Raw genomic sequence first — 72,089 nt, 5'->3', positions numbered from 1 at the left:
ATAGTTGCAAGTAGGCTCATTAAGGGGGTTGTTTTTCCACTGGGCAGAAGAGTGATGGCAGTGTGCTCTAACTATAAAAATTAGTTTTATTGTTCTTCACATACCTTATCTGTCATATCAACCAGCCAAAAAACAAAAAACAAAAAACAAAACAAAAACCCAACAAAAACAAAAAAAAACCAACAAAAAACCCCCAAAAAAACAAAAACAAAAAACAAAAAACAAAAAAAAAAAAACCCAAAAAAACAACAAAAAAAAAAAAACAAAAAAAAAAAAAACCCAAAAAAAAAAAACCCAAAAAAAAAAAAAACAAAAAAAAAAATCCCAACCAAAAAAAAAAAAAAAAAAAACAAAAAGGCCAGAACTCCTCCGGCTAAACCTGCGTTCCTCCAGCTGGACAGATGGCGTCCCTTCCACAGCCAATGTTTCCACCTTCCTCTCCGCTGCTCTCCATCTTTCTGCCATGTTTGCATAATCTGATCCCCACCATAACTGACAGGGCAGTAGGGAAGGTCTCAGTCACTGAAGGGACTGGCTGGAAAATGTAACCCATGGATTGGCAGTAAGGCAGGAATGCTCAACTGGGAACCCAGTAGACATAAAGATATAAATAGACTCATGCTTTGGTCCAGGTCAGATCTGCTTCAGGAACCTTATCCTTGAACAGTGAGCAAATACATGACTTCAGTTTCCACAGCTATCTGTGCCTGGCAACTCTCAGGAGCAGGGCCTGTAGAACAAACTCAAATGTATTTTGCCAAAGATTTATCTAACCTGTCTATGGAAATGTTATAATGCATTAGTGTTTAAAAAACTGCTAAGTATTTTAGCAAATAATCTCTTTCCTGTAACTTTAATTAATTCTAGCAACTTCTTTCCTTCAGGTAAAGATTTTTTGAAATTCTATTCTTTATGTTAATTTCCTTAGATAAATAATGCTAAAGAACTGAGGACACTTTCTAATAAACCAGTGTCATAATAAAAAAGTAGTGATCAGACAGATTTCTTAAAAAGAAACCTTCCTATGTGAAGTTTATCTCATTTATTTCCAAATAAAATATTTTACAAGTTAGACATTGGATAGTAAAACATTTCTATTACAATTTAGGGAGATATGCCCTCAAGATAGCTGAAAGCTCCACCAGATGAAAAAAATAGAATTTTTTTTATATTTTCTTTTTTTTTAATCCACAAACTTAGCATATATTGTAGATTTTGTGTTTTGATATTTCTAACACTGGATGGAAGTGAAAAATGTTTAATACCTATTTGTTTAGCTCAAGCCTCAGCTTATTCCAGCTGCTTCATATGGGTCTCTTTCTGTCTTCACCAAACAGTCTGTTTTGGTTTGACTACATGCAGTATTTGTTGTACACTGTGTTACTACAGGAAATATCTCAGATTTTGTTTCTTTTCCCTGTTCTCCATGTGGTGTTTCTTTTATTTTGGTCATTTCATATTGTTCCCAGTTTTGTCAACCAAGCTAAATCTTCTGGGACCTGTTGATGTCATGGTGATCTGTGACCCTGTAGAACAACAAATTATGGATTCACGTGGAGTGGCCAAGTGCTCACAATATAATCTGATTAAGTTTTTCACTTCAATAATCACCTTCCATTTTCAAATTTCCATTTTCATCCAACAAGCCTCTCAAGCAGGGAATGCAGTTCCTTCAATATTCTGAAGTGTCTAGAGATTGTGCTTAAGACATTTGATACAGAAATCTCCCCTCTATATCTACTAAGAAGTGGGCTTTTTCTCTCTCTCATAGCCTTCTACTTCAATTACTCAGGTTTTCCTCACTGGCAAACTGCATTGCTGATACTATTCTGACACATGTGCTTGAAAGGCACTCCTTGCATAAGCAGTAGCTCCATTTCAGATGCACACAACTGGCTAAGCAAACATATGTACAAATATATGTACAACCTCTCCTTGGGGCTCCTGCATAGTTTAGCAGCAGAGATCATGGGCCAGCCATTGGATCCCTTCAAGTGATCTCTTGCAGCTTTTAGGTCTGATTGTAAAATTACGGTCTGCTTAAAACTTAAAACTCTGCTTAAAATCATTATATGCTTACAGAAGAATATTTGGCAGTGATGGACTCAGTTCTTATATGTACCATAGGTTTCCTGGGTGATTTGCAAGCAATGTATCTTGCCTTGCATTTTTTCCACAAATTTAAAATGAAAACAAACAACAAAATCAGACAAAGAAAACAACCAAAAAACCCACAACCATATCCCACATAAATTAGGAATGTCATTTCTATCTTTTGTGACAGGGATTTGAACTCTGTGGGAAATGCATAGCTTCTGTGCATACTGGGTATGTATTTACCTACAAAAGGTCAAAACTCTTTCAGAGTCTCCAGATGCTGTTGTAGCACAGACAGTAATTTCTACTGCATACAAAGGATTTTGAACTTCTAAATGGTTAGAATTCTCAGCTTTCACAGGCTGAGAGAGAAGGGGTGAAAAAGAAATATTCTAATAAATTTTCCAGATATTTTCTGATAATTGTTATTTTTAATTTCTAAGACTTTATCACTATGATAAATACCATCTTTCTTGCTCTTCCACCAAGTCTTTTTTGCTCTTCCAACTGCTGACAAGAATGGCCAAAATTATGTTTCTGCACACTTAAATTTCTTTCACTCTACCCCAAAACAGCAGCTAGAATTTGTCCTTTTGCTATTTTTTAATCTCTGTGAGCTATCTCAGGCTACATGCTAGGCTAAAGAGTTAATTCTTGGATTCTCAGATGATGGAATGTCTTACACTCTCCTGCTCTTCATTATGTTTTCCATACAGTTTTATTCAACAGCCACCTATAAACCCACCCTTGCTGGTTTCTTTTTCCTTTTCCACACACCCTGCAAATCAGCTGAAAAGTGACCATCTGGTCAACAGGGTTAATCTCCAGCCTGATTCAGAAGCAGAAATTATATTATATGCTCTTTTTCAGGAAACATGATCTAATCATGGGACAGAAAGTGGTGCTAGGGGCTATCTGATTTATCACTCTGCCCAAAAGTAAGATTAATTTGTTTTATGATGCTTGAAATAGATGTTTGTCTAGCAAATTCTAAGAGATCTCCCATGATGAAACTGCTAGAGTCTTGCCAAGAAATCTCTCCTGCTCTTTGAAGGGATACTAATGAAATATGTAAAGTAAAGCCTAACCTGATGATTTATAAGAGAATGATTAGGTTATCAGATGGTTCTATATAATTTCCAGTCCTCTCTGAAACAATGAAAATGTGCTTGTGTTCCACAAGGAGCAGGTGTAAAAATCCATAACACAACAAAACTGAAGATGCAGAGGCCATACTTTTACATTCAAGAGATATCTAGGAGAAATACTAACCATGTAAAATTTTCCTAAAATAATTATCTAGTTCTATTCCACTAATTAAAATACTAAAATGCTCATCAAAATGAGGAGATGTAGATCATCCTTTGGACTTACCATAGCTAAGCAAAGGAAAAAGGTAGAAAATAATCTTTTTCTGTCTTTTCACTGTTCCAAAATATCTATTTATCTATGTGACCTGAAGATCATCTAGAACAAGCAAATTATGCTTTTACATTAAATATATGTATGAAAATTCTTGGCTCTCCTTCATGCTGTTCATGGAGGACAGATCAGGCTATAAAAATGAAACAGCAGTGAAAAAATAATGCCTATCACTCTATAAATGTTGAATAAATCCCAGTAAATCAACAATATTGTAAAAAGAATATATATCTTACATGTACAGAACTAAACAACTTCTGTGATTTTCTTTTGCTTGAAACAGCTTTAAACCTGAAGGAAGAAGAAATCAAACAAAGCAAGAAATGACAGAGAGGAGTTGCCATATGGTATCCTTACTATTCTGGTAGGTGTTCAACAACAATGAAGCATCTGCTGGTCAGTTCCGTGAACATCGTTCCAGAATGGAAGGACAGATTGAGAAAATTCTCATAATCTCACACATTAAAACAGACCAGGAAACATAAATTTCTCTTTGAGGCTCAATCAACTCTTCATCGACTTCTCCTACACGCAGTATAGCCATGTGTTATGGTGTGTGTTTGTATGAGCATCTCTACATGTCCTCACAGTCACAGTACTATGCAACAGAGGCTTACCATGCTTTGGAGAGCAACAAAATTTGGAATTTCAAGTATTGTGTAGCCCACATACAAAAACAAATATATGTCATTAAAATTACTTAACAAATATATGGGCTAACAAATATAAGTCATTAAAATTCACCATAAAAATAATTGTGAATTACTTAAAAATATAAACAATTCAGGAAAAATTGTTTATGCAGAAAATCTTTTTCTACTCACATAAAATTCAACACGTACAGTTCCTTCGTTTCTCCTACTTTTCATTTTTTCGGATGATTTCAGATTTTTTCCTTCTCTAATGAAAGACATTTAATTTGAAATGTAATAAGGCCTCTTCAAATCTAAAGTCATAAAACTGAAAATAGCATTTTCACAACTAGACACATTTTTATAGTAAGAGCTGTTTGCCTTCTCACATCTTGAGGTGAGATTGACTTTACACAGTACTCTGAAGACTATACATTTGTCCTGAAAATATTGATTGATTTCAGTGTCCTGAAAATAGTGACTAATCTAGAAGACTGTCTTTGAATTTGAAAAAGTTCTTAGAATGCTTTTGTGTGTAGAAGTTCAGTAGAGAGTAATAAAAATGACATATTTATTTAACTTAAAAAGCTGTGAAGACTTATATAGTGTAGAGTACATGGGAAAGAAAAGTACAGTGCTCTATTATGATAGAAATGTAAATTAATTAAGACTTTTGACAGCAATACCTGCTAATAGTGAGGCAGTTAGAAATAGCAACTCTTTGTAATAATGGTATTTTTTATGTGGTATCCCAAGTACAGGAAAGAATAAACTCACTGAAGAAAAAACTGGTAATTTTTTTCTGGTGTATTTTTAACAGTTTAGATCCTTTCTTCTTGCATTATGTTATGGTTCAGTGGCTGTCATTTAGTTTTCATCAACTCTAAACTTCCCCAACAAAATACCTTGTTATTTAAAATTCTAAAACTCAGATTATAAATCTTGAACATTTTCAAATTATTCTGGGGGTATGACAAAAATTTAAATGTTTTGGACATTGCAGAAAGAAAAAAAAATTGAAATCTGGTGCTTTTGGAAAATATTTAGTAAATTGAGGCCTTTTTTTTCCTATATGCTAAAAGTATCTGATTAATGTTCTTAAACCACATTGTACCTCCTCTTGTGGTCATGCAGAGGTAGGACTTGGTTACTTTGACAGGTATATATTTTTAGAAAACATTTCCCAAGCCAAAACTTTTGCCTATTTCTCTCCTTTCTCATGAGAACTGTTAGAATTCATTTCACTTTTCATTGACTGAACTCATGAACCTTAACAAAGGCTGGGGAAAATCAGATCTTTTATATTAACTTAGAAAGATCTTGTCCATGGCTTCTCTATTAATGCAGACCATCACCAGATCACATTTAACTCTTTCTAATCTTATCTAGTGCCTACAGTGTCTTATGGGGCCACTAAACTACTACAGGTATCCTCATCTTTGTAAACTAGTCTCTTTCTTATACCCAGGAATATGACTCCAGGGCTCATCACTGCTTGGATAGCTGGTAAATACATAGTTCTGTATTTACCAGAGTGCAGCAGTGAGAGGCAGAGCCTCCTTCAGGGGTTGAACTCTGCAGCTAGTTAGGTACAGTTCAGAAGACCTTGTTGTTAAAATCAGTTCCAGTTCACAGCCAAGCCATTCACATCCAGTTGGTGTGAGGATGGTTCTTTCTCTCACTATCCTTTTCATCTTTCAAGCTTTCAGATTCAAGAGGTCTTGCTCTGTCTCCATGCTCCAAAGCTCAAACCTAATCTGAGCATTCAGAGTCAGCACGCTGGAGAGCTTTGAATGGGCTGGAGATACCTCTAAAAAAGACTTGCTGCCATTGTATTTAAAGGTCGAAGCCTCTTGGAGGTAAAAAACATGCAGTTAAAGAAAACTAGTAGAAATATTTCCCCTGCAAAAAGCTGCAAATTCAGTTTTCTGCGGGATGTGCAGTTCTGTCAGAGTTTTGACCAAAATAAGGTATTCTCGGAGAAGATCTGACATATTCACACACCTCTCTGCTTCTCCCTGCCTGCTCCACCATGTGGCCCAGCTGTAGGCCACAGACTTCTATGGATGCCCTGGCATATTTTCCCCAAATTGCCCATCTGATATCTTCCTGTAAGAGCGAGACTTCCAAAGTTTCCTGCTCCTCACTCCCCCTCTAAAATGTCTCTGAGAGTTGGCTAAGGCCACAGTTCCTCTAGCTAGTTGCTCCTTTCTCAACCAGTCGTGCCCCTACCCCACCCCAGTATAGGCTGGAGAAACACCCAGATCCAATAAATTACCTATCTGTGCTGGATAAAAGTCTGCATTTAGGAAAGCCTGAATTCAAATTTTGGAGGCTTAGTTCCCTTGAAAATATTGTCTTAAACAAAATGCATTTCCTAAATCAAAATGAGTAGAGAAGTTAAATTATATTCCTTTTCCTGACCACTTGCAGTTTGCTAACCTACAGCGAGGACTAGCTTGGTGATTCATACCAGGAAAATAACTCTTTAAAGTACATTTTGTACTGAAAAGAATTAGGATAACCTTTAATTTATAGTATGAATCACCAAAAAAACCATATTTCACAGCTAGCGCATCATACTTCCCCTGTGTGGTCCCCTGGATGTGAGGGGTGTCTGTGCCTGCCTCTGTCTGTAGGGCCATTATCTATGATGTCACATTGTCACTGCTGTGCTTGCCCTGGGATTGACCTCTCCTCTCATCTGACACCACCAAGCTCTGCCACATGGCAGAAAAAGGCTGTCAAACTTGCTCCAGGCCACAGGAGAGGAGAAAATGCCCTGGTCATCTCCACCTTGGGGGTGTTTCCATCTGTGTAGTGAGGTGAAATGTCTGCATGGGCAAGGACAGGCAGGAGCCACGCCTGGCTGCTGGCAGCCTTCACCAGGGAGAAGGAAATCCTTGTTCAGGCCTTGTTGGCAGCTTCCTCTGCCTTCATAATTCGGATGGGCTTTACACACATCCAAAGATAGGTGACAGCTGAAAAATAGAAGGATGCGAAGATCATGGATGCACAAGCTGGCACCTAAAAACTGGAGTTCATGGTGCTTTTACTCCCTTGGGATCTAACCCTGAGGGATCACTGATCACCACACCTGTTACAACAGCTGCTCTCAGCTATATCCAGTTTCCACAAGTCCTTGGAGGCCTCTGGAGTGTTTTGAGAAGCAAACGGTGGCATGGGTTCCTTTGTGGAAGTCCCCTGCAGCTGGCAGGTTATGTCATCGCTGTGCATGCCTGCCTGCAGTGCGACTGCACCAGCCCTGGACTCAAAGGACCCCTGCAGGGGACACTCATTTTGCCAGTCTGGGAAGGGAGGAGAATTCTCCCTAGATCTGGTCAGCACACTTGTCAATCCACAAATGTGTATAAATTATTTTTTTTTCCCCAGTTATACCTTTCCCTGGGATTTTTTTTCTCTAACAAGCAGAAAGTATCCCTGCTGTGCCTTGCTATTCTTTCCACATAGGGTTACCATGCATATAACTACCAGCAACTCTCTTTATTCTTGCCTAGATTTAGCTGCATCAGCACTGCTGAATTTTTATACTAATGACATCACTGAAGAGCTCATTTTTGTTGATTTTAAAATCTTGTAAATTGAGATAAAATATTATTGATAAAAAGCCTTAATTAAAAAAAATTGTAGCTTCATTAGGTAATCTGTTGCAATGCATGCTAACCTCCCCTATAACACAAAGCAAGAGCTGAGCCAGCATTCTGATTCATAAGGGCATAAAACACTTGCCCAGTTCTACTTGCTGGATGAATTCAGTCTTGTTCTCACTAGTCCTGTAGTGTTATCCTACTTGCCTGGCAGCTGCACCATGTTATTCAAAGGGTTTCATGACACTTGTGGGGAAAAAACATATTAGCATCATGATGTTCATCCTTTCAGGCTTCAAGGATTTCATTCATTACATGATGCAGACAAGACCTGAGGATTCTACAGTGTCACTGATGTATTTATTGACTCACCTATTACTTATTTGTTGCTACAATTTTGAGGCAGTTTTTAATACATTTTGGGTTTCTTTTATTTGCTTTTAGAGAGACTAAAGAATCAAACTTTAACATTTCCAAAGTCCTCCAATCCCCACACAACACAGTGGCAGGATGGCCACTGTGTCTCCTGACACAAAGTAAGACAAATGCTGCAGTTATCAAAACCACAGCAAATCAATTGGCTGTTTATGTGTTCCTGTTCCCTCTTCGCAGTAGCCAGACTAGCATCCTGCAGAGATAACTGCTTTCTACACACCGTTGGGAAGTCATTCTTCAGTTATAGTAAGTTAGAAAAGGCCAAAAATGTAAATTAAATTGTCCTTTTATTGCCAGCATTCCAAACTAAGTGAAGTTTAACAGCACTGAGACACACCCGCTGTTATCTGCAATTTCAGCCGTAAAACTAGCAATTCTGGAACAGAGAAATAATTTACCTCAATCTTCCATGAGTCCTGGATTCTCTCCCAGAAGAAGTGTTTTAGCTAAACCATTAGAGTTCCAGATAAAACCTTGAGGTTGTTTCCCCCATGGACAGTATATCATGCTCCTTGCAAAACATCTGCATACTTCCCTCAAAATATTTTGGTGATGTTTGTTTGCAACAGTTGAGTTGCAGTAGGAGTGAGCATACTCAAGATCGTGCAGGAGTCCAAAAGAGCTGAAAAGGTAGAAGCATAGTGCATGAATAAGCAGCTGGAATATAATCAACATCTAAGTCTGACACAATTTAGGAACTGCTGATTGATGGTATTTATAGGGGTTCTACCTGCAAGAATATACACAGAAAAATTTTTAATTACTAAATTTGCTCTTCATAAAAATTCATTAAGTCTGTCACACTGTGGTAGAATTTTGTTCTGTTCAGTTCCTCAATGGGATATCAAAGGCTTTTTTGTGAACAAGATAGGAAACTTAAGCAGCCAGGGTCTAAGCCAATAATTCTACCATGGATTCAAATAACCTTAAGGTAACATTCATCTGTGTCTACTTCACAGCGCTTCCTTTGAATCCACTGCAGCAGCAAGAATTAACCATAATGGGTGCCTGCCATGCCAGGGGGCTGATAAAGGCTGAGCTGAAGAGCAGAGCCAGACATGAAGTTGATTCCAAGTAATCCAAGTGGCACTTAGTGTCCTGTGAATAGGTGCTTCCACAAAAAAAAATTCACTGACACCAATTCACCTTACACCCTTACAAAGGTGTCTAGTATTGTCACTGCAACTGTGGCAAAAGCAGAAACCCTCCAACACTAACAATTTTTTAGTGTTAGAGAATCAAGGCATTACTTTATTTTGGCCAGGAGGTTATTCTGGCCAGGACGTGCAAGAGAAATAATTTCCTCCATGTATGCTTAGGCTGTGAAGTGAAAATCATTCCATCACACATAATTCTTTACCAGACTTTTCACGTGTTTATACCAACAAAACCCAAATAAATTCCTGTTGATTGATCTTAAATTACCCAATTTTTAGTATTTGATCTCCTATTGGTTATTGAACCCTTTGCCTTCAATGCTAATTTGGTCCTCATTCTTCGGTTCTCTTATCAGTCTTTTCCCAAACCAGGTCTCTCCAACCACTCCAGAGGGTGGTGTTCAGGGATAATGCCCGTTCATGGCTCATGGTTGTTATCTCCCGTGTATCTCCTGGCTACTCCCAATCTCTGTAGATGTTAAACTCATCAGGCCTGGCGGAGTGAAGATTCTCAGGAAGAAGAACTTCAATTCTCTTTCCCCCTGGGCACAGGCGAACAAAAACCCCGACAAAAATTACAAAGAAAATTTGAAGTTTTATCATTTCCAGCAGTACCATGAGTAACCCATCAGGATATCCTGCCTGTCTCTAGCAATGCACAGCTCTGCCAGCCCTGTGTTTATGTCTGTCAGCCTGCTGCACATAGGACATTGCAAATAATAATTAGTGATGAGGAGTGGGCAGCAGAACTAAGCCTAAAAGGTCATAAAGCTTCTATGGGACACCAGGGTGTCCCTTTGACAGAGACACCAAATTGAGAAATTGCATGACTAAGGCTGCCTGATCAATTTTAATTCAGTTTTTTTTTATATGTATATCCATGTGTGTATGGAGATCTACTCCTAAATTATGTTACTTTTTCTAGTCCTCTTCCTTCTCCATGCTCCCAATTCATCTCTAACTGCTGAGTCCTGCTGTTTCCTCTCTCCCCACACTCTTCCTTCTTCCTTATGCCCAGCATCTCACTGAGCTATGGTAGGCATCTGCAGTACCTGCATTTACACAGGGAGCATAATTTTCTGGCAGTTTAGTGGATTTTCAGCATGTAGCTGCAGATGGCATGGGGGAGGAATAAGAGCTTGTTCATTAAACTCTCCACAGTCTCTACTGAGCAGACAAAATTTATTCCAAAACCTTCCAGCTTGGCAAGATAGCTGAAAGTAGATTCTTGATACAAAGGCTTCCTGCTACCCCTTAGCTAGTACTTGCCTCACATACAGGGAGCCTGATGCTGCTGAGAATCCTTCCAGCATGGGCTGAAGAACCTGCCTTCCTCCAGACATACCCCTTTTTGGAAGCATCTGAATAGAAATAAAAATATAACTGCCCATGGCACTTTTGAACATAAATATGGCAAGCTATTACTATTCTTAAGTGAGTACCAGAAATTGGACCTTTCTGGAAGTATCGCACAAAATTCAATTGTAATTGTGCTACCAGACAATTTTCTAAGAATGCAAGTTAATATTTTACATTGAGAGCCACAAAACTACATTGTCTGATATACTAATATGTCCCATTTAAATAAATTTCATATTATGCAATCCAAATATTAAAATTTCTTTTTGTTAAGGTCTAAAATGGGCACACAGTAGTATTTGGGGAACTAAGCATTCAGGTACTGAATTACCTGCATTATAGCAATGCATATGCAGCTAGAGGAGCTGATCATGAAGGAAATGGTAGTCCAGCTGACTGACATCTTCCACTTAGTTCTCTGAGAGCAGGAGAGACAGTAATATAAAAATTGATACAAGATAAAAGTAAACGTTCTAGACCTATATGCATCAAGGACCTGGTTTGGAACTGGGCTGATGCAATAGGAACACATCTATGTGTACTTAAAACTAAAGTTTGGTCCTTTGTATGTAACATGAATAATAATTTTTCTTGCCAGGTAGTGAACTGCTTTAAATAATGAAGAGTGTTTTATATAACATTTGCTGGGAAACAGTCAGTATTTTGTTCTCTTCCCAAACCCTCAGTCCCATGTCCCTGCCCCAGAACAAATGTTTGTGCCTCAAGTCAACAATCCAAGCATATTTTTCTGCTAATATTTGTCTTTATCTGAGAAAAAGGTTGCACCTTTGCCACTGGATCCCCTGTCACACATGGCCTTTTTTGACTAACTAAAGACCTACATGTCCCATCCATATGTTCATCCTCTCAGGTCTTTGTTCCTGCTACCAACTTCTTTCTTGCTACCCATTTCCCACAAATATAGTTTGAGTCTACTGTTTTAAACCATGTCAGCTCTCTTTTCTGCCTCACCTCCTTTTGCTCAGTCCCAGCAGCCATCACTTACCAGTGTTCACTGCTAATGTCCCAGGTAGCTTATCCTACCTTATCTATAGCTGTTCACTCATCAGCTTTTATCTTCAGCCAGCCCAACTTTCAGCTTCATAGATGACAGCAATGGTGCAGTTAGTTAGAACCCATATAACTGCAGGGCAAAATTTTTCCAAAGGAAAAATAAAAGACATAAGAAAGACAAAGAAAAGTAGAAGATTGGTTCCTTATGCCCTTGCAACAGAATCCCTGTTCTCAACTATACATTTTTAATTAATACAGTTGTTCTTTAACTACCTCTTAATTGTCCAACAACCTGTTAAACTACCTGCACTTTCCAGTGTCAGTAAGAGCTTTGATGAGCATTTCACTGAAAGATTCTCTTGATGGCTTTCCAGAAATTATACTATTATAATAGACCGGAGCAATATACAGGATCCCTTGTTCCAGTCTGAGCAAAATACACACCTTAGAAATACAACAACATTCGCTGTCTAGCCACAATTAATAAACTCAATGTACAAGCATTTAGGTGTATTATAAAACAAGTGCTTCTTTCAACACATTTAAAATTGAATTTAGGTCAAGATTTCTGTCAGTCTTTAAGAGGCACTGTCCTGTTTCACATAGCCCCGACACCTGATTTTAAGGAATCATTCCATGCTCTTTCTGAAACTTGAATGTCTTTCTCTTTGTAGACTGGTATGATTCATGCTTCTCTATTGTTATGGTCTTCGTTCTCTGGGATGTGCTTACTCAAATGCTGAGTTAGATTCTCAGCAGCAGTAAATGTACATTGCTTAGTAACTTTCAAGGTATCAGCCTAAAATATGCAAGATGAGTGTACAGGGCCCAGGTTTCAATTTTATCCCATCATAGGAAAAATATATATCAACCTTTCTCTCCTTGGTACTTCTAGGCCACAGTAATGACAACTTCTGATATTTAACATCGTTTGATTTCTACAAGGTATTCTTATCACATAAATATTAATTGTCTGTGCAAACAGGAAGATACCTGTTTATGCTGAGTACATACTATTACCGAAATACTTCCTAGGCCTGGATTTTTCCCTCTGAACCAGATGCAATTCCTTTTCAGTGATTTAATTGCTTCCTTTCTATTTAATTACTTTGAAGATTAACTGCAGGCAAGTGTATTCCAATAATAGGCTCATCTACAAAGAACAGGAAGCTTTCCTTGTGGTCGAGGGAATTCACCACTTCCGACTGCAGCTCAGCTATTTAGCTATCAGGTTTCCCTTTGCCCCTGGGCTTTATGTGTCACCTTGTCTGTTTGAGCAAAAGGAAATGTCATGAGATGAACTGCTTATTCTTGAATTCCCATGCAGAGCTCCTGGCAGGAAATAGAAAAATCCTTCTTCTCCTGGGAGCAACAGATACAAATATCCCAGGCCCAAGTATTAAATTATTAATTATATATCATTAATGTTAATGATATCTAGAAGACTTTCCATCAATAAATTTCTGGGGGAAGACAAAGAGTTAAAACCAGACAGCTTTTTATTTATGAATAATATTATCTGGGCAAAGATACTTTCTTGGACCTAACATGCATATTGCAAAGTGATTGATTCAATCTACCTTCCATTGGTACCACTTCATTTCAAAGCTGAGACTGAGATTGTTGCTTTCTGTATGTAAAAATGGCGCATCATGGGAATTTGCTTTCCTCTTTTTATGTGAAGCCTGAGTATTATTTTGAGGCAATTTGTGGTTTTGGGATTAAGGGATTTACAATATTTTTTTTAACTTCAGATTACACTTTAATCCATCAAAAATTTTATGCTGAGCTAGAGCCCTGTGACTGCGAGCTCCCTATTCCTGACTGACCCCTTGCAAGAACCGAATACAACACACACAGCACCACAACCTCCTGCACATCTATTAATTAGAAGGGGTAAAGGACCAGGGAACATTCACAAATAGAATGGAAGAAATTTGCATGTAAAAGAGGCACTCTAACCCCTTCCCTATTCTCTAGCACAATGATACCTAGTATATGTGCCAAAAGAGGTAAACTGAAAGTGTTCTCTAGCTAATGCTAAAGCAAGTTATGCTACATTGGATTAGGTAATTTTTTTCTGACAATGTTCGGCATATACTCTTAGTCAAGAGGGCTTTTCATCCAAAAGTAGTTGTACACAAAATATTTTTCTGCCTTTCAAATTCTAAGAACATTTCTGTTTATAAATGAAAGGTTTATGACTCACTAAATAACCTACATCAAGGGAACATTTTTATTTTCTTTTTTTTTTAATTGAAACTCAACCAAAGCAATTTAGCCTCCAATTTATTTTCATTGGTAGAAAACTACCCATCTTAAATTCAGTAAAACTGCAAATGAGTTTTCAGATGCTTCCATTTAATCAAATTTTGGAGGTGATTTTTGTCGTCTCCTTTAATCATAGATTTTGTTTCTATATTTCCTTTTCCACTGCTTGTGGTAGGTGAAAGGAGACTTCTCTTTGTCCTACCCAGAAGACATGCTGCCTGTTTATTACAATGTACAGCAGTACAGTCATGGAAAATACAGATATGTATGGGAAATAGGAGGGGTGGCATCTAGGTTCAGCTAGCAGATTAAACAGTTTTATATAAGAATGTGGAGAGGTGGCAGGGGAAAAACTTGGCCTGCTTTCCCCAACAAAAGATTTCTTTTGCAATTAATCTGAAGGAGTGGGATGCTCATCTGGCAGTCTCGCCCAAAAGCTTCTCAAGCTCTGACTTGGGAAAGGAAGGTATACCCACAAATGTGACTGAACAGCCGGTGCACACAGCTCCTGTGGGTGCTCTCAGGGCTAAATCCATGCCATAGATCCAAAATGAAAATGTGTAGCCACAGCTCTCTCCACAGAGAGCAGAAGGCATGACTTTCCCAGGCATTTTCCTGGGGAAGGCTGTGAGAAGGTCAGAGAACAGAATGAGAAACAATTCTTATCTCCTCCACTTGCTGTACCTGTTGTTGCGCACATGTGGAATGTGTTATGGAAATTTGTTTACCAAGGGATGATTTCTTATTTCGACAGTGGTGATGGTGTTTCGATTGATTGATTGATTGATTGATTGACCAACTGGATCCGTCTGTATTGGATTGTCTGTGAGGGTGATGAGTTTCTTAATAGAATAAGAATAACACAGTATAGCATAACATAGCATAGCATAGCATAGCATAGCATAGCATATAATATCTTGTATAGCATAGCATAGCATAGTGATGGATCAGCCTTCTGGAATCATGGAGACAATGATAATTATTACCCGTCTGGGGGCCTGCAACAACAAAAATGTACCAGGTATTTACCCAAGCAGAGGAAGCTAGATGAATGCTAGACCATTCCACAAGCACATGGATTTGGGCTAGCCAGAGCAGACATCACCTCCTGGAGACCCTGCAGGCTAAACCAATGCCAGGTAGGAAATACAGAAAGAAACAGAGTATTATTATGTGAAATAGAGGAAAAGAGTGAGAACTGAGGTGGATTCGTTTAGGAACAGAAGTGAGGTGTTAAGTGTATTTTGACAAGGTGGTATATACAGTTTGAGGGTAATTAAGTTTATTGTAGTGCTGGGAAGTTTGCAGTCTGATAATAATCCTGGGAAGTCCTTAATGCATTTTGATATATACCTGACTTGCATACCTTCTCCTGTGAGTTTTGAGACAGTAAAAATGCAAAAGGCCTGACTGAGGAAGAGTTTAGATAAGAACCCACTGAGGGAAATGTTGCAGCATGAGTTTGCCCTGTGTTAGACACATGGGACCTAAATGAGGAAAAATTTTCTGGACATCTCAGTTTTGGAGAAGACTCAATCAGGTAGCGTGCCCTGTGGGGCTCTTGAGAACCTGCCTCCTCGCCCAAGTGAAAGATGTGGAAAAAGGTTCCACTGCAACCTTAGTATAAATTTGGGTTGAAAGATGACCAAGTACAAGACAGAAGCTCATGATTTTGTTAGTCCTTGACCCCATAGGACTAGGATATTTAGGGAGAGCTACACTGCAGACAGAGAGCAGAGTGGGATTATTATGCCCCTAAATGTCTCTAAAGCCATCAGAGTCACTTGTGCTCTTTCCAATCTAATGGAGGTAAAACCTCTGCCAATTCTTAGCCAACAGATTTACAGTTCACATAGCTATAAAAACTGATCTTCATACCTACTTTTTTTTACTTCTGTTTTACTCCAAGTGTATTCTGGTTCTTTACCCACCATATTTGGATACTACACAAATAATTAGAATAAATGTAAAAAAACAATAGTTCACACACAGTGCTAATGGCTATGCTTATGGAAAAACACTTAGAAGAATCAAGAATTAGCAGTGATCAGCAGTGGCTGCTACCAGGTCTATCTCATTTATACCAAAGGAGAGTTTATGAATGCAATCGTAATAACATGTAAGTGTCCAGTCTTACTGAAGTGATGCACTAATGCCCAATACTGACTCATTAGATAAGTAAAATTCAGATTTACGGTAATGTACAAATGACAAAATAGTCATTGTTTTATCTGCTATGCTGTGTCCTTCCAGCAGAACAAAAAACACAAACCAATTTGATTCATCACAATGCTGTAGAGATTCACAATAACAATGTTATTTCTGAAAAAAATTATAACTTTTCATTAAAGACTTCCAGTGACAGCAGATCCAGTCTTCCCAATCTAGCAAGTGTTCGCAGTGTGTTCAGTTAATTTTATAATTAGAAAACATTTCTAATAACTTTCATCTTGTGTGTGTCAATTTAACTCTTTCTTCTTTTCCCATTCTTTGTGGATACAGACAAAAGTATTGTTTCCTTTTGTACCAAGAGGAGTGGCTTAATATTGTTAAAATTTCTTGCCTAAATGTCCTTCTCTTTCTTAGGCTTGATATTACCCGCTCTTCCAATCTTACTTCTTTGTGGCTTCTACTACTGATAGAAACCAACTTCTGCTCTTACATGCATCTTGTGGGATATATTTCTGCTTTTTACACTATGAGCTGAATATTTGTCTTCCCAAAAGAATCTGACATTGTTGATTCAGACCCAATATGTAATCCACTAAAGTCTTGAGATCTTTTGAAGACCTTACTTTCTGATATTTACCATCATAATGAATTTGTATAACAGATGTTTTCTTTACTACCTTGCCCTTTCTCCTAATCTTGGCCCCATTCCTGTTTTACCTTGAGTTACATACCATGTTTCCAGTCCATGTCTGCAGACTTTTATTTTTACTGCTGTCCTCCAATACATTTGGGGTCCTTCCTAGCAAGGTGTCAGATACAAAACTAATGAGCATTTTGACTATTCCACCATCTGTTTTGCTAATGAAAACCTTGAACAGAAGCAGATCTAAGGCAGATCCCCCACAGAGCCCTGAGCATAATTAGATTTTTATTAATTTCTCTATGGTGTGGTTGTGTGCCCACAGAATAAAGACTTTGTTTTTATTACTTCTGACAATTAGAATATTGACAGCGACTGAGTCAAAAACTTTGCTCAAGTAAAGGTACATGTGTTCCTCTGCTCCGCATCTGTCCACAGAACCTATAACCCAGTCAGTGAAGCAGTGAATTATTTTGCTCTGATTTATTCTTGGCAAATCTATGTTGGCTTCTGATTCTTTCTGATTGTTTTCTGGGTTCTGAAAACTGCTCCAAACTTATTCTGTGAATTGAAGTTAAACTGATTGATCTAATTCAGTCATCTTTTCCTTTTATTTGTACTCTTCAGATGAATAGACACTAATCTTCTTCTACATAATAAAAGTCACAATAGATGGACTTTAATGTCTTCACAGGCAGAGATATATACATTTAACATCAAAACTAGGTACCTATCACACTAGAATTTAAATTGTGGTAATGTAAAAGCATTTGATTTTCTTTGGTTAAGGAGGGTGTACAATATCATTATTTCATCTCCTTTACACCTTGAAAATGCTAATAGGAATAAAATCTTTAATGATATTTTGGAAGCTTTTGAGATCACTCATTTATGGCCATTATAGAGTAGAAATTTTGATTCTGACTAGGGTAAGTGTCTCAATGTGTCTCAATGTCTTCATCAGGGATATTGTACAGAAATGTTTTACAGGTGAAAAGAGTCCAAGATTTTGGGGATGCACAATGAAAATTTTAAATTAAAGATTTCAGCTTTCTCTTTACAATAGGAACAGAAGATGAGATCCACACAGTCTAAGTTTGGCAATAGAAGAGTTAGTTGCCTGGACTACAGTAACTATGCAGGCTCTCCTTCTGGGCAATGGAAACAAGCTGACAACTCCTTCCTAAAAGTGGTACAAAGCAGATGAGATCTCTTCTCCACTTTCTCTCATTGGCACTAACATGCAGATTGCAAATAGATTTTTCCAGCTGCTTTAGGGAGATCTTGAGGAAAGCAGGTGATGGGTCCACAGCAAAAACTGGGGCTTCTTAGTGGAATTGCTGCTGTTATCTCAAGTATGTGAGCCTTCAAGTTACACTGACATCCCTGATGGACCAGCCTAGGATTCAGTAAACAGGCCAGTAAAATAAGCAGTTTTCTTGCTCTTCACGGTAGCCTGACATGTCAGAGTTCAGGCACACTAATCAGTGCATTTCTGTTGCTCTATTATATGTTAGTTTCAGTATATAATAAAGAAATTGCATTATGAAGGTTGTTTATTGGGATGGGTGAAATATTTGTCTTATTTTTTCTGTATTGAAGAAGATGGTGTACTCCACAAAAAAAGAACTTTAGAAAGGTATTTGCCAATATTGGTCAAACAGACAGAATTTGTTCAGATCAGAAGGGATCCCAGTATGTTTGTAGACCAATCTCCTGCTCAAAGCAGGTGGGGTTTGCAATCAGTTGAAACCCTGAAGATTTAACAAAGGAATGGGAAAAAGTCTTAATATTTCTGGAGATAAGTCAATATATAGAAAATGGGAGCCAAAAAAAGTTTTCTCTCCAGCCAGAGAGTTCTGTACCTGTTATTTTAAGAATAATAATAAAAATTAGTAAAAAAAATTAAAATCCACAATATATTTTGTCATTTTCCACTGCAATTTTGTAATTTTCAATATATGAATACAAAAATTACTTTAGAATGATTTTCAGATTTGATAAACAGTTGGATGCATGCTTATTCTAAAAGAATTTTGCTTAAATGGTCTGAATTTTAATGCAACTAATTGTTTTAGATTTTTCTTTCCTTCAGGTAAAAATAAGCTGAAAACAATGCACAAATTTAATTTGGAGTTCCCTGAAATATTTCAGGCAAATGCAAAATAAAAATTAGTTATATTTGTTTCAGCTTTGTTCCTTTGTTTGTTTTTTTTTTTTTTCCTTCCCGCTAAGAATATTGATTTGCTTGTTCTGGCCTGAATTTTTAATCTCTTTATCTTTTGTGGTTCAAACATGAACCAAAACTGCAGATTAGTCAATTCTAACTACTGTCATGAGCCAGTCAGAAAAAGGATCTTGGCCTACATCAGCAGTGAGAGGTGTATAAATTAGGATCCTAATCAAATTGGCGTCAGGTCCTCATGATATTTCAGACTTCCATGAGCTCACTGACTGTTTTCATTCCATTATTGGTTCCATGACTTTTTAGAAGATTAGTCAATCAACCAAAATTAATGATAAAACAACTTTCTTCAGCAGAACCACCTTTTTCCTTGACACACAGTGTTGCCTTTTCACACAGAATTGCAACACTAAGTGAAATGAAAATCAAGCTTTTTTTTTTTCCAGAAATCAATGCTTTTTTTGCCAGACTTTTACATTCTGACACTGAGAGTCATCCATGCATTAAATGAGTCCATTGAGACTGTGTTGGTGACATCTGCATCACCAGTTCACTTTTCAGGTCTGTGTTGTGCAAGGTACAGTAAGCTGTTTCTAAACAATTCTCTTTCTAAATTGCAGATGTAAATACATATGTGGATATTGTGGATATGTGTGTATATATATATATATATATATATATATATATATACTTGACATTTGACATTTAAGCTACATTGCTTTGAACTAAATCAGCTGACAGCTAACAGCTTTAGCACAGCACTGCTTAACTGATTCGTATCCAGTAAAACAGCATCTGTTAGTGGCACAAAGCATCTTCTGCCTTATAAGGTCAAGCAGCTACTAAGAGAAAAGAATTTCAGTAGGGCAAATTCTGTTTTCACCGATGTGAATGTAAATTTTACACCACTGAGTGAGAATTACTGGAGCTCTGCATTAAGTTGTTACTACTAATGCTGCAGGAGATCACGTCGTGATAGCACTGTGTGTAGCCTCAGGAGAAAAACAAAACTGCTAATGCAATTGTCATCGTAGGAAATTGAAAAATGCAAAATCTTTCTCTCTTTCATATTATCTACAGAAAATTAGGTAGGAGAAAGTCATAAATTTTTGCTTGCAAAACAATATAGAGATAGAAGTCATGATTACTCTGGGTAAACAGAAATCATCTACTAGATTAATCCCACCATTTTCTGTGGATCTATTTTTCTAGATTTGTATAACCTGATTGTGCTAGACAGATTTTGGAGCACAAAAGAAAACATATAATTGCCTTTTGTCAAGTCCTTTGCGTCTGAAAAATTTTGGTATTAATCTTTCAAATTTCTAACTGCAATTTTGTCATTTTCAATATCTGAAAAGAATGGAAAGATATAAAATTTTGTTAGGGAAACAAAATATCTTCTTTTTAAAAAGGATTTTGTTGTCTTTTGATATTTGGTTCATAATGAATGGAAAAGGACTCCCCATGCTCAAGTAAGAGATGTCCCACTTCCAAGCACCTAAGGGAGACACCATGTTCTCTATATTTCATGCACTCATAGCACTGTTCCAACATTGTTTCATCCACTAGGCTTCATCCAGGATGATGCTGCAGGTGACTAATTTTATAAATAGCAATAAATTTAGTGACTCTGTGATTTACATCAATTGGACCATCTTGACTTGAAATGAAACAGATTGTGCTGTGCTCCACATAGTTTGAAGGGGGCCTATTGTGTCATCCAAGTATTTGATTTCCAGAGCAGCAGAAAAAAAATATTGTATATAAATCAGATCAGTAGGAAAATGTTTCAGCTGAAGTGTATTCTGGCTGCAATCAGAAAAAGAGGGCAGAAGTCTTCTAAGGTAAGTGTGAATTATTTAAAAATCTGCAAGTTCTACAGCATTTTCTCATTTGTTATTCAATCATTAATAAAATTCACAGGTCTCTGCCAGCATCCAGTCTGGGACTCTAACTGTATTGAGCAGTCAGAAGCTTGATAATAAAGCAGTTCTATCAAAAGCTAGAAGCAGAAGTCCACCTTGAGGTAGGAAATCCATTAATTTGAAGTCCTAATTACTTCCCATTTTTGTAAAATGTTACAGCTCATTGTAGATGGTGTAGAGAAAATTACTTGGAAATTAATTTTTCCCACAGCTCCAGGGATGACCCAACATGATTTTAGATGGCTACATGTTTGATTCATGGAAAGGAGGGAATCAGCCACAGAGGCAGATTTTCCAAGCTGGGGCAGGGCATCAGGATGCCATGGCAGGAGGGAGGGTCTGTGCTTCACTATCTGCCCTTCCAAATCTGTTGTCTCCATGTGAATGACAAGCTTAAGAAACTTTTAAGGAGGCCTTTTTAAAAGTAAGATTTGTGGTGGATGAAGCTTCCATAAAAGCAAAAACATTAAGGAAAACTTTATAGAGAAGAAATCAAACCTAATAATAACAAAAAGACAGGCTCAGAATTCTAATTGTTTTTTCTTTTTTTTTTTTTTCAATTCTTATTCCTCACCTTTTTACCACAAATCAGCACAGAAGTTAGGTTTGTTGTGATAACACAAACAGGCAGACTATCAATACAAATGTGAAAATAAGGGAAAAATTAGGTATCTTGAAGTTGCCTGTCCATCTCGACTATATCTCTTACTTGTGTAAATCCCCTAAATCCTTTATTTTATTAAGGTATTTTAGCATTACTATGTATATAGAAAATTTATTTTAGCCTTAAAAGCCTATCTAACAAATATTTTTCTCTTTTTTAAGGACTCTACTATCTAATGTTCAATCTTCCATATTTTGCAGGGGACCGAAACATTAATCTTGAAATCATATGAACTTCAGGTGGTCTTTGGAAGAGAGTGAGAAATAAAAGGAGAGGAAAACCACAGACTTTGTGAGGCGAACCTGTTCATATTCTGGAATAATTCTTGTTGCTCTCTCTGTGACATTCAAGTTCATCTGCAGAAAGAACACAGTAGTTCATGACTTTAGACCTTCACTGGAGAAATATTCATAGATATCATTTTACCTTGAGTGAATGGGGTAGCAGATGACTCTTAAATTACCCAGGAAATTTCCTTGCATGAACTTGAAGGAGAAGAGGGAAGAAGTGAATAACCGGGTATATGCTCTACAGGTAAAAGCATATTTGCTTTGCCAGCACAGCATGTGGATGGATTACCATGTCCTAGCATAAAACACAAGCTGCACTTTAGGAACATTTAAAAAGTGTTTAGTGAGGGGAGGAGTTGGGGAAATTTTCATGTGCCAGAGAGAAAAAAGTTCACAGACTTGCATTAGCTCTGCTTTAGTCTACCTATCCCTATTGCAATGTTGCAAACATAGATTTAAATGCTGCTGCAATTTAATATTTTTTAGTATTATTCTTAGGAACTTTTCCTTCAATACAATGTGGGTTTTCTTCTAAATGGGTGCTATGAAATCTAGGATATATAATGACAGAACTATGCTGACAGGCACAATTAGTCACAGTGCATTTGTCAGATCTAAATATATCTATGTTATTTTATTTCATTGCTGATTTTTCCTAAAAGTTACAGATTATCAAGTCAATTGTGCAGACATGCTAGAGTATGAGACTAGGTGACACAAATTTCTGAAACATTGATAAATACAGATGAAGCAGAGAGCAATTAATGCCAAATCCAAGCAGATGTGTTAGGAATCAATGTTGATTGCTGAGGAATGGCACACGAGATGGAGTTTCATTGAGTCTGCAAGGGCACTGTGATATTTGTGATACACATAAAGCAGAATAAACAGCCCCGACACTAGATGGTCTTGTTACTTTTTGTTTAGTTCCTGAAAACCTGTCAGTGGGCAAACAAACTGAAATTGTGTCACAGTGCCTTCTTCCCTAATGCAGATGTGTTAACGCTCCCTAAGGACCAAAAATGAGTGTAACTTCTGCAACAGCTTGCAGGTCTGAGAAAACAGCAAATGACATAACGATGTGTTGTTCTCATGACGTCTCCAGCTGATGGTATACAAAAGTGTCATAAAGGGTTTGTTTTACTAAAATTTCAGAATGTGATAAAGGAGAACAGTATTTAATACTCAGTGAGTTTTGATGTACTGCCTTCATTCTGATCATTATATTCTTTTTAGTAGGAACAAACCCAAAAAAATGCACTGCAGTCCAGGGCTGGTGGATACATGACCTGAAGAAAGACCAGGGCTGTAACAGCATTGTAAACCAGGAGTATAGTGCACTTTCAAACAGATGGAGATGGTGGCATGGGTCTCCATTCTTGTTTTGTCGCAGACATCTTTTCATTAAAATCCTTTCTTAGGACTTTTCCTGCTGGAGCTGAGAAGTTTCAGCAACAAATGTAAACAATTGTTATCTGCTGCTGTGAAATGCAACAGGTGCACCTGTGATTGGCCCCTCTTGGATGTTTACAATTAATGACCAATCAAGGACTGAGCTCTCTCGGACAGAGTCGGAGAGAGCTCCTTTGTTATCATTCTTTCTTGCTATTCTTAGCTGAGCTAGCCTTCTGAGAACTTTTCCTTCTATTTCTTTTTAGTATAGTTATAATGTAATATATATATCATAAAATAATAAATCAAGCCTTCTGATCATGGAGTCAACATTTTCATCTCTCTCTTCACCTGAAAACCCTTGTGACTACGGTCACCTTGTTTCTCCTGTTACAGTATCTAAACAGTTCACTCCAACACAGGCTTGTCCAGCCTCAACACAGAGCAGCAATGTTTATCTTGGGAAGGTACAGCACTCAGAGTGGTACCATGGAGAAGAAGAGGACAATCTTTATGGTCATTTAACAGATCATCACTGAATAAAATTTCATTGAATAAAATTCCTACACTGCCTTGCATGCCCCAGCTGGACTGGCTAGCCTTTTTTTTGCAGTGCACTCTCCAGAGCCAATAGGAGACTTTGGCACCTGCAGGTTCCTGAGGGTCTAAAATCCCTGTGAAATTTTGTCTCATAAGCAAGACAAACAGTGGATACCAGTAAATGATGATCAGAATGGGATTTCAGAAGCTGCTCATTGCAAATCAACATGTCCAGATATAGCAAAGAGAAAATCACGATCTTCTGCAGTTACAACCCACAGAGGTATAAATACATATTGGTATGTATGCGCAATATGCATTGCATATAAGTGGAATTCATATACATGCAAAAAGAAGCTCATTCTATCTAGATATTCATACATGAGTCTCCCTTTCAATGGAAACTGGAGGCCCAAATTGCATCTAAATTGCGTGGACCTTCAATGCAGGAAACAGGCACCTTACCAACCCAGGAGAACCTACAATTTCCATTTAAGAGAGGAGAAGCCCAAGTCCCATATAGAACAGTTGTAGCACAATTCCCTTCCTGCAGGCAGCCAAGAAAATCTGGTGCCAAGCTCTCATCCTGATGCTGTCATTTCTTCTCTGCCCCTTTTGAGGCATTAGCTGGAGGACAATTCATGTTCCACATTGTGGAGAGACTGCAATTCTGCCCATTCTTCACACAGACTTCACAAAATTATAAAGGCATACAGGACTCTATGTTCTTGTCTAGGTGCTAGAAAGACTCAATCCACAAAGCAATTTCATTTTGCCTATCTACTGTGCTTACATTTAAAAAAAAAAGAGTTTCTAAAGTGCATATCAGAATACAGTTTTACAGTGAATTTATGTTAGAACAGGAAAGATCAAGAGAAGGTACTTGCAGTTGCAGAGGCAAATACTTTGGATGCCTCTTAATTTTCAAGAAAAAAGATCTTTCTAGGATCACTGAAGCTTTTGGGGTCATGGCAGAGCAAGAAACTGAATGCAGACTGTCAGCACTAGATGAGGAATATAATCAGTGGCCCTTCTCCCTCCACTGTCTGTTTTCAGAAGAGCACAACTAGCTTTCCAAGCCTGCCCTTGGCATGGCTAAAAGTCAGTACCTGAGCACAGAAGGCAATGTGAGCCTCCATCTAATTTCCCCACTTATTACAATGATTTTATTTATTTTGATAAATGGGCAGTCCATGAAGATATGTTAGTTCTCTAGGTTTATATATTTAGAGCACGTGGCTTTGGTTACCCTCAAGGTGTCAGCACAAATATGGAACAAAGACCTTCAGCAGTCCATTAATTTGTTGTAGAAGTTTGGTTTTTTTTATCTTCTTAATGTAAAGTTTTGACAGCAAAGCACCAACAGTGTCATTCCCCAAAGCAGAACTACCAAAAGGAGGAAAATTTATTGAGCTTTTCTCAGGATGTCTCTAAAAATACAAAACTTCCAGCCAAGAAACAGGGAAATTTGCCTTCTACACAATGACACAAAAGTGATGTCTGGGATCCAACACTGATATGGTTGAACTTCCAAATGTTATTTAAAATAGAAAAAAATGAGGCTCTAGAAAGCGTGAACTTCAATTATTTTAATTAATTTTTAAAAACTCAACACAAATTAATGGCCTTTTCCCATAGAATGAAGGCGTGCACGTTTACACCGAGAATACAATTTACATGAAACTTGGAGTCACAATGGCACTTTTGGGGGTCTTATATAATTTTTATGAGGACTTATATAATTTTTATGTACTGCCTTATATAGACAGATTGTAGTGCTGTAAGAGGGCTTCAGTTGTAAAAATCCCTCATGCCTAAAGCAAACAGGCCACAAAAGGTGTTAAGGAGAAGCTCTACTCAAAAAGATTGGTGCTGTCACGCCATTTATTTCTTTGTTGGTCTGAACAGATCGTGACAATCTACATGGAATAAATCCACTATTCTTTCTGAGATCCTTTTTGCAATACACGTCACCCCTTTTCTTGGAATCGCTGATGCTCACTGCCTGCATAGAATCAAGCTTCTAAACAAACAAAGACTCGTACATTCTCCACTGTTCATAAGAAAAATTCCATCTCTATTTCATTAGTCATGTTGTTAGCTACGTCTTTATTTTAGCCTAGACCTTGAAATTTGCAATGTTCAAGTCCCAGAAGTGGAGGTCAAGGAAGCATACTGAGGAAAATGAATGGGCTCAGAGAAGAAAGTGCTATTCCTGGAGAAGAGATAATTTTGCAGTAGCAGAGGTAATATTTCTTTCTTTCTTTCTTTTTTTTTTTTTGGAAAGTTTATTGCTGTTGTGTCTTAGGTAGCTTAAATTCTGGAAAGCCTCTTTTTGCCATTAGCAGTTCCCAAAGTGCAGGAATGTTTTTTTCATTCATGTGAAATGCAGTAGGAGAGAGTGCAAGTTGTCCACCTTGTTAAGGACTTAGCAATAGTTTTGCATGGTTTAAAAGGAATTGTTTTTCAGATGGAGAAGAAGGGGAGTTGTTTACTTCAGCTTGAAATACTGGAGAGAGGTCTGGAAAGTTTGTTCATGGAGTGAAAAACATAAAACCTGTTCCCCCAAGAAACCCTCTCTGGGATACTTCAACATCTGGAATCCCTAGAGTGTGTGTGCATATAGGTCACATTGCCTGCTGACTTAGAAAATTAGGCCAGCCACCTTTTGGTATATACTTTCCAAGAAATCAGTCTCTCCTGGTCCATCAGACCAGCAGGTGAAATAAGCTAAGACAGATCCAACAAGTCATCACAAGTATTCCTTTCTTGAACTTGCTTTCTGCTTTTACCTGGCAGAATTCCAGTATCTTGAACTCCAGGATCAAGGTGCATACCTCATCCAGTTCTTCTCACTGTCGAGAATACCTACCTGACCATGCTTTTTTCCAGAGAGATAGGTTACAAACTATTTTTAAATATGGCTTTTTTCAAACTGTTATTTTATAGCTTTAAATCACCCACACCCAAAAATCATAAGAAACGGGCATTAAAAAAAGAAAACAAAAGTTAGTTTTGTGTAAATCAGGGGAGTGAGTGTAATAACCTTCGAGCACTTCATGTTGGAAAAATGAACCAAATAATAAAGTGTTAAATAGAAAGCATTCTGGACTATACTTGTGTGTGCTATCTTCAATGGTAATATCTGCCTCAATAATTCACAGAAAATACCCAAACTGTTTTGTTTTGCTTGAAGAACACTATCTGGTATGTAGAGCAGTCTCTCCAGTGTCTCTTTTTCTATGACTTTTCAGGAGATGGCTAAGAGGTTTTATCCTTTCACTTTATACCTAAGAGCATCATGTTCTACAGACTCATATTCTGAAAGATGCAGTGATTCACAAAGTGGAAAAAATGAGAATAAAAAAATTGCTCTGGGATTCAAATACAAAAGCAAGAGCAAAAGCTGGCTTGTCTTTGTTTTCGCAACAAACTGACTACCATAATAAAAAAGAAAAGAAATAATGTCTTAGCAGCAAACTGACTACCACAATAAAAAAGAATAGAAATAATATTGGAATGTCAGGAGGATAAAGAGACTTTTATAGGACTTCAGGAAAATTAATTGTATCAATTTAGCAGTGCTGAATACCTAATAATGGTGAGCAGCTGAGAGTGACTCAGCATTGCATGAAGTATGCCTATTCTCTCAGGAAGTGTTTCAATTCAGCATGAGAAGCAGACTGTAACTTTTTTGTGATTGACAATGACTAAGACGCATGTAAGGTGTTGGAGGATTGAGTCATTCTCCTTGCATTTCTCAAAGTGATAGCAGAAGAAATAATTCAAGGAAATAGACTAGCCAGATTCTCAAACTGAAGCAAATAATTTTTAAGACTTGAAGTGGTTTTCTAGGATCCTACTCCCCTTTTGCTGCCCCTTATTATTTCCAGAAGGCAATTAATTGTTGCTGGCATCCATCTCCAGAGCTTGTTCCACAGACCTGCAAGCTGTTGCTGGCTCTGGTGCCATCAGAAAAGCTTTGCCTGGTTCTGTGTTTCTGTGCAATTCCAGGAATGCTGCTGATTCCCCAGAGTTTGTGTTTTTCCGATAGGTAATGTCACTTTCACAAAAATGGGCTTTGATTTTCTGACAAGTTTTAAGCCTCTGCTGTAGCCAGATGCTGCAGAGTCCCGGTTACCAAGAATTGCTCTTTGTCTGTATCATTGAAAGACACAACAGAAGGAATAAAAAGCAACAGTGTCCTGGCAAGAGGAAAAAAAAAAAAGGGCAGAAACAATCCTAGGAGACAGGAACAACTTCTGTTTACTCTGTGAGCTTAGACAGCACACAGAGAAGATCCTCCTGAGATGTCTTGGGGAACAATTCCACTCTGAGAAACACAGCAATAGATTTTTTAATTTACAATTAACTAAGGAAACATTCAAAGGTGCATGGCTGTGGTTCTGTGACAATTTTCAAATGCCATTTCATTCATATTTCTGAAAAGATCACAATGATATGCAGGACACACCACTCACCACTATTTAATCTGAATCAATGGAGCTCTTGTTTGTAAAGAATGCAAAGTCTATCTTAATAACAAACATGCTCATAGGAGTTCTAAAAACTGAATCCTCATGTAAAAACTTGGAAACAACATTTGAAAACACTGCATTATTTATTTTATTTTCCAAGAAAAGCATCAAGCAGTCACCAAAGTAAGTTTACGTGAAGATATACATAACCATTTGTTATGTATTACATAACAAATGCACTGTTACTCCATCCAGTCTTGTAGCCACATGAACTATGGCACTATACCATAGAGGAAAGACAAAAGTCAGTAAAGATACTTTAAGACTCCTAAAGTCTTGAATTTCAAGGCAGAATTTGATTTAAAGTGACAACACAAGTACTAGCACCAGAACAGCCAGTCAGAGTTTAACTCAGATGACAGTAAGTGAACATAAAACCACACAGAACTTTAAAATATTAGTACTTGTTCCTGCTGCCTACATTGAACATTACAACTCCTACCACTCCAGACAGTTTTAATAAGCCTTTATCATTCCTTTAAGCCCTAGGAATCCACATGTTCATGTGTTTATGTGATATTCTCAAGTATTGTGCGTGTTCATGTCCCAAGTTCAGCCTCAAAGTCACTGCTAAAAGCACATCTGTGTTATCAGTGGTCACAGGTCTCTTGTTTACAGCTGCACCCAACCACTGGGCACAGACACTGCACTAAGCTGAGGCTCTGGTGGTAAAGCAGTTATTCCTAATTTGCTGCAAATTGCTCCATTACAAGGAATGCAACAAAACTTACTAAGACATGTAGAACTTACCTGAATATTTGTAAATCTCTTTCATGTCCCTCCAAACACTGTTTTCTTTTTACTGATGTTTCTCACTGCTAGTTAATCTGTATGCTGGTTCCCAGTGTGCAGTGGGCTCTGTTTTTCTGAATCTAAGCTTTAGATTCGTAACAACTACTCTAGATAGAATACATAGAATAAAATTAATATTAGAGGATTTTTTTTTTCCTCTGCCATTCTCTGGCCGCTATTCTGTGTCCTAGATGTTCACATGATTATTGTCTTTTCAGCATCAATATGTAGTCTGTCTGTCAGAGGCTCCCCAACTGTTTCCTCCACTCTTCCATCTTTTGATGTCCAAGGACTTCCAGGGCACCTGGCTACAGAGATCTGATTAGAGGGAAACATAGGTTCCTGTAGTCCTAAAATAACCCAGTGAAGAAAAAAAGAGGCATGGCTGAAGGCCAACCAGAACTAGGTAATGTATGATTAACTGTCAGGGAGTTTTATGTTGTGTGACTACTCTATCTCAACTTGGGGAAGTTGTCACATGCAGTCAGCACCAGCTGGTCTCCTGTTGCTGTTTCTGAGAGCAGCCTTTTGAAGATATTTTCAGTGAGTGCTGAGGCAGAGACATTTTCCCTTATGTGGTTGTATTCTCCTTTGTCACATTTTAACTTCTGCATAGGTAAAACCAGGAAAAGTTGGTATTCCGTGATGTAGCCACACTGAACTGAAAGTCTCTCTTGAAACACAAGGAGGTGTAACAATAAAGATTCTCCAATACTGCTGCCCATAAGCTTATTGGCAAACAATTCTGACCCTCTCCTAAGACCAATTGTTACTCAGGTCACTGACAGTCATTCCTGAGCTGCACTGAACTGTGTGAGTCACATATCTGCTGGCACAGCTGCTCTCATAGCTGGTAGTGGTGCCTGATCCTGGTTCTATGACAAGGCACACACCACAGCTGATTTTCTATCTCTATAGAGATTTTTCTTGGTTTTTCTATATCTCTAAGCCACCTTGTTTTTCATGCAAAACAAGCCCATTTCTGTATTCCGCAGGAATAGCTTCAAGCTAATGGGCATAGCAGGGCACTGTTGTGTACATATACCTTTGTTTATAGCATGTAAGTGCAGGCAACAGGCTCTGCAGTCAGGTCTCCAGTTCTTTTATCACATACTTGCTTTCACCCAAATTTACCTTCAAAAACATTGAAGGTAAATTCCAAAATTATCTTCAAAAACATTGATCTTTTCCAGCCAATGTCTTTGGTTTTTCAGAGCACTGATGGGACCAGATGAATTCATCCCATTAATCACTCCAGAGAATGAGTGTGCACAGACCAAAAGTTCAGTGTAAGTTGAATTTTCCATCTGACTTATGATGATTGGAGGTAATTGAGAGACAAAATATTTGCACTGTTTGCTATACATTAAATTTGTTCCAGGTCCTGAAGTGTGCATTGTTCCAGGTCCTGCATTGTGACTCTCTAGACCTCCATGTCTTCATATGTTGAGGAGGGGTCTCTCTGGAACTCTTCATATCACTTCAATTGATGTGAAAGGTGTCTTCATCACATCTACAACTTCTCATTTCCTTGCCAGCGGGTCTGCAAATGGTATGGTGTTTGTAAGGACCATTTTGTTGTGTTTGATCATGAACTGTGTAATAGTAGCATGAAGCTGTCAGTCACTTCATTAATAAGTCATTAATAAGTCTTTTTTGTTATCTTATATGTCACATGTACTGTACAATAGTACCTGATATCTTTGAAAGGACACCAAATTTCTATTTATTTCTCCTTTTAAATATACAGAAAAGGGAATTTTACCTAGTCTGATTTCTGCAGGTTTTGAATCTCATACGTTAAACTACTTACAAATTCGTTCTTGTTTTCCTGAGGAAGTTAACTCTCCCAAACTTCTTGTTTCCAGATTCAGCACAGCAGGGTTTGAGCCATATTTTGGCCCTGTCAATAAAGTCTTATTGAATGTCATAATGATGAATATACAGTGAGATCGATACATAGAAAATATTCACCATTCACAGCAATTCTGCTTCTTACTAATGTTTTGTACCAAAATGTACAGGTCTGTTATGCTACTAATATTAAAGGCATTCAGACTCCAGAAGGTATTATTTAAAATGTTACTTATTAGAGCTAACATTTCCAGGAGAGAATAGCATAGACAATAATAGAATCATTTAGCTTTAAAAATACCCCCAAGATCATCAAGGAGTCTAAATATTACCCAAACACTGCCAAGTCCATCACTAAACCATAAACCATAGCACCAGATCTACATGTCTTTCAAATGCCTCCAGGGATAGTGACTCAACCACTTCCCTGGACAGCCTGTTCCAGTGCTTTATAACCCTTTTGGTGAAAGAATTTTCCCTACTACCCAAACTAAACTTCTCCTGAACAATTTGAAGTGATTTCCTCTCACCTTGTCACTTGTTACGTAGAAGAAGAGACCAACCCCAGCCTCCTATCAGGTCATTGTAGAGAATGGTAAGGTCTCCCCTGAGCCTCCTTTACCCCAAGCTAAACCTCAGCTCCCTCAGCCACTCTACATCAGACTTGTGTTCCAGTCCCTTCACTAGTTCTGTTGCCTGTCTCTGGACACATTTCAGCACCTCAATGTTTTCCTTTAATGAGGGGCCCAGAGCCAGACACAGCGCTCAAGCTGCAGCCTCACCAGTGCCAGGTGGGTTACAGCCCCTTCCCTAATCCTGCTGGTCACACCATTCTTCATACAAGCCAGGATGCCATCTGCCTTCTTGGCCACCTGGGCACACTGCTAGCTCACGTTCGGCTGGCTGTCCGCCAGCACACCCAGCTTCTTTTTCCTCTGGGCAGCTTCCCAGCCACTCTGTCCCCAGCCCGTGGGGCTGCATGGGGTTGTCGTGACCCAAGCGCAGGACCTAGCACTTTGCCTTCTTGAAGCTCACACAATCATCCTCAGGCCATTGATCCAGCCTGTCCAGATCCCTCTGCAGAGCATTCTGCCTTTCATGTCCTTCCATCTTGCCAGCTTGGTGTCATCTGCAAACTTACTGAGCGTGCCCTTGATCCCTGCATCCATATTATCAATAAATGATATCATACAGGACTGGCTCCAATACTTTGTGAGCCTTTGGGAACACCCTTAGTGACTGGTCACCAACTGTATTTAACTCCATTTACCACCACTCGCGGGGCTGATACACCCAGCCACTTTTTCACCCAGGGAAGACCACACCTATCCATGTCATATTTCTGCTCATCAATTATGTGGGAGACAGTGTTAAAGACTTCTAAAATCTAGGTAGCCAAGATCCACAGTCTTCCCCTCATCCACTAAACGGGTCACCTTGGGTAGAAGGAGGTCAGATAGGTCAAGAGGCACCTGCTGGCTAGGTTGGTTCAGAGTTTCACTTCCCATTAATAGGAATACCCTAATAATGATCAATCTTTTGTGGGGTGATGCTCCTTCTTTCTTCTCATGTATTCGTTTACAAATGCTTGGAGTATCCATAGGTCCCAGCTTCCACTGTTTGGTCTCTTCTGGAGGGGAGTGGGGGGAAGGAAGGGGGGAAGTAATTTCATATCCTCATATTTCACAGTATGGCTAACAAAAAAAAAAAATCAAATAACTTATTAAGACTTTGGGAGTGACTTCCTAAGTTAAAAAGAACTTTCTTTTTCCTTTATTAAAGACAATAATGTAATGTAGGACTTAAAATTAGACAAGTATATAATCTGTAATATCACGTTTCACAATGATGTCACTTCTTCATAGGCTCCAAATCAATTACAATGCATAACTAAGTTGCCAGAGAAATGGAAAAGTTATCTGCAGGTGGTGGTTAGAAGCCCAAGCAAAGATGTTCTCATAGTCCTGATTCCAAATATGAGGCTGAAACTGTCAGCTCTAGGGTTTGTATAATCTCTGAACTAGAGCAAATTGATAGAGATGTTGAGATTAGTCAGGTAATAAGGACAGAATGTACATGGTTTGTGTGGCCTCACCAAGCTGATGATAGGGAATAAAAACACATTTTAGGAAAAGATTGTGTCATGTCAGCAATGATGCAATACTCATAAAGAGTGAAAACCCCATTCATACAAGTGTGAAAATATCCAGAAAGTGTGTAATGTGAGCCATTAAAACTATAAGCAAAGTTGAGCCAGCAGCAGAAGGAATGCCCTGGGCAGTGTGGGAGTTAAAACATTCACATTGCAAAACAGGGAGTGCAACATTTGGTTAAGAGCAAGGACACTAACAGGAAATGGCAGACAGGGAGTTCTTGCAGAAAAGCACTGAAATGTCTCTGTTCTTACAGAAAATTTTGTAGCATCATGGATCATTATCTGCCCCCTTTTCAGTTGGAAAACCAAATTAAAGAGAAAATACAAATTTGCAATTATGTTTCAAGCAGCACTGTGCAAGAGAGACAACAGTTAAACAAAAGCTCTGTTCCCTGAATCAGTGAGGGCAATGCTGGCAGCCTAGAGAAAATAAACGACTACGTGACACTATGCAGCCCTTGGAGATACACTGCAAGGAGCTCAGTCAATGACTGCAAGAAACATTCACCATCAGCTGACAGAAAACATTCACAGAAACAAAATACGGCCATGGGCCTTCCCAGAAGGCAGAGCAACTGCCAAAGGATGGTGAGAAAATGAGGAGCAACTAAAACATAGTAATGCCTTTTTGATCAGAGATATGCCTAGCACCCTTTTGTCCTCCCTCACTATCTCTCTCAGAATTCCCAGGTACAGCACACCACACTTCATCCACATTCCTTGTTTTTTCTCACACTGAGCTCACTTCTTTCACTTTCTCTGGCAGAGATAATTTTTATCCTACACTCTGTTACTGTACAGAAATGAAGTCCTGATATATATAGACTGGATCCAGTTTTAACCGAAGAGTTGCTGATGCCTCTCCTTGGGCATGCCCTGACAGAAAGCAGGTGGATTTAGTCTGATTCAAATCCTGTTTTCAGCAGCCCATGATCATAGTATGGACCTGAATAATTTTTGGGGATGGGAAAAAAAAACCCCAAGAGCCATTATTTTTCAAAGTTTACAAATAAAGTTATGTTTAGACAGAAGGCCTTTCTGGATCAGAGAAAAGTGTCTGTTATTAGGCATTAAAACTGGGATATTAGACTACAAACTGGGATATGATGATATAACCTCAGCCCTGTGACCATAATAAGCTATTCTGGCAACCAGAACAACTAGGCATCAGCCTTTTCATCTACAACTGTATGTTCAAATATATATGAATTTTTGTCTCTGATCCTTCTCTGTCCAGAGTCTTGATTGCTCATGAGAAATCTATCAGTCACTGTGTGCACATTATGGGGATAAGCAATTACCATGGCAGTTTGTCCATCAAACACACAAAGTGACATATCCCGTGCAATTACCAATATTAGTCTGTGACCAGCAGTCATTGTGGGGAAGTTGCCTGGCAGAACTTCTCTGCCCCTGAATCCAGACAGCAGCCTCCTTTTCCATCCCTCATTCCCCTCCTTCCAGCAAGCCTAGGAATAAGGAGTATCTTCCTGTGGTATGAGCACAGGTGGCGTGGCAAAGCCAGCTGCAGGGAAGAGGGAGACTGACAGTGTGCATTCGCGCCTGTGCATCTGCACCCTGCGTGGGGTAACTGCTGGCAGACAGCAGACCATGGAGATCAGAGGTACCACAAGATTTATCTTGCCTTTTTGCCATTTTCTGCTGTCCTTTTGTCTCTTATCCCTGCAACCCATGAATTCCTCAGCCACAACAGAACTGTGGAGTCCCCTGTGGTGAAGCATGGATGCTGGATACCGGAGTACAGCAACTACCAAAATAAATTGGAAAGGGATCTGGAGAAGGACACAATGATGATCTCTGCAACAGGCCTGGTTCTGGTATGCTGAGAGTATTTTCTTGTGCCTGTATTTTTTCATTCTTCAAACAATACCACTAGATTTGTATTCATTTTTTGGAGACTGGTGAGGGGAGAGGTCTCAAAAGAATTTCCCCAATTCATTTTCTGTCATCTGTCTTGTCTGATAACAGGATACTTTGACAAGCTTGCCACCTTCTTTTTCTTCCATTACAAAATGAATTGGTGGTAGCATTCAATTCAATAAAAGCACATTTAAGAGGCCTGCTGAAAAACATGATCCGCATTTCTGTGTTTTGGCTCACAGGAAAGTTTTGCCCCAATTCACTCATGTTCTGAGAACAAACCAGGGAGTTAAATTTATTATGCAATTCCTTGCTTCTCCTACAAGCAATTCTTAAAGACTTCAATCACAAGCAATTATGGATCATTTCCCTGTAAATAATTTGTTTTCTTTACCTCTGATAAACCTGTATTTTTTTCACTGCACCAGCTGATTGTGCTTTTTATTGGAATGAGACACAACAAAGCCTTGTCAGCCCAGCCACAGCGTGGCACACTGTGTGGTGTCAGGCAGGAGAGCTGAAGAAACACAGCTAATGGGCAGAAGTTCAATACTTCTTCATGAAAAATGTGCTAATCTGTTGTTTCCAGTGCCTTGAAAGACATAGCTTGTATAGAGCTAGGAGGGGAGAGTAGGCAGAAGAAGCCAAAAAATCCTTCTCAAAAATAAGAGCTAGACTTATTTCCAATCTATTTAAAAGTAATTTTAAATGTCCCTATCACCAAAATATAACTGAAATACAACAGAAATTTCAGACTTTCACTGTCAGTGATAGGCACAACAGCCAGTCTTTTAAGCAGGCCTTGCCATTCAATTTTCTGAATATGCAGCTTCCTTTTACATAATATGTGAAGCAGAAATTTAAATAAAGGAAATTCTGTTAAAGAAAGATTCTATTTGTTCAAATGATCTAGTTATCCTAACATCTATTCAGTATATGTCATGTAAAAATTACAAAGTGCTGTCCAAAGATTGTCTTCTGAAAATCATAATTATACAAGAGAATAGTCTATTTGCAAAATAATTACAGTTTTGAAAAAAGAAGACATAAGAGAGACATATCTCCCCCACATCATCACTGATCAGGTTTAGGATGCCCATCCTCTCATATATTTTTTCAGTGATTTTTTTCCATTTTGCTGTTGATGTGACTGATGTATTATAAGAAGGAATGTTGTTACAAACCATATTGAAAAGCATTTTCTGCTACTTTTGTGAAGAAGGTGGCTGGTATTTCACAAGCAGTTCTAAGTATAGCAGAAAACAGTGTCAGGAATTCCTAGCTTCACTTTATTTCACTGTTCTCCACATATAAAGAGACTTAATTCTTAGTAGGCCTGGATGAAGCAGCTGATGGATCTTACAGTGCTGCAGATAAAGAGGAGGTTGTTAGTGGAAATAAGGAGTCAGGTGAAACTGAATCCCTTTCTCTTTGCCATCTGAGGCATTTGTGATCTTGTTGGCTGCAGCTCTTGATATGAAACGCTAGAAAGAACCTTGTCTGCATTTTTTCCTCTCCTCTCTGTCTCTTTAATAAAAGTCTTGCTGAAAGCTGTAAGAGACAAAGAGATGTTCCATTTCAGTGATGGGGGTGGAATCTCCAGGGGGTTTTTTTGCATGTGTACATGACAGATGGAAAATGCTTCCAAAGGAAGTCTGCACAAGTGGCAGCCAAGCACTCCATGTGCAAATGCACTTGGTAAATACAGAACGAAAAATACCTTGGCCTCCTGCTTGAGAGCTGCCTTATTTTGTACCTCTCCAAGCACATGACTTATCTCTTTATTATGATAATGTCTCATGGCAAGCCCAGGCCTCACAATTTGAGCAGCACAGGGCGCACCTGAGTCCCACAGGTAGCTGACTGCAAACCACCACTGACTGCCAGAGTTGATTCCCCAATTCCACACCCAGCCCAGGAGACACATGGAAATATATTGAAGTTTTTATTATATATAATAGATTTGGTTTTTTATTATTCATTTCCTGAAACATGGTTTAAACATGTTCAAGACGTGGCTATACATGCTCTGTTATTTTCCACAAAGTCTGAAACATTAGTTCCAGTGCCTCTGCTTTCCTTCTTAGTTGTAACATAACCAGACACAGTGATCTCAATGACTTCTTGTTAAGCTCAAAATTGTATTCACCACTGATCAGTCAAATTTCAGCCAGGATAAAAAACTGTTGTTTTGTTTAAAGCCACCACACTATGTACAGTCACAAAGAAAATGCAGCACTATAGTTTCACCTGAGATTCTGATGTTTGCATCGCTCAAGAATGAAGATTTTCTTTCTCCAAATACCAGTTATGGAGTAATTAGTGTTTTTCTTCTCATCTCCTGGTTGCCATTAAAATGGCCAAGTCATCTTCTTCACACTTCATCATTGCTCTCTTCCTCCTACTGTTTTTTTTTTGAAAGGAACCCTCTCCTCTTCTATCACATCCAAGTTACAAAGATAGAAAGACATTAGATAGATTTCATCTCCAGCTTCTTAGTTTTCACTCTGATTTCAGAGTTAGATGCTTCATGTTTTCTATCTGTTTTTCCTTCACTTTTACCAGAGAAAAAGAAATATTCATCTTAAAGTCGCACTTTGACAGGCAGCACACCTGTAATCTGTGGGCAAAGCTAAAGCCAAAAGTAGCTCTCACTGGTTACAATCACTAAATAATGACAGGAAAAATTTTAGAAAAATCTGAATTTGTCACTGTGCACTAAGGTAATTCTTTAATCCGATTCTGAGCAGCTGGTCAGTAATCCAGTTTTAATCAGACAGACTTACTGCTCTTCACAGAAGTATCCTTTAACTGTTATCTCTGGGATAGATGCATGGAAATTTTTTAGCTATGTCTCATCTAAAATTTTTGTGATTCTTCCACTCAAAATAATTGCATTGGCACCTAGCAAATGCAAAAGAAGATATGCTGAAGAACTTGGGTGGAACATGAGAAACCATTATTCTGCATCCAATTTCCCATAATAGTTCCAAGAGCAGGCCAAGGAATAATGTCCAAAAAAACACCATAACCTACAGAAAGTGTAAAACATTTTGATAAGATGCCTGTTTTTGTAATAAAATAGAACAGGAATATTTCTAAAAAAAAAAACATATCTCTTGTAACATTGCTTCAAGAGAAAAAAATCTACTTAAATTTTAAACTTTTTTTGAAAAACAGGTTTTCATCCTTGCCTTGGTGAGAAATCTTAATGATGGGAAATTTCTTTTTAGTAGTTACAGTATATTACACAGAAAACTGAGCATGACCATGCTAGACAAAAATAAAAAAAATATGTAAGCCCCAGGTATTGTTCTGACAGTGGTCAAGAGCAGATACTGAGGGAAAAATTTAAGAATAGTGGGAGCATTCAGGACTTTATCTTAAGAATATTCTCTCATTTTTTACCAGTTTACTATTCAAGGATTTCCTGAAAGATAAGCCGTGTCTTTGCGTTTAACACTTTTCAGTTATTTTTATCCCACGAATGCATCCAGGAGCTTTTGAAATCCAGCAGTTGAGTTTTGAACTCAAAATTATTTCAAATATCAAATATTGATCCAGGAGCAATACCAAAACCCTGTTCATTTATACAAAACTTAAAAAACTGTATCAAAGAAAGTACAACATATGGCCTTCTTCTACAAAATACATCTATAAATTGAAATGAAAATTCAAAAATTAGCATCATAGATGCTGGAAGAGAAAATGATATAGGACAGACAGTCCTAATGATCAGTATAATAGTTCCTTATCCTGCCTCGGGTACTATTAGCAGACCATATTCTCCAAAAGAGAGATTTTTTTGTAAGGTGCAATCACCTAAGAGATGTGGTTTTAATTACCAAGAAACAAAAGGACTTCGATTTTACATCTTGCCTGAAAAACAGCACATAGAATAATTATACTGAGATAATTATTCATTATGGACTCAGCAATCTGACACCTACTGATTCACCCACATCATTTTATTGTAGTGCCCACATTTTCCTTTGAGATGCCAATCTACAGGCTTGATTTCAACTTCATTAAGGCAATGGAAATGTTTAAGATAACTTTAAAGTAGTATACAGCAGAATTTGCACTTCAATCAAGCTCGGGGTTTAGTCAGAAAGTTTCCAAAATAAGCAAGGGTGAGAATTAAGCTCTACCTCACTGTGTCCTTATTCCCCTGTACATAGCAATACCAAGGTTCCAGGAAGCAGGGCCCACGGGGACGTGGTGGTGCTTCCAAAATTTTACTTGGTTCTGTGTAACTGATGTGCATGTCCACATCCTCTGTCCTGTTTATTTGGAAAGATGTGTCAAGACCAAAGCCCTAGGGGACATGGCTGCAGATCTGGCAATGATCCCTGGAATAGCCACTAGTGCACAAGAGAAGGAAAACAGGGACTGGCCCGGAAATTGGAGTTGTTTTTATTAGCACTTTATTCACCCCAATACACCAAGCAGTTCTTCTCGTATGGATTTAATTACAAACTCAGAAGTAATTGAGGGAAAGTGTGAGACTTTGTTTCTTTAACACATATCTAGGAAACAGCCAGATACCTCAGGAAAGTTATTTCTCATTAGTACATAGAGTTAACAGGGTTTTGCTCATGTTCCAAACCAGAGGCATGCAACTTTTTAAGTCAATGTCTACAAGCATATTTACTATGCAGGATTACAATACCCCTCCTGTAAGCAGATTTGAAATTTACATTCAGCAAATGAAAAGTCTATGGAAAACTTATCCTGAAATTTAGTGAGCAAACAGACTGCCACTCCCACTGTAAATTGGAATTAGTACTACCAAGTTTTATGTGTTTGTACAGTTAAGTCAGAAATTCCCTGGGCTCCCTCTCAGCAGAATGAACAGCAAAACATGGTGTGGTTTAATTCATGACATGATGGAGACCTACACAAAAGACATTAGGCTCGGACAGCTACACATGTGTTATCTCCGCCAGTGATCAATGTGTAAATTGAATTAATCTTCCTGTAAGTGCCTGTATTGAATAGCTCTTTCTATTCACATGAACTTCTGTGTATCTAAAAAAAATGTTATTATTATTAACTTGGATTGTGTTCTAAATAGCTTTGATCCAAAACAGCTATTCTAGTCCACACAGATTTCACTAGGCTTCTTTTGCAAATCCTTTAAGTAGACAATACATATTTTCAAGGGCCAGGAATGTTTTCCTTCCAAGATCATGGAAAGAAAACAATGTTTTGCTGACCTTGGAGAACATAACATTCAAGGAAATCTTTATGTCTATATTGAAGAGGAAGAAAGATTAAGATAACCTTGGAATTTAACCATATTACTACACAATGGAAGCAACAATGCATGCACAGACCAATATTTGGGAAGGACAAACATCCTTGTATAGATACATGTGAGGGTTAAAGGTAACTCATTGTATCTTGGCTACTTCATTCCCAAAATCCATTTCCTTTTCTCTGAGATAAGAACAACTTCTCTTCCTTCTGTTATTCTCTAATGGTAATATTTGTCCACACTCAGTGCCCTTATGATTACTCATTACAAGAAGAAAAAAATTTATAGAACCAGAAAATATAGTGTAGAACAACATTCTGGAGATTAGTTCATTAAGGAGTACAGAGACTCTACAAAGCAAATTATCATTTGCTTCTGTCATTATTATTGCAAATAAATATTTAGTAGAACTTAATGAGCAATTATTTACACTCAGCATATCTGGGTTTAGGCCAGGGTCCAGGCTGCAGTAGCTCCCAAGTGTCACTCTCAGATTTGACAAGCTTTCCATCCCATGTGCTACAGAATGGCTGTGGTCATGCTGCTACTCAGCACTCTTCAAGCTCAGGTTCATCCACATGCTTTGAATTACACTAAAGTGAAAAGGTGCATATAAAATAGATTTTATGTGTGGCAAATTAATTTTGATGATTGAAACTAGTAACTCTGGTAGATTGTTGGGAAAGGATGGAGCTGGAGATAAGCTTAACAAATGTTCCTAACTAGTTTGTTGTAGTTAGTCTCTGAGATACTGTAAGGATATTGTATGCCTGCACAGAACAAATGAAGAGGTAAATTTAAAACTTGCTAGTACTAATTATCAAGAAAGATTGTTAACATCTAACGTGCTAAAGTCACATCTTTAGCAATTCTATACTTGAAAACACTTGTTATCTCAATAAAAACATGAAAAGGACACTTAAAAGGAATTTCTTCTTTGCTTTAGTCTGTCTACATATTTTTTCTGTATTCCCAAGTCAGTTAATTTCAGAATGTTTATGAAGCCTATATCCATTGTTTAAAACATTAGGAACTTGTTTTGAGTTCAAACTGTTCTACTGGCACATTATGATCAAAGTCACGATTTTTTAAATGTTAACTTTTCCTTTAGCAATATCTTGTTAGAAAGTTTGAGACTAAAACTTCTCTATCCACTTGTTAAAATATCTAGTTAAACAATTTAAGTAGCAAATCAATAATTTTTAAGGTAGTTGCCTTTTATAACAGGACACAGATATAGGATTTATTTAATTGTCTTTACATGTCTATCATGTAGGTGTGTATGTATGAACAGCTGTTCCTGGGCTCCCCTCAAGAGACAAAGACGCTTTAGGAGTGATTCAGGTCATATTGTCTAAAATATATCTTAAGACAACCCATCTGACCTGCAGACATTGCATTATAGACCTCTAACTGTAATGACCCAACACAAATCCCTTCATCCAGCCAGCCCCGACACAGAGCAAGCTGTGCACTTGTGTCCCTTATTTTAATTGTGTCTCTGGAACAATGGTTCCTCATGTTTCCACCCTCTTGTGAGGGAACTGCATCACTTAGGCTCCCACTCAGAAACTGAGATAAGGGTCATGACAGGCTCCTTTGTAATATCCACTCATGACAAAGAAACTCAGAACAGCAAATAATCCAGTCCATATATCATCCATATATGGATGGTATATGTCATCCATATATCATCCATACAGTCAAAGCATATGTTTGTATTTAATGCTGGTGAAAACAGGAATGTGTTTTTAACATTGTAATTATGCAACAGATACATTAAAAGGCTCTGAGTTTCTTCCAAAGATTTTTTTTTTTGCCTACAGTACTAGTTAAATATTCATAATGATCTTTAACCAAGTATTTTGCTCTTTCAATGACTTGCTAATGTAAATTAAAAATCTGAGCTTCTCTCTTAACCTCATTCCATTTTTTAGGGCTTACTACATTGCAGCCTTCCAGCTTTTATTCAGGGTTTGTTAAAGTGATGTTTACCTAACATACAAGTGAAGCACCAAAAAAAAAATCAAACCACTTTGGAAACTATTTACCCTGACATTAGATTCAGCCTTTGCAAAAGATTCAGTCCTCAAATAATTGGGGAGAAGGATATAAAAATTAATTACATGGAAAAGTCATCCAAAGCTATTAATTCATCCCTTTTCTGGAAATATCCCAGGCACACAAAGAAAACCACATCTCTGTAGCAATTCAAGAAAAAAGACCAACAAGCCACCAAAGCAATAAGCATAGAAATCAATGCATACAGCCCATTTTCCTTGCACACTGTGCTGCACTTTATAGCAACTGAGAGCTACATTTAGTACCCAGTAGAAATGTCAAATACTTATCATAGCCAGTTCATAAGACCTTTGAGATTCACAGTGGCTGGCTGTGACCAGCTTGTTTCAAATTAGATTTGTCCAAGTTAATTTTCTATTCATGTTATGTACAGCTATTTGAGGTGGAAGGCTATCAGCTCAGGGCAGGCAAACAAGACTCTGAGCTTCAGCCCTTGCTCTTCAAAAGAGCATGTGCGACTTCTGTCCTTTCCCCCATGTGTCATTGCTACACCCAGCTTCTAAACATCACGCTAAGTGACGTTAGTCAATGTGTAAACATGCAGTAACTTTGGGAATATTAAAGCAGCCCCAGCCCACCATCCCAGGGAAATCTGTGCATCTGTGACTAAGTGGGTATTTATCATTTCCTGAGCTCCATGCTGGCAGCCAGCCAGCAGAGTGTGTACATTGAAATTAGAATAGATTGGGAGACAGGACTTTGTTCCAAATTGATCTGGATGACGATAGCAATTTTGAAGGCAGCTCCACATTTTTAAAGGTTCATTGTGTGCACCTATAAAGGAGAGGGGAGAAGCATGTAGGAAAATGACAGGAAGGAAATCTAATGCCAGGATATATACCTTATTGTTATTTTTGTTTTATTCCTTTACAGCATTATTTTACTATCATCAACAGAGGAGCTAGAGTTTGCTAGTGTCACATAGAGAAATGCATGGAGCGGGAATGGAGAAAATGCTATTTCTAGTCATCTGTTTATTATTTAGTTGTTGTTTTTTTTTTTTTTCCTACTGCAAATGCTCTCACTGCAAAGGCCAAAAGGTTTTATCAATTGAATCAATTCTGGCATGAAAAAAATAATTACCATTAATAGAAGTAATCCAGTTTTGTCATGTGGTGAAGAGGTCTTCACTCATCAGTTTAGTCTTGAGTTTTACTCTTCTTGAAAATAGTAGGTGGACTTACAACCTCAACTTAGCTTATTTTTTTCCTGCAACATTCCATATGTGCTGTATAAAGCAGGATATTTTAACAAATGTATGAGATATTTTTTGTTGTTCACACTCTTCTGTAAAATGATTTGTGAAGTGGTAAGTCAAAATCATAAAAGATGTCAAGGTTCAGCATTAATTTCATTAGCCCACCAGAAGCATTGATAATTTTTTAATACTTTGAATATTCGCCAGAAGAAAGGCTTAAGTGTTCACTGGGCATAAGAGTATTCAGTGTGCAACTGCTTAAAAAAATATCTAATACAATGGAAAGAATACAACTCATGAGATACACATTCTTTAAATAATTATATCAGAAATTGACCTTGTGGCACTATTTTTTCATTCCTTATGCTTCAGTATGGAAGATGAGATAAAACTAAAGAGGGTTATTTTATTTTCACCAAGCACCCGAATACTGTGCATAAAATCCTCAATGTTGCTCCCAAACTGCTGTCTTTACATCATCTGGAGAGCCATCTGACCCAGCCCCATGTTGTAAGAGTTGCGATGGCTAGAGAACAGCTGCTATTCTAAAAGTTGAATATCCAGATTTTCACATCAGCTTGAACCACCAATAAGAATACAGTACATGGTACATCTCAACCACACTCCAAGGACATCTTGAAAACTAGATTGACACCTATGACTTGCTGACTTAAACATATACTGGCCAAAAGCAACATACTCCATTCACCTAGTGATAGCTTTGGCCATCCTTTGATAGGACTCATGGTGAGTTATATCTTGCTTCAAATGTAAGTAAATTCTGTAGGCCTGGGTGTGTTCTTAAAAACATTAAGTTCTTTTAGCATATAGCTGTTGGCCATATAATTTTTATGCATTCAGGAAAGAAGAAAATTTGGAGAAAGCTCTGTTCCCTTTACATCAATTACATTTCTGTTTGGTGCCAAAGCAAACAGCCATTTCCATGGCCCTTTGCTATTATCAGTGAGCACTTAAATTTTTTTTAGGCAAAAGGATTGTGTGCTTCACCTCCTTCTCCTTCAGAGTACAACAGAGCTGGCCTCTCATATTTAAAACCATCCAAGACATCCTCTAAACCTTTGGAACAATAATGTCAGCATTCAAAGGAAATAACTTCCTCAAAACTAGAATCCTCTTTAGCATGGACAGCTGTGTCTCAATGGAGCACAGCTTGCCTTCCTCCTTGTAGCACACAAATGTTCATTGCCTTTGATCTGGCTCCCCTTGCAGCTGCTTAGCAGATAGAACTAGGGGCTCCAAAGGATGTGATAGAGCTCTGAGCTGTATTAATGCCTGGCCTGACTTGTCCCAGTTTCCAGAAATTATCTGGCTAGTCTGAAAGCAGCAGTACAGCAGGACACAATATCCCCTTTCTCTGTCTTTCCTGTGTCCATGCTAAGCCATAAAATCTCAATGGACCTCTGACTCAGCTGAGATCCTCAGAAGAGGAGTTCCTTACAGGCTAGGCAGAAACATTAAATCCTGTTGAGAGGACATGACAGACTCATCCCTGAGCAGATGGGGTTTGTACACATAAAAAAAGCCCTCAAGACAACAGTTTTTTAAATAGATTCTTTCCACAGATCCCTATGGAATCAAGTAAAGCAGAATCAAACTGACTTGCTCTTGCTACAGTTAGGATATTTTAAAGCAGAAATTTGCAGGTAGGGAGCTAACTACACATGACTGAGTGAGTGCCTGTTAGGCTGCTACAACACTCACTTCTCATGGAGAGAGAGTTTGCTGCCTACTGCAGATGGGGTCCCTTTGCTTCTGTTCTGTGACTTTGGACCATATTGCCTTACTGTGTAACACCACAGATAGGAGAAGGGAGAAGAAAAAAGGCTTTAAATAGCAAATCTTCCCTCGTGAGCCACTGAGCTCTCTTTACAGCAAAATAGCTGAATGGCATATACACATTTTCAGGAATCCATCCCATCTGTTTTCTTAAGTCCTTTGCAGGAACCTGAATATGTATGGTGCCAAAATATTCACAGCATTTCAGAAGGACTTGGTGGGTGCCACATCACATTTCCAGCGGTGAATGATAAGGTACTGATAATGACAAGTGTGTGCTTCTCTTCCTTGTCTGGTAACAAGAAAACAGTGTTAACTTTAGTCTCTCTAAGTTAAATATGTCCCATTTACTTCTGGTAGAGAGAATGTGCTGAAGACATACTACAGGATCACAAAGAAGAATAAAATGCTTACTTATAGTACAACTTACTACTGGCAAGGTAGAGTTTGACAATCACACTGTCAGTACCTTCGACATAGCAGTCTCCTTTGGTGGGCTGGCCTGCCTTTCTTCTGTTCTGTCTGGTAAAGACCATCAAGCACATTTGTATCTTTGTTTAAAGCAGCATTTGCATTCCAGTACCTGTAACACTGTCACTAAGCATGCTTAACTACTCAGTCAATTTTTACAAGTGGTCTCTGAAGTTTGGAGGGCATGATTTTGTTGCAGACAGCAAGGAGAATTGTAGGAGGAGAATATTCCAAAGTTTATTTTGTTTGCTTTCTGTTGCTGTCTGGTTGCTGAAATAAATAAGGATTATATAATGCTGATGTCTGCTAATGTCTAATCTGTTACTTCCTTTAACAATTTCTGAATCCACTGCTGATTTTCTACCAACTTTGGTGTATGGAAAAATATCCCAAATGTATTAAATTCTCAGAAAGAAATTGAAGGTTGAGAAACTCAGACAGCCTCACTGAGGAGAAGGTTAAAATGAGATTTCATACTTCATTTGTCATAACAGATGTTTACTATGACCTCAACATTAACACAAAAATCCACAGGAAAACAGTTTTGAGTACTACTGCTGCTTACCAACTTGGCCTCAATGGTATAAGAGAAATCTGTACTTTTATGTACAAAAATCTTCTGTAGGAAGAGGAGCATTGTCTCACATACCTCTGCATAAGGTTTTTGCATTTGTTTGAATTAAGTGAACAGCAGAATAAAAACTCTGCTGTGTTAAGTAGCTTCTACTTGACTTTGGCTTTCATGAACAAAACTTCAAGCAGCCCTAAATCACTTTAGTAACTTATCAGCTAAGTGATGTCTGAGAACTTATATGCATCTTAAGTTGCTTTTACAGACTTTGAACAACAAAATAAATACCCATTGAAAGAGCTGGAGTCAAATACAAAATAAAGATGGCAGCCAATTAAACTTTGCAAACAATCCCTAGCAAATGATCCCTTAAATAAATATTATCTCTTTTTTCTGTACTCAAACTGCTCATTGGCTCACTGAAGTTTTCACTCAGAATTCAAAACTATTTTAATTCTCTTTTTTTAATAATCTGTGGCATAAAGTGGTTTACTGCGGACATTGGATATTCCAAACTTAGACTGTATTGTAGTTTTATTGTGTGGATTATACACATCCTTGGCCACCTTATTCTTCTCCCTTGAGAATGATCTCATTACAACCTCCATGGTACCTGCTGAGTGCATATATGTATTTCTTGGGATGTTTTCAGATTTTTAGGGATTTTACCAGATCAAAAATCTTTTAAATTAAGAATTTGATGATCAAAAGTATCTCTCAACATTTCCTTGAAAGCAACTGAGTCTAAGAAGTTTTGTAAATATTGGTGGGAAAAAAATCCCACACAATATGCAAGGATAATAAAACAGTAGAAACTTTCACTTTGATAATATGTGAATATTTATGGACTTATTTACAGTAACCAGGTCACACGACATGTCTAAACAACTTCTTAAAGCTGTTCTTCAAATATAAAAGTTTAATATGGGAAAACATAATTCAATCAATCCCTTGTACATCAATCTCAAATCCTGTTGATAGCTCTCTCTTCCTTCCTCCCTCCATATACTGCTCTTCTTGCTGATGGCTTCCCTCAAATATTAACCTAGGTATCCTTTGATGCAAGATTACACAATGGCAGGAGACACAAAACCTGAAGTGTTACGTGAAGATACATATTAGTTTTTCATTATATAGTTTCCTCCCTTTGAAGTTCTAAGGAAACTACAATTTCCTTTCTCCTGCTCTAAGATATATATATTCACACACAGTTAAATACATCTCCCATAACAATTCATTCCCTAACCAATACTTAGGTGCAGTTCAAAGAGTGCCTTTGATCTGCACACAGTTCCTCAAAAAATCTTTATCTTTCCATGGAGGTGATGAGGAATCCTACCAAGAAATGTCTTCCTGCATCTAATTAATTGAGACCATGTAACACTTTCAAGCAATACCTTATTAACATTTGCATTTGAAAAGTTCACATCAGTAATTATTTGCACAAAGTAGAATACTGTGCTTGGTTAGACCGATAGAGGAGGAAGTGTTAAAAGCATGAATTCACTTTAATACTGTACATCAAATAAAACCTTGTTTACCATTCTGTATCAGATTACACTCCACAACAGTAGTGACTACGCTTGGGAGCCAGCCATTTATCATGTTAAAAACAAGGACTTTTGAGGCCAGTGATCTACAGTAGCTCTATATAAAAAGCGGTTGTATTTTTATGCCTTTGCTAAGTTTTGTGGTTAAGTGGCTCACCTCACAAGCACTACCCAATGTAAGCCACACAGAGTGAGTATTTATGCAAAGCATCCCACTGAATTTAGTGAGGCTATTCGTGTCTGCTCTCCAAAATGAAAGTGTGGTTCATGCAGCATAGCCCTCAGCGTGTGTCTGAGGCTGCACCGAGCTCAGGAGGCAGTGCCCTGCAATCTGCTGGCTGAGGCTTGCGGGGGAGACAAGCAGCGAGCAGTAAATTAGAACAGCGACTCAGAGCTGTGCCATCATCACTTACAAGTACTTATAAATTGTTTATCCTCCCCCTTCATGCTGTAGCTATAGGCTTTCTTGTTCCTACATCTGCTAAATATGACTGCTCCGCTTACTTACCAATCTCCCAGGAAGGCAGCAAGGCTCACTTACAGCTTACATCACATGCCAAGGGGTAAAGCACCAGCTTTACTGAGCATTGTCATCTCTCTTAATTTTGATTGCTTTCCTTTCACCTGAATTTAATCAGATTACAGGCAAACATGGGTTTAAGGGCAACAGCTAACCTAAGAAAGCTGAATTTTCCTTCTATATGGATGTCAGTATAACAAAATAGAAATGCAGGAGAGGCATATATGGCTCTTAAATGGCTTGGGTTTCATTGGCATACCCCCTTTGGCTTCTCACTATAGCACCCTCTTTTGGCTTGCCACAAGGCACCCCTTTCCAGAAGCAGCTACACAGAGCAATGGAAAATGATAATTCACCAATAAGCCTGTCACCTGAAATGATGTGTTTTGTATTACACTTAAATAAAGTGCTGGTCTGGTTTCAGACCGTGTCTCTCAGTCACTGTCCCTGCTGCAGTAACTGGCAGTAGCTGCTGCCCAGGGGCATTGCTGTGTCCTCACCTCCATGTGGAGGTGGGAGCCCAGATCAGCTGTGGATCAGCATAATCCTACCACCTGGTTAACAAGAATAAATGGGAACAAAAGAAAACAAAAACTTGTTCTTATAGACTCCTTTTCATCTAATGAGCACACCGTGCTTTTCAGTGCATGTTATTCGTAGTGTCCCCATGGCAATTTGATCATCTAAGATGTAGAATGGATTGGCTAAGTCAGTCCAGCCAAAGGGCCTGCGGCAGAATTAGGATCTACGTTACCTTTACTCACAGCCCTCTGCTTTGACCACTAGATGATGTCGATGACTGGATACTTTGAGGTTATATGAAAGCTTGCTCAGACACCTCTGTTTCCAGGCAATATCACAGAGCTATCTCCTTACTTTAAAATTGACTGCAATTGAAATCCTACAATAAACTCCATGTAATATATTGCCAAACTGACATATAGCTCAAATTCAGTCTGTGAAGTCTCATCTTTTTAAGAGCAGAAACCCTTCTGCCACTGAGATAGACCTGAAAAGCTCCTGCAGTCTCATAGGGAGTATTAACCACTGATGAGGATCTGTCTTAATACACAGGAGAACAAGGGTCAGAGTAGTTCAACAAGAAGCGTGAGGGCTTAGCATCAGGAAAAATCCTTCTAAAAGCCTAGGGTATAAACACGATTAGAAGGGAAATTTATAATTTTGCCCAGCAAATTTCAAGCAGGCCAGCCAAGCTGCATGAGGATTTTAATGACATTTTCTCTTGATACCAAGGATGCCTTGCCAAGAGCCCTCAGACCTGCCTGCAGCCATATTTCCATACTTGCAAACTGTACTGCCCCAAAGATGGCGCAGTCTATTTCTGTCACAGATTAAGTGACCTCTGCACTTTTTGCATCTAGCTGTGGAGAAAGCTGCAGGTGGAGGAATGTTCATCCCTTGGTTAAGCTAAACCTTTGTTTGCTGTGTTCACATGAATAACTTATGGGGCCTTGGCATCATGAAAGCAGCACTGACACAGCTGACATGACAGCACTATAGACTGAATCCCGATCTGCCCTCGGAGGAGAAGATGGGATGTTTGCTCGTTTCACATTTCACCAAGTCGGCCTGTTCAACTATTTATAAGATGAATAGAAATTTCCACTACTTCAGCTGACACACCTGCCTTTACCTAGCAACTGCTCAAAGAGAGCCAGCTGAGACAGAGGAGGCTTTGAGAGGCACAGCCCGGAGGGGAGCCTGGTGCTGCCACCCCTGTCAGCCCTCTCTGTGCCACCAGCTCTGGCCTCTTGGCAAGACAGCAGCCTTTTCCACTCACCTCAAAGCTATTTATACCAGCACAGCTCAGGAGAGGAGTCTCCTTCCTGTGCAGCCTTCCCTGGGCATTGAGTGCTGTGAGGGCAGCAGGGAGTTCTGCAGGGGCCTCAGGGCAGAGCATGGGGAGACTGCCCTGCCAATCTTGGGGTGACCACCATGGTGACATGAAGCGACCTTCCCAATGGCATGGCACATCACCCATCCTGCTGCAACACAGTCCTGGATCCCCTCATATGCCATGTGGGCATCTCTGGCAGTGCAGGTAGCCCACCTGGCACCAATCACTGTCCATCTTCACCCAGCTTCAGGCTCGTGGCATTGCAACCACCACCTCCGAGTCTTCTGCTGGTTTTGACACAAATAAGTGAGGATGAGGAACACCACTCAATCTGAGGCATTTGTCCAGAACTTGTTTTGTTGATGAATTGTAACCTGGCCCACATGTAGTGCTTGCAGTAAGATTTCACACTTGACTCACATATCTGAAGGGTCCCTCAAACAGTCTGTTTCCACCAGACTGCCAGTGGCAGAAAGGACAGAGCCCCATTGCATTATGACATTTCTGCGCAGCCTGTCTGGGAGCTCCAGCCACCACAGGGTGGACTTCTAAAGAAGTCTCCTAGAAGAAGAAGCCATTTTAACAGGGATTAAAATATACATGAGCTAATGCAACCAGGTAATAATGCATGAAAAATGGCACATTCCTACTTTAATGCTGTAAGTGTTGAGAGTGACTGACAAAATTCTCTGGCAACAGGTCCAGAGCTGGACTAGTCAGAAGACCAGCTCGTACAGAAATACTGAACCTAGTCCTAGCCAGGAATAAAGTCCCATCATCCTGGTGACTTCAGACACACAAAAACTGAGGAAGGAAGAGGCTATACATGGGATGTTGCAGCCCCATTTAAGGCAGGAATAGGCAAGGACATTGAACAGACAAAGAGGGGGTGGCAGCAAGAGGAAGATGTGCCAGCACAGACTCATCATGCATGCTGTTGCTGGGCTAAGGAAATAAAGAAATTAAAAGTATGCTAAATCAAATTGCATTTACTAGGTGTTCCTTCCTCAGCCTATTATCTGCAGAAGGGATGGGGATGCATCCAACAGCAGTGCCCCAAGCCAGACAGGAACACAGGCTGGGGTATCTGGGGAGTTGGCTCCCTCTCAGCAGGGAGAGGGGCTCTTGAAAGGGAGTTTTCTTTACTCTGATACCTTAAATGTTTAGCCACTAACATTTGATGTTTTTGGAGAGGGAAGACTGTAGCTAAATATGACATACTCTTGCAGTTCACATCGTACCACGTGGCAGCTTTAAAAAAAGAATATTTGACTACATGGTTTTGATGCTGAGGATGAAAAGACCGTAATTGATACAGCAATGTGAATTGTGTTTGTGAAGGAAGGAGTTTACCAAACACCAGGAAAGAAGATAAAGTAGGGCAAGTTTTATGGTTAAAATTAGATTGACCTGAGTTGAGATTATGAATGTTAGGAAACAAGTAAACGTGGTTTGGATAAGGAAGGGAAAAGGTGCTTCCAGGAGACATGCTTCCATTTCAAAATATCTTGTATTTTTTGCAAAGAAACAGATTGTGACCAAAATATTCAACAGCTTTACTCCCTTGTGCTTGACAAATGCTCTCAAATGTAGAGCTGAGATCAGATGTGAGGGAGGGCAGGGGAGGAGGTTCCCAACATCAAGTGAAGCTGAATCAGCCAAGTAATCCTTTTATATTTCAGTAATCTCAGGCAGATACTGATGGTAATATTCAGGATATTTCTACCCTTCCCTTCCCTTCCCTTCCCTTCCCTTCCCTTCCCTTCCCTTCCCTTCCCTTCCCTTCCCTTCCCTTCCCTTCCCTTCCCTTCCCTTCCCTTCCCTTCCCCATACGTCCTCCCCAGCCCTAGCACTGCTGTTCATCTTGGTAACAAGCTCTTTGAGCTGTTAAAGCTGTTTGCTGGAGTTCTGGGTGCTCTCTTTAGAACTGAAAATCATCCTGCCATCATCCACCTTGCTTTAACACCCACCCACTTAGGAAATCTGAAAGCTGTGTATCTTGTCAGAGACTGCTAATGCTATTAATTCTCCTACCTTAACAGGCTATCCAGAATATGAGAGCAGATTTTCTGCAGATTCCTGGGCCATAGCACATTCTGCATCATTTCCCATACACATTCCAGTGTCTGTTTCCCATGTTTAAAAATAAAAAAGTCTGATTCAACACTCTCTCATTTCATTTGTACGTGACTGAGGTACCATTGGTTTTTACCTGCATAATACAAACTTTACCCACTAAATCTTATTGCGAATCTTTCCCATCTTTCCCTGTTTCTTGGCAGGCTAAATTGCCCTCTCTAACCACAACCAGACCATTTCCCAGACCCAGACCAGCACAGCTACAAATATCCTGGGTCTCTTTAGCTCTCAATGGAGACATACCTGAGTGTGGAGCACAGCCACTGTTAGATATACTGTCCAATGGCCATTGGTCTCACATAGCTGCCTACCTAAGCATTGTTAATGCTTTACCTATCAAATTAAGGTAACTGCTGAAATATCAGATGCTTTAATTGTACATCAGGTTTTAACTCGTTCCTACACTAGGAAAAATAATTGTAAGGTGCCAAGTTTACGATTGGAAGCAGAGAGACACACTGCTCTTAGAAAGTTTTCTCTCACAGCTTGATAACTCCTTCCACAACGCACTGCCATCCCAAGAGGACATAGAAATGTATATACTGAAGCTGATTTGCAGTTGCACAAGTGTCTTGCTGTTGAACCCTGGCTTCAAAAAGGGACTTTTAAAAAAGCAAAAAAAGGGAACATCTGATTTCTATGAAAGCAGTTTCGGCCATCCTAGATTCAAATAGAATCTAGGATGGCTGAAACTGCTTTCATAGAAATGAGTCTTAGATAAATTTAGCCTGCTGTGTAGAGGATGGTGTGTCCAAGGGGAAAGAGGATGCAGACAAGAAGCAGTTTGCTCTGCTGGTGACATGCTGATCCCCAGATGCAATAGAAGCATAGCATAACAGGTTGGAAGGGCACAGTGAAAGCAGACTGTTCTTCAGCACAGAAAAACTCAGAATGCTATAGGGATATATGAGGCAGGCTGTGACACAGCTTCAGAAAAGCCTCAAAATGGCCTTACAAAACCAGTTGAGCCTATATGCCTTCCCTGCCTGATCTTGATTCAAAGCAGTCAAACTTACCTAAGAACCAGAGCATGGGGTCAATAAAATATATTATGCAATCAAGGGCTGCACTACATTTCCTTTATAAAAAAAGACTAAAATATTTCAAGGATTTGAGACATCTTTAGCTGCCCTTATGTTACAAATATCTTCAGTACTAGGAAAACAGCACATTTGACTATAAGGCAGAAGACATCACATTGGGAGCCACAAGTGTGCTGCTCACAACCTGGCCAGTAACTGTACTAAGGCAATAAAAGCAAGAAGAGTTTGTTGTGGTGAGCTGTCCTCATGACTGCTCTGATCCAGGGAAAATGTTGACCAAAGGTAGTAAAACATAAAATGCTAACTAAAACAATAAAATGACCAGATGAAACACAATAGCATAGGAATGGTTTAATCTTTCCAAAAGGTTTAGTTAATTTAAAAGGTAACTAAGACTCAAGAGTCCCTTGGGAGCCAACACTGTAATACTCCATTCCCTGCACTATGACTGAGACAAGATCTAAGGAGGTCATGAGCAGCGTAATAGGAAAGATCTTACTTTAAGCCTTAGCCACTAGTGGAAATAAAACTCATTTTTCTTTGTGCACTTCTCACTGTTGTGATAGCATGAACCATTCTTTCCTCCCTAGTGACTTCATTTAAACAGAATTATGCAGTTCAGAGTAGCTTTATGAATAGGTTTGATGTGGTGAATCTTCATCATTAAAAAAGAGGAAATTACTGAGTACACAGGCACCAGGGAAATACACCAGGTTGGGAACGACCAGCATTGCTCCATAAAAGTGCAGGTAACCAGAAGGAACATGCATGCCTGGCAGAGTAACAACTGTTGCTCTATTACAATTGCTAGCCCCTTTCATTGTTTCTATCATGCCTCATAGGCTGGAGCACAGTACTAACCAAATTCACAGCAGCCCCATCACTATAAGGAAGGCCTAAGAGTGGAATAAATGGTCATATAAATAGTCCACGTTTTCTGGAATTCAGATCAGTCTTTTTTACTTTTGCACAGATGGCTGTGAGGAGATTTTTTAAAGTTAGTGATATAAATGAGGAAATAATTAGGCTCAGGTTTTCATACCTACAGATTTTAAAACCACCCAGAAAATCACTATGAAGTGAACTGCAGCATTTAGAATATCAGCTTGAAGACAGACATGGCTGAGGAAACCAGAACAACTATTTTGCTGCATAGTCTGTGTAACACAGGCATGAGATCTGAAAAGCTAAAGGGATTTCTACACTAGTAGTAGCGTGTCAGCCAAGCTGGATCTGCAACAGCCATGGTGGTACCCTGCCCTGACCCCATGAGGACTCCACAGCCATCAAAAAATGGCAGCAACACATCTCATAACTGAGCGTGAGAGCAACATTACCTGAAGGGAGATACTCACTCCTCCTACTTCCCACCCTCACTTGCCATCTGTGCTTGAATTTGATGGAAGTGAGATGATCTCAGGAGGATATTATCAGTCTTCCAGCCCAAGCTGACTGCACTGTACTAAGTGTGCACTCGTCCCAGACTGTCCTAGCCCGTGGATCTCCTTGCTGTATCACAAGGTCTACATACACCCTAATTGTCCCTAAATTTGCACCCTGCAAATGGAGCTACACTCACAAACTCATGGAGGATTAAACATTGAGTCCATGAAAGAACAAATAATTCCAAACCTGCAGTTAGGTCTAAAACTGCATGAGTAATTTTCCTGTCCAAGATAAATTCTCTACTTTGCTCATAGGGCTGCATGCTCACTGCGAAGTCCCGAAGAACAATGCCAGGGCTGAGAGGAGATACCTGTCAAATGTCATTATATGTGTTCTGAAATGCTGACAAATCAGCAATATTTAATCACTGACAGAATAAAACAAGTATCCTGGCAAATACCACTCTGTTGTGAAAACAATCCTTCCAGCTAAGTCTCCTTCATGTCCAAAATGCCTACTCACTTTAATAGAGTGTTTTGGAGTGCCATGGTTCTCTCTGTGCCCAGCTGGAGCCAGGCTGTTGAGCACAGTGTATCCATTTTTCTAAATTAAAAGTCTCTGGTCATCATCATTGTACTCAGTCACTGCCTATTCCAGGAGATCACACCTCTTTCCCTCTGAGATAGACATCTGGGGTTTTTTTTTCCAGCTGGGATTGTTTTCTCCAGAGATGGAACAAGCAAACCCACTCAAATGATAAACACTATTATTTCCCCAGAGAAATCCTATCACAACATTATATTTTCTTTTCTGGAGAGAATCTACTGGTCCTGGAGGTTATCCTCTCCTCAGCCTACCTACTTTTACAAGTATTTACAAGAGGTAAATGCATGGCTCCATGCATTTACCTCTAAAGTTCTCCAAGGACAAAAGATTGGCAGCTACCTGAGTATGAAGGTAGTTTAACTTTACATGTGAGGGCAAAAATGGAAATGGAAATAAGATCAGCAAAAGCACTGCAGCTCTTTTTTCCTAATGAAGCAGAACTCTCACACCGAGCCAGGCTTACACACGCTAATCAAGCACACTTCTCACAACACTGGGGTTATGGAGAGCCTGTGCAGAGCAAGGTAATTATCAGCTGCCACGGCTCAGAAGGGCTCTTCCTCTTCATTTTGCTCTGTTGTCAGCTAATATTAAGGAAGAAAATGAAGAAAACCCCTCATTTTCAGAAGCATCTGTAGCACAAAAAAGACACGCAGTGCATATGTATCCACTTCCATCCAATCCACACCCCCCGCCAAAAAAAAAAGAGTGGAGGAGAGAGGGGGATCAGAAGATGAAATGTTATTATGCTGGTCATCTTTGTGAAACATGTTTTTGCAAGGATGAGCCAAATCTCTTTTCCAATTCCATTTCAGAATGACTTCATTGTGAAAATTACTTCATAAGTGATCAATAGCATTGATTAAATTAAAGTATTTTGAGAAGGGCTTCCCTGGTACTGGAAGGCAGAGACTGGTGACAGCCTAGAGGAAAATAAAACTGCTGAGGAGACAAACTGAGGCAGAGTAAGATAAATCTCTGATTCCCTCATATTAATGAATGTTAGTACAGATACAGGGGTGTGGTTTATTTAGGTAGTAATAGTAATACAGGGCTATTTTCTCCTATCCAAATGTACAGAAAGTGCTATGTGAAGAGTTTGTTTGGAAATCCTTGTGGGACTGCAGGACCTAAGACAGAGTAAAGCTTTGATATCTCTATGTATACAAATGTCCAGGCACCGCATACCATAAAACAAAGCCAGGCAATGCATACAAGCAAAAGGAAATATCGTTGAGAAGTCAGAAAATTGCACTGAACAAGTTGTAGAATAATGAGTTCAGTCAATAGAATAATTAGAATAATAATTCAGTAAGAAAAAAAAAAAAAAACAACAGAAAGCTTTATCAAAAATAATATAAGTTTTATTTAAGAGCATAAACAGATATGAAAGAAATAAAATCACTCAGCAAATGGTACTTAGGATGTGACCTATGACAAAACAAATCATACCAGTGTGCAATGAAAAAGCAGACCATGAAAGCCTGCAAAATGAGGGGAAAAAAGAATCTTATAGGAGTGTGAGAGAGAATCTCAGAACCACAGAATGGTTGAGTTTGGCAGGGGCATCTGGGGATCACCTAATTCCAGCCTCTGCTCAAAGCAAAGTGAACCACAATAGGTTGCTCAGGTCTGTGTTCATTTAGACCTTGAAGACCCTCAAAGATGGAGCCACCACAACCTGTCTGGGCAAACTGGTCCTGTTGTTCAATCACCTTTATAGTAAAAAAGTGTTTTCTTATTTTAAATGTTTTGTGCCCACTGCCTCTTTTCCATTCATTGAACACCACTGAGTAGAGCCTCATTCCATCTTCTTTATTCTTGTCCTACCAGTATAGGACTAGGTATATAATACACATTCACAAGGTCCCTCTGAGCTTTGTCTTCTCCAGGCAGAGTTGTCCTGACTCTCTCAGGATTTCCTCTTAAGATCCTCCAATCTCACAACCATCTTTGTGACCCTTCACTGAACTCAGGCCCCTGTTTCAATGTGCCTGTTGATGTGCAGACCCAACACTCCAGCTGTGTCTCATCAGGGCTGAGTGATGCAGGACAGAATTAGTGCAATAACTCAAGGGGAAAACATCACTGGTAAAACATATGATAATTTGATATTGGGGATAAACTTCAAAATATCTGATGGCAGAGTGCTACTTAAGCCAAATATTCCAAAAGATATTTGAACTTTCTGGTGCCTAAAAGGGTTTCAATGATACATTTATGGGCCCAAGAGAAGAACTCAAGATCTTTGTGCTTATACTTTAAGACATGATAAAAAGCTATCAGCTTCTGAACTTTGTGAATGTGGTTAGCTCAAAAAAGTGGTAAAGGATAGTGAAGTCATTACAAAGTCAAGATTTTGCTACTTCTAATTGGGTAAAAAATGTCACTGAACATTTCTTTCGGGGCACCTGGCAAGCTAGAATGTACATGTGAATGCACATGTGGGAAAATATATGAAAGTACACACAAAAAATGAAGCTTCTCCATGAGCTTCTCAGTGACCTGGAAAGAATATTTTTGAGGAATGTTTTGCCTGGTGAGAGCAATGTTGGTCAAAGTTTACTTAATCTTTGGCAAGGGAGGGTGGGCAAGTGAAATTTTCATTAAACTGAACCACAATGCACCTAATGGTCAGAGAACTACTGCCACAAACACACCAGCATATCCCAATCCATTCTCATCAGAGGATACACACAAGTTGTGACCTGAGAGGATTGTAAGCTATTAACACAATATCTAATTGGCTCCATGTGGAAAATCAATTACCTCCATAAAAAAAGGCATTTGTTAGTCATGGTCCAAGTGCTAAGAAATGAAGTTTCATATCTGAAAACTGAGGAAAATTGGAGGGACTAGAGGAGAACTGAGGCTGTTTATCTATGGCTTCCTCTTTTAAGAGGTTAGCAGGAGTTCTGCAATTACACCAGAGTTCTGTATTACACTCATTACCCTACAGTACATGTATTCACAGTCCTAAAATGTCAGATGTTTCTAGGACATCTACGTGCTCCTGACCTCACACGTACTTTCACAGCAGCCTGATAGTACAGCTATATCTTTGAAATTTCCATTCCCCGGCAATTAATGTAGCTCAGTTTTTCCTTAAGAAAATAATATTCCAAAGTTTTTTAAATATAATAAAGCCTGGAGACTCTCATGCCAGGAATGAGAATTTGGTGATGAGAAAAGGAAATGAGCAGAGGTCTGTGCACACAGGATATTGGAGACTGGAGGAAGGAATCCTGCAGGGAAGAATTTCACCCTACTTTGGTTTGAAAGTCAAATACAGCTCCAGATCTGAATCATAATTAGACTCCTGCTGAAAGTTTAACTCCTAATTTCTGAATTGGATAGTGAATGCAACCAAATACTAATAATGATGCCTCAACATGTCCCTTATCACAAGCAGAAGTAAGAAGCCAGCAGTGCTCAAGACCTAAATATTTAAGTGGACTAAAATAAATATTCTCAGAATTTGACCTATCTCATCTGGGCAAGTAGCAACAAGGCCATAACACCCTATATGTTGTTTGATCATCCTGGAAGAATTTATTCTCCAGATGTTTATGTTCCTCAGAAAAATGATTGGTATTCTATTTTTGTAGAAAACAATCTATGGAAGAAGTCCAGCGACATGAATTTAAATTTGGCTATCTGCCAAAGAGTGATTTGATAAACATTCAATCTTTGTTTCAAGTTTCCAAGAAGCAGTTATATATAATTCAACAGTTCCCACTGTTGCTATAAGAATAAACAGACTAAGCACTGAGTGGGGAGAAGCCCAAACTAAGAAACTTTACTTGAGGAGCTGAGTTGGTGGAACCAGACTGAGAAAAAGACCAGGAAAAAGGCAGTAGAGAGTAAATTGGTTGCAAGGAGGCAGAGACACATTGTTTGGGAGCAGCAGGGTACCCAAAATCTGGAAAGGAAAGGAGAGAAAAGCAGAAAGCATAGCAAGTAGAAAGAGTAGGCAAGGTGTGAGGAGACAGAAAAGGGAAAATAAACAGTGGCAGTCACACCTAGCTGCAGAAAGGAAAAGAATTGCTCATAAAGGTAACATTAGGACTGTAATATTATTTTTAAGGCTTTAAAGATTAAATAATAGCAATCATTCTAGCTAAAATATCAATTTCCTAAGCATCTCCTAAGTCTCTAAACTGGGAGAAAAACAACAAGCTAGCCCACTGTTAAATGACTGAAGAATTGCAATAGCAATGGTATTGAGGGTAAATACCAGTCCAGCAAAACACAACAAGTGGCTAATAAGAGCAGCTGGGGAATGTTTCTGTAGTGAAAGTCAAATGCAAGTGACATCCTGATGAATCATTAATTCCATCCAATAATGACCTCGAATTAGTTGTTTCTATATTTTATTATTTTACTTCCTCATAACAACCTGCATTATTTCCATTAAGGTACAGGTTATCATGTTGAAGAATATGGAATCAAAGCTTTGTGGAATGGGAGAAGTGGTATTTTTCTGTGATAATAACACCATTTCTGCATAACTAGTCACTGATCTTTGTTCTTCTCATCAGCAAATAGACCATCTCTGTAACAAAAGTAAAGCTGAGGGATTTGAAAATGTCAAAATAGCAAGCAACAAAGAGCCCTTGGCCCATATAAATATTTACATTTGAAATATCCATTTGCTGAACAGAATATTTCAGCTGTTGAGGGCAGCCTGAATCTCATTACATCAGCTCCACAGGCCTATTGGTGCTCCTGCTTTGAAGACAAGAACAGCACATTTATTGTGCGATATGCACATTCCAAGCACCCAGCACTCTTACAAAGTGGGTTGTATTTCAGCAATGCCAGGTCTCTGCTATTCAATTTTTATGATAGCATCCAGACTCCCCAGCTGTGCAGCTTTCTAATATTGAATACAGATCCCTCAAAAGACAGCTGTCTTGGAGAGAGTTTTTGGTTTTTGGTTTCTGGGTTGGTTTTTTTTATTAAGGAGGAAAAAACCCCTCAAACTTCTAAAACCAGTCTCGGCAATGTCTTGCCTAGCAGAAAATCCGTTTTAATTCACCAACTATTCTGATCTGGAGCTCCAGTGAGCAAAATACTGTCCAACACTTGCAATTCAGGAAGATTAGTGCATGCAGCCCTTTGTTTGGATGCAGCCAGCTCAGCCCCAGAAAGATTTGAGCCAGTCTTTCTCATGACCAACACATAGACAGGCCCCTCTGTGTACAGACCTGGTACTCCATCCTGCTGGAGACTCCTCATGCCCCTGTGACCTTGTGAGAGACCAGGTCCTTATTGGGATAAGATTAGAGCAAGAGGGAAGAATAGGAAGATGTCTTCTCGCTTTTAGCCTTGCCTTGCAAAGGAAATCCATGAAAAAAGGCACCTCAGCTCCTTTCTGGGAATATCTATATAAGGACAGTGTAGGGACATCCGCCGGGTCAACAGTCCTTGCTACCACTGCTCTGGTCAATCTTTTGCCTCCCAAGAAAAGGCTGGTGGCAATAGGCTGCAGGTGTAAAACTGCCAAATGTTCTCCAGTGGAGTCATCAGGCCTCCTCCTGAGGTGTTGTCACCCCTCCCTCTTCCACTGGAGGCAGCCTGGCCCAGGATATAAAACAGGAGAAATCCAAGAGACGAATGCAGATGCTTTTTTTTTTTCCATTGCAGGTGTTTACTTGATAGAAAGAGATCCAAAGTGGCATTCTTCATGTAATACAGTGTGGTTGCTCTATAGTTCTCCCAACTTCAGTATGTCTTTAGCATTGAATACTCCCAATTGTACATATATTTACCATTCCAACTCATTTGGAAGTGTTTTGTATAGGCTGCTTTGTTACTTCTGTACATCTCAATATGCCAAATAGATGGCTGAAATGTTGCTGTGGGCTCCTTTTTAGTAGCTGCTTGTCTGTTTCCATACACATGTTAGATATCACTATAAAGTGCTGTCTTCACTTCAGAAAAGGCTCTAAACCAAGCATTACTGGCTGAGTAACTTGATTCCTCAAAAGTCCTGCACTTTCAATTCTTTCTCATAGATTTTTCTCAATTCTTCCTGAATATCCTGCTAAAAGGTGGACCTAAAGAAGTTTCCCAGTCTTCAAATTTAGATTCCATTTTTTTGATGTCATGTTACTTTCTAGTATTTCTATGACAAATGAAGAGTTCTTCTATTAATATTTTATAAAACAGCAACCAGCTGTGTAACAGATCAAACCCAAGTTTAGTAGTCTATAAATGGTAAACTGGCAATATATGTAAATGCTGGCCTGACCATGATATTTCTATCTTTCTCTAAAGTTCTTTATAACCAGCATAATCACCAAATACATCCCAAGGGAACTCTGTGATAACACAATTGTCCTCAGAGAGTTGTGGTGTAATGATGTGCCAGAACATGGAGTACGTTTACAATGAAAGCATCACTCTGGCTCAGTCTGTGTAACTATTAATGCTTTGCAAGTCTGCCTTGCCTGGGATGTAATGTACTACAAATAATTGCCTAATGTGCTTCAGCTTTGTGCAGGTTCTGTGAAAATTCTCCTTTCCTTTAACTGAGGTAATTTTTTCTCATTAACCAGGGATTTTTTTTTCTCATTACCAGGGATTTTTTTTCTCATCACTAATTAACTTGTTAGAAGGAAACATACAGTTTCCAGTGGAAAAACTGGATATAATAGTGCTGTGATAAAGACTAAAAAGTGATCTACAACTCACCATAGTCACTAATAGATGACATTCATAATAAGGTTTGTCGTTGTTTCCAAGTACCTTTCTATTAAGCCATTATTTTATCAAAATTCAAGCACAGAAAATTTCCTTCACTGTGGCAATTAAGTTTTCTTACTTACCCCAGATGCATTGGGTATGAGAGCTAAAGAGCTGGCATTAACAAAAATGTACAAGGTACTGTTGATAAATGCTATAAATAAGTTTTAGACAAATAAAGGAGCAAGCGCCTAAATGCACATACCCACACATACACTGGCACACATGGGGCTCCTTATGTACTTTGACACAAAGAACAATTTTGCAATTCAAAGGCTTATGAATCTATGGGCAGGTATCTGAAAGGTGTGTGTCAGGTCTGTAAAATCAAGCAGCTGCTCACAGCTCTCACCTTTGAGAGGCCAGAGCCTGGGGCTGTGCACGCTCATTTACACATGGTTGTACTGTCCCTGGTGTTTAGGCCCAGAGCAGCCCAAGGTGGAATTGCAGGTTATAAAGTGCATTGTAGTAACAAGCACAGTTTCATGACACAGGGGACAAGGCTTTTACAGCTCATTGCCATTAATAGCCTGGGTTATGTTGTTCTTGACCTGTCTCTCTGAGGGATGCTTGGGGCAGAGTGAGCTTTTTGCCTTATCCCTTGAGATGCTTTCTCTGGGCAGACAGGGACTTTGCTGCAGTGGATCAGGAGTCCTGCCACCTCCCAGCTTCCAGGTGAGCAGCCACAATGAGTAACATCTTCCAGCCTTCCTATCAGCCCACAGAAAGCTGCAACAGCAGCTTCTCAAAACCTGTGCTCCCTACAGTGGAGTGAGTCATGGAGGAAATGGGTCCTTCAAGACAGCACATGAGGGGAGCTGCCTGCACAGTGTCCCCAGCAGGAACCTGGATTCAAGCCATGAAGTGCCCTGCTCCTTGCCTCTGGTCAAGGCACCAAAAACACATTCAAGCCAGCTACAACAGGATATCCCCATGCATTGTCTGGAACCTCACAGGGACTGTCTGTCCCTCACAAGGTCTGACCCAAGCTCACTCTGATTAGCCTGAGTTATCTGGTGTCACATGTAAACATGAAAGGAATCTAGGCACTTATTAAATATGCATTTCCCTTCCTATTAACATAGTTCCATCAATATTTTAATGCCATGTTGCCTTTTGGATTGTTTTCCTACTGTAACATGAGGTCTCTGCTGCAGCAGACAGACACCACAGGAATGGATGAGTTTATGGATGACATTTATTTCAGTATGACCAGCTGTCATCAGTGGTGATTTTCTGCTGCAAATGCTTTCATTTATTCATGAAATAACACCTTTATTCATGAAATAATAACTGCCAGCAATACCTGGCAGTTATTGTGCTAAGCAGCCCATTTTGTTATCCCTGACACAAGCCCTGGTGTTCTCAGACATTGCACTTGATAGGCGTCATTAAGGCTCCCATGCTGTTAGCCACTTTCCCGATCTTTCATGTTTCTTCTACTCGGGAAGCAGCTTTTCCTAGAAACATTCAAAGAGAATAAAACCAGATTACATCCAGCACCTTGGGGTAATGGCATCTAAGATCCAAATCCCTCACTTTTTTTTTTTTTCTGTGTTTTTTATCTGGTCATTCCAAATAAAAATATTAAAGGCTGGATTATTCCCCTTGTGCTCATACAAAGTCATTCCATAGAAGTCTGCGTAACTAGTTATGAGAGAAATATTGTTCAGTCAGCAATTTTTAGATGGCACATTCTAAGAGTCTGTAGGACACTATTATCATGAGCTGGAGTGTGTTAATTGGACTGGCACTGACCTGCCCATCTCAAATACTGTGAGGTCACTGTGTGCCATCCACAAAACATTTTTGAAGATGCTGTGAGTGTGTCTATACTCAGACAGCCTTAAAGCTCTGTTTGAAGGATGGATGTGCAACCACCACATAGGGAAGGAGACCTTCCCATTTGCAGGGTGAAGCACTCTCATGCTGCTGTCAAGGTCCCTGGCATGTCTTGTGCAAAGCAAGAGAAAGCAGCATGAGAGGGTGCCAGTGGGTCAGTGGCACCCACATTCATGAGCAAGGGTCTGTGCATGTGCTGGAAAACATGTGCTCATTGCTTTGCCTTGATATCGAGAGTCCAACCCTGAAAGCAGAGATTTGCTGAGTCAGCTCAAATCTAAACAGATTGGACCACTTGAACCAGGCAGCCTTGCCCTTGGTGAGAAAGCAGTATGCAAAATGAGAGTTAGTGTCCCTAGGGTAAAAAAGCTTGAGGCCACAGGAAAGAAAAATCAAGTTTATGTCACTTCATCAAACACCCTCTCTTCAGAAAGTGCCACGGGTTTTTTAATATCCAAACGGCAAAAGCAGATCAAGGATTAGTTTACATTTTTTCATCTCAAAATTTCACATTCAGTAAACTGGATCAAGCATAGCAAATGCTAAGGGTTCAAACTGCAGTTAATTTGCAATCCTAACAGGAGCAATCTGTTCCTAGCATTCCTAGCAGAAAAGGATCAAGACTTTAGTTAAGGTGCAGGCAGAATAATGCAATTTTAGAAGAAGAATTCAAGACAGATGAGGCTAATTCTTATCTCATATATTTTTATATGAATTTACAGGCCTTGGGACTGTCTTATGGCAAGTACAGAAATGGCAAATACATGGACTAACTTTCATCTTTGCTATAAAGCTGAGAAAACAGGCCATTTTAGTTAGTAATGCAGTAATAAGATATGACTTGTTTCATTTTTATTGCAGTTTATGTTCCAAGCAACAGTGGGATACCTAGCACTGCATTAGCATGCACCATAAAACATTTCCTATCTTCTTCTACCATTAATGTTCAAAAAACTTTTCAAGTTACTGTTGGCTTTTTGTGCCCAGATTTCCTAGGAGATTATACTTTAAAGGAGACTGAGAGGTAATCCATGCCATAATTTTTCAATTAAGAAAGATTCTCAGAGGGAAAAAAAAAATCACAAAAACTCTCTGGAGTGAGAGATTATCCATCGTATCTTTCTCTTTCAGGCACAGATTCCTCCAGAAATGACATAGCTGTGAAACTAAAGCTCAGCACAGAAACAGCTCCTGGACACCTCCTTCTTATGCATATATTTAATACGCAGTTAGGGACATACTTACGGGTAACGACACATAAGCAGCAGAGTCACCATCAGCTGAACCAGTGACTTCAGAGAAGGTGAAATAGTCCAGAAGGATAGGATAATATTTTAGAGGGAACGTGCAGGCTTTCTGTTGGCCTTTTAATTGGAAAAAAAAAAAAAAAAAAAAAGCCCATCTGGGAGGCTCAGCAGAACAGGGATACGCTTTGTATTTCACCAGAAGGAGAGGGTAAGTGGTGTGGCTGTGGAAAAGCATAATCCTACGGGCTGGGAAATATTCTTTCAGCTCCACACTGGTTAAGCCTCTTTTTGATATAAGCGTAAATCATCTTTTTGTTGGGGGGTTGAGAGAAGGGAAAATTTGTGCCCAGATTTCTCCTTGAGAATCCGCCAGTGCATTTGCTGTTAGGAAATGACTAAAATAAGCCTCTGCACATATGTCCTTAAAAACACTTTGACTGCATTCCTCTGTAATTATTAAGCTTCTTCAGAGTCTGTAAGCCAGTGAGAAAGGGATTAGAGGGGTTACTTTGTGCCTCTGTGCCCATAAAAATCCCTTGGCTAATGCAGCACACTGCTAGGAGCATCCTGAAAGCTTTCACATAATCCCTGCCTCCCAGCCACCGCCACCGCTGCATTCCCATTATTTCAACACATTCAAATTTCATGCAGTAATGTGGAAGCACTCCAACATGGAAACAAGATTCACATTATAAGACACATTTGAAAACTAACCTGCCAGTTAGAGTGGAGCAGCAACATAACTACGTGATAAACACACCCACAATTTTATGCTGGAAGGACAACCAGGAGATGTAAATTGTCACTTAGTGTCTGCTAACGTTTCCTGTTGTCCTGGCAGTTCAGGACAGGAATCATTTTCTATAGCTGTCCTTGTAGGAGAGGTCAAAATAGAACACCCACCCTAAACTGGAGCTGCATCTGAGTATAAATACATGATAGCAATGACAAGAGAGTGATCTGCTCCCTGTCACCATTCAGGGGATTTCATGTCAAACGAGAACTTGCAATGCTCAGTGGTGTTGCAGTGAAAATAAGTCATTGTATCATAGGCAGCAGTTACACAGGACTGGAAGTTATCTTCTGGGTCACAGAATCTGTTTCTAGTGCCAGCACTGTATTATATAATGCCTTTCACTAACCCATCTGTAAGAATCCTAATTTTTTTAAAGGCAACATTTCCTCGTGATAAATTCAGGGAGGAATCCTAGACTGTGGAAAGGTTTGAATGAAGCACTGCTGTTAAACCCAAGAACAGCTGTAAACATCCAAAGTGAACAGCTTCCAGATCATGATGTTAAAGGAGAGAATCAACTGTCAAGTGTGCATTAAAACAACATCTGCAAGACAGAATGGAAAAATCTCCTTTGTGAAGCCAACCATTTACAAATACTTCCTGGGTATGCAGGAACCTTGCACTGCTTGGCAGGAGTCAACTATGAGGGCCAAACTGTGTGTGGAGGAGCTGGGGAGGAAGCTGCTTGTCATGCACTGCCTGTCTGCAGGCAGAGGGAAGCCCATATTCACTTTGCAGCGGGTGCAAGGAGGGAGAGTGGTCACAGTCAGGGCAAGCTGGTAACCCAGCCTCAGCCCTGGCTCACCCCCTCCCTGCCCCCTCACATGTGCCTATATCCCTTGGCACATCACGTCAGTTTATCTTGGTCACCATCTGTGAAGAGGAGATAATAACACCTCTTGCTGCATGTCTATTTAGGTTGTAAATGCCTTTGAACAAAGACTGTCTCTGACTATGTTTACCAACAGCAGTGCATGGGCTCAATCTTTTGTATAGATCCTGGTCATTAATACTCATCATTATGTGATGACAAACACAGTAATCATTCAATATGCATCTAACAGTAATCAAGCAGCTTAGGCTTTGTTTCTATCAGAATAACTATCCTAAATACATGAGGCCACAGGAGTTAGAAACACAGTGCAGTTCTGCCTTTTGTGGGCAGAAGGGCTGCTGCACACACGATGCATCCTAAAACACAAGCATGCAACAAACACAGAAGTGTTCAGGCACTGATCATATCTGACTATTTAAAACTATGATCTTCCGTGCACTCACCCTTTGTAGATTATCCTTCATATGAAAACTTTAAAATCTCTGAAATGCTATTTTATGACAATATCACATGGCAAATAAGCGAAGGACATGCATTACAAAGATAATAGTCCATTATTTTTTCCTGATAAATTCACTCACCTCTTTCTCTTTAAAAATAGTAAATTGCCAGGAATACCAATTCTTCCTCATTCCAAATAAAGGATTTGATGGATCCATGGTGCAAAGAAGAAGTTAAAACAGTAGTTAAGAACTGCAGTCTGATCCTAAAGCCCTTTGGTATTTGAATAAACTCTGATGGCACTGCTTCGCTAATTTTAAAAACTGATATAGTTAATTTTTTTAAATAAATGGGCTCCCAAAATTAAATATTTTAAACATAAAATCTTAATATACTTTTCTAGTAAGGTGTGTGCCATTGTTCGTGGGCAAAGTGGAAGGAAGCTCTGAGCTAATTTTTAAACCCAGGGGAATATCGACAGCCAGACAGCTGCTAAGGCTTTTTGCTTGATCCCTTTGCAAATTCTCCTCAGCTATTCATGGCCAAAACATGTCATGTGCCAATCTAAAATCATGTTGAAGGAACTGGTGGAAAGGGTCTCCTTTTTCATACTCCCAGCAGGCTTATGTCAGAAGGCTGTGAGGGATAACCATTGCTATTTATAGATAATCCCCCTTTGAAAGGTCACCCTTCATTGTGTGCTCATTTCGCCCCATAGCTGTCCAAAAGTCATTCTCCTGCAGCTCGTCTCTAATGAGTATTTTTTTAAGCAGATAAAAATGAAATAAATCACGCAATAAAGCAGAAGATAGTGTTTGTTTTACAGCTGACAGCCCAAGCAATGCATGCCACTCACATTATCTCCTGTGCTTTTAATTACAACATAGGCAGGATTATTTTGTTTGAGGTTTTTTTTCACAAATTCACTATCTTCATCTAGTAGCAGGCACTTAACAGGTTGTACATTCTTGATAATGGGACTTTTGGACACTGAATCACTTCCTTTATCATGAACTACTCATGTGGAATCACAGAGTCACTTAATAGCCCAACAAACTGCAGCTTGCAGCAAGTCAGGGAGAAGAATGTCACCTGCTCTGTAATTCTCAATTCTCAGTACTTCTGATTCTGAGAAAAAGAACAAAATAGCTCCCATATTATGAAACTAAGCTTTCATTCTTTTTATGTATTTGAGTGGTCATCCTGAGCTGAAAGCTGACTGCCTTTCCTGCTTTCTGCTGAGATGCCTGTTGGAGGAAGCAAGCAGAGAGATGACAGCACTGAGCACTAAAATAAAAGAAGCATTGAATAGCAGAAAGAAAAAAAGTGTATTTTTATCCAAAGCAGTGCACAGCAGTACACCAACACAGTGATATTTTCTTTATTTAAACACCATCAAAGTTCAATTAACAGAAATGAGAAGACTGTCACTGTGTCAAGAGATCGATGCAGAGAAGAAGAAATATGGGTAGGGAAGGGAAATAAAACAGGGTGAGGTTTTGTGGAAGAAGAGGCCAATGTTACCTGAAAAGAAATGGGCAGGGCATTTTAGAAGATATGACTTAAAAGCACAGAGATAATGCATAACATTTAGTTCCAAAAAACTCTCTTGTGCTGCTATCCTTCTCAAAAGAGAGGTAAAGGCAATGAGTGAAGCCTTCCCATCACACTCCTGAGAGTGGGCAGGCGGGGATCTGGGTCGGCTTTCCTCAGGATCGACAGCTCTGCCTTTTGCAGAGTTTTATCATCATGTTGAGCAAAATGGAGCACGATACTGCCAGGAAAGCAAAACAGCTTCAGGTTATGAAGGGCTCTGCCAGAACACACTCTTAGTGCTGTTACTGTGTCTTTTCTTCTGATTAAATTTTGAGTATAGATGGCAGGACTTGTTTCACAATAGTTAGACTGCTGAGGTGGACAGGAGAATTGCTGATCTCACCCCAATGAAACTTATTCTCTAACTTATATTGCAGCAACTTTGTTCTTGCTGTTCATTAAATAAGGCCTAGCTTAGAGGCAGTCTTTACATTCTTGAACTGTTTAAACAATTAAATCATTAGTCAAAGCAGCAGTCGCATTAAAAATCAGAAAGCACTAATGTTGCTCCTAAAAACAAATTTAAAGGATTAAAGAGATCATGTTTGAAGGGGACAAACAAGATTATAGTTTTTGGGCTATTCATGTAAATGACTGATCTGCAGAGGAAAAAAAAAGAAAACAAACCAGCCTGTAAATATCTGATCACTGGATGATGATTTTTTTCAACTTCTACTGGGTAGATTGCTAATTCCAAAATTTCTTTATGGACCTCTTCCATTGTATTTCAATAGGCATACAGGTTTAACTCAGCCATGTTTATAATTTAAAGTGCTACTCTGGATACTGTGTGGTTGGAGTTTTAAGTTTAGATAGGGTTCACCTCATCTAACTGCAGGCTTGCAAAATTGAAGCCTCTAGTCTGAGACTGTCATCATCCATGTTATTTGAACAGACAGTGCAGAGAATGTTGTCCCTCTAGAGGGTTCATTCCATCTCTACTCTACACACTTAATTTTTGATCATGGATTGAGAGCAACCCTGAAGAAAAAAGCTTGGGGGTGTTGCTTGATGAAAAGCACAACACAAGCTGGTAAAGTGCACCAGCAACCCAGAAGACCAACCATGTCTTGGGCTGCATCCAAAGCAGCGTGGCCAGCAGGTCAAAGGAGATTATTATGCTTCTCTGCTCTGGTGAGACCCTGCCTGGAGTGCTGCATCCTGCTCTGGGTCCTCCACACAGGAAGGACATGGACTGAGCCGGACCAAGTCCAGAGGAGGACAACAAAGATAAGCAAAGGGCTGGAGCACCTCTCTTATGAACACAGGCTGAGAGAGTTGGACTTGTTTGGTATGGAGAGATCAAGACTCCAGGGATCAAGGCTTATAGCCTGTTCCATTAGGATGCCTGCAAGAGGTCTGGAGAAGGACTTTCTAAGTGCCATGTAGTGATGGGACCAGGTGAAATGGCTTTAAACTGAAAGAGTGCAGATTTACATTAGATATAAGGAGGAAATTCTTTACTGTGAGGGTGGTGCTAACCTGAGAAAGAATTGCCCAGAGAAGTTATGGATGTCCCATCCCTAGGAATGTTCAAAGCCAGATTGGATGGGGCTTTGAGAAATCTGGTCTAGCAAAAGGTGTCCCTGCCCATGGTGGGGGGTTGGAACTAGACGGCCTTTAAAGTCCCTTCCAACACAAACCATTCTATGATTCATTGAATCATCCTTTGGAAACACTTTTAGTTGACGAGAGAGGGGAACATACAGGGCCTTTTGAGAAAGCGTTTGTCTCTTAGAGGGCTGGAGTACCATCTTCTGAAGTCACTATTGAACTAATACACCCACATCAAGGTTGCTAGCATATTGTACCTAAGATGAGTGGGGAAAAGGATTCTGTTATGCTCAGTGTCCCTTTGCTGAACTGAAAAGTAGGGATGAGAAGAGAGGTGAATTCTCTCACCTGCACACTGCCTGTAGGAGTCAGAGTTCAGCAGGAAGGAAATGTGTTCTGCTGTACTTTTACCTTATCTTACCTTCCTACAGATTGAAGGAAGAGAGAAAAGACTAGAAATCTCTGAATAAAACATCAGTCTAGTTTTAATTTTGTCTGAATTAGTCCTGATTCTAGATAACTTATTATTGAGAAAACTATTCCTCATTGTTAAGTGAAGAGCGTAGCTGGAGAGTTTGTCACAAAATGTGTCATGACCCAAGAGCCTGTGACTAGCATCAAGGCTTTGTCTTTCCACTTGCCAGTATAAAGCTTGTGCAAGGTTTTGAAAGATTATTTTTATAGAGAAAGAAAGGCATTAACTGGCACCCAAACAAGAAAATGTACTAACACTGAGCCTTCTTCTCTCATTAGGATCACTGTCTGTCCCTCACTCTAGAAGGTTTTTATCCCAAGTGGGTGCTAGTCATGGCTTCAGGAATTTTGTCTTCATCTTGCATTTCCCTATCAAGAGATCCTTACAGACAAAGGAATCCCAACTAGACCCCCAGGATAACTTTGTGAAGCTAGCTAGAAACCTATTCTACATGGTTTTGCCCATGTTTAATAGGTCAGTAGATGTCTTCTTCTATTGGAGTAATAGAATGATGGTATACAGGTGATGTCTCATACCCCAGGCAGTTCTTAGTATACACTCCACTGTTTCAGTATCATCTTCCGCTCAGTCTTTAATAATAGTGGGGTAGAATACCCTTTCTTTTAATATTTCTTCCAAATTGTTAGCTGTTAGCAGTCACATCACTTAGAATGACGATTAATGACTGTAAGACTTTTGTTTGTCTTCATCTGATGGAAGAAAACTGCCTCAGGGACCTGTAAATGATGGTTGAATTTGAGCTGTTAAAGTGCCCAACAGGGAGTCCTTCTCATAAAGAATACAGATTTGGTTTCCTGGTGGGGTACAGCAAAGTTTGCTCTTACTCCAAAGTGAAGTACATTTTCTCCCTTACCCTAAGAAATGGAGATAACGTCTGGGTAACACACCAATATTTCAAATGGTCCAGAGATTTCCATACAACTGTACTTCTCAACAGGCAAGCAAAGCATCTGTCAGTCTTTTATTACTGTCAGGTAGACTCTACTGTCAGCTGGAATCACCAGTGCAGTGTAGATTTTGGCATA

The sequence above is a fragment of the Ammospiza nelsoni genome, chromosome 5, assembly GCF_027579445.1.
Source record: "Ammospiza nelsoni isolate bAmmNel1 chromosome 5, bAmmNel1.pri, whole genome shotgun sequence".
NCBI classification, from domain to species: Eukaryota; Metazoa; Chordata; class Aves; order Passeriformes; family Passerellidae; genus Ammospiza; species Ammospiza nelsoni.
This window is presented reverse-complemented; position numbering follows the sequence as displayed.